Below are 72,089 nucleotides of genomic sequence, written 5' to 3'. Positions count from 1 at the left end.
TATTAACGTTAAGTTGGAAAACATGTCTGTTGCTCATGATTTGCAATTCAAGTACATGCGCCAATATCTCAGGCGCTTGAACAAAGGCATGCACCAACTTGATCCCTCTATTCCTGCTCCATCTTCAAGTTCTAGTTCTGACTAGTTTTTATGAGACTTCTGGTCTGTAATAACTTTATTACTTAGCACTTGTTTGCTTGAGTTTGAATTGAATTTTATGCTGGATATTTGTTCTTGATGTAATATTTATGCTGGATATATGTGATGCTATCTTGAGTATCTCTCTGACTCTTTTGCTATACTCTCTTACTTCCTCATGTTTCCTCTCATGACATCCTTTATTTGGTTCTCCTTTGTCATATTGTGACAAAAGGGGGGAGAATGGTTTGTTCTTAATGTGATTGTGAGAGGAGTAGCATTGGTTATGTTACTCAGGGGGAGTTAGGGGGAGTATATGTTTGATCTTGTTGAATAAAACCGGTTGAATGTTGAAACTGGTTGAATGTTGAATATTGTAGGTAATATTGAATATTGATTTGCAGGTATTAACCAGTTGTTTTACTTTTATTTATCTTAATTATGTGTTTTGTCACTAATTTGACAAAGGGGGAGATTGTAAGTGCTATAGTTTTTATCCCTGTCTGTTGTCAAATTTGTAGTGCCAAAATCACTGTTATGTTATATATAACTTGCATAAGTGAAGCTCTCTCAAGGATCAACATTCATGAACAAGCAAAGCTCACAAGACAAGACTCAAGCTGCAAGACTTCAAGAAGAGTACAAGGCAGAACTCAAGACCCTTTCAAGATTAAGCTACTTGAAGCTTTCAAGTTTGATCTACATCAAGACTTCAAGGCTCATACTTCAAGGTCTCTTATTCCTAATGTTTCAATGCCCATACTTCATGGTTGAGGTTTGATTGACCATAGGTTGACCTTAGAAGTAGGTCATTTCGGATACATAAACCGAATGTTTATTTTACATGTGATTGGTCTGTTCTTCGACTAGTCCTAGGCCTTCTTCGACTAGTCCTAGACTTGCTTCGACCAGTCGTGAGTTTGTTACAAATTCCGGATAAAATCTGTTAGCCTTCGACTAGTCCAGGAATCTGTTCGACCAGTCGTAGGAACAGTGTCGACTGCTCTTCGACCAGTCGTACAATCTTCGACTCGAAGTCCAGCGAAGATTTTCAGGACCTACGACCAGTCGAAGGAAACCTACGACCAGTCGTAGGTGACCTACAACCAGTCGTAGGAAAGCTTCGACCAGTCGTAGAACGGTCAAAGCATATCCCGCTGGATTTTTCAAATATCTGTTATGGCTTCGACTAGTCGAAGGGCTCTCTAGACCAGTCGAAGACCCGATCTTCGTACTTATAAATAGTGCACGAATCTCAGAAGAAATTATCGAATTACTTAATCTACTCAAGCCAATCTTCGTCGAACTTCTGAGAGATAATTCTGTGCTCCATCTAAGCTAAGTGTGCTTATTTAATATTCTCTTTCCTTAGCTTTATTTAATTGATTTTGTTTCTGCTATTCCAATCTGATTTGATAAGAGGAATTGTTATTCCCTTTCTTTGGAATCAAAATCAATTAAGGCAAGCCCTATTTGGTTTAATTTAAAATCTATTAGAATTAGAACCATTGTAATCGAGTACTGGACATTGAACTTGGACATTCAATCATCTACTTTGATTTGGTTCTACCGGGCTGCTACAACGAAGGAGATATTCAGGTATTTTACATATTGTAAATTCCTTTCTATTATTTTGGTTTCTTTCAAGATTTGCCAGAAAAATGTTGTTATATTGGTTATCTGAGGAAAGCCAGGAAAACTCAGAAGTGGGGTTTTTTTTTAATTGTGTAAGCCCCATACAAAGACACAATTGTAAGGGTTTTGGGTGAACCTGGGAAAACCTATTTTTAGTGAACGCTAATATCCCCTGTGTGAGGATATTAGGAGTGGAGTAGCTTTTTGTGTGGCTGTTGTTTAACAATTGGTGAACACACAGGCGAACCACTATAAACCCTTGTATTTGATTGATTTATTCTTCTAATTTTTAATTATTCTTTTGTGGGATGTATGTATGGTGGTGAATGTTGTAATTATTTAATTCAAGCTTTGTGAGAATGTTGTAATAGCTTAGAATTTATTTTCTGCTATTCCTTTATCGCTTGATTTTCAATTTCATTTGAAAGTTGTTCCAGCAAGGTTGCCCTGCCATTTTTATGGTGTATGGCTGTCCCTAGAACAATACATTTTTAATTACAAGTTATTTTAATTCAGTTTATATTTATTATTGTATTCCTCTTCGGTTTGAGACTTGATACAAAGATCTTTCTAGAAATAAGGTTGTCCTACCATAAACTCTATTTTTGGTGTAAGGTTGTCCTTAGAACAACGTTTGTATCAACCTCTCAAGATCTGAATTTTGAGGTTATTTTAATTTACTGCATTGTGATTTACTTTGGCTATCATATTCATTTTAATTCCATTGTTATAAGTTTTAATTTGACACTATCCTATTCACCCCCCTCTAGGACATATAGCTTGGCCTTTTCAGACTGGTTTGGATAGAGGTCCCTTGTGATGGACCCCGTGACCTGCGATACTACGTACTATCATCCCGACTTCACACTCCAGCATGGTCATTCCATTCGCACCACATATCGCATTACATCCGCCGCATATGGCATTTCGGGTTACTATGTTTATGCATTTATATGACCTAGATACAACTGACGATATTCGTGGACTCATCAGGATTTGTATATTGCATTGCATCAGCGGCATTTGATATTTGGCTTGTTGTCTCCGCATTGCATAGTTGATCTACATTGCTTCATCAGTATATGATATTGTTTTTATTATATTTATGCGTCGCATAGCCTAGATAAGACTGATGGTATTTATGGGCCTATCAGTATGTTTTCGTATTTCTCTGATTTCGCATGATTTATGATCTTGCTAGTGTTTCTGATATTGTATGATTATGGGTTTATCAGAATTTTCGCTTACTTTGATTACTCTGATTTTGCTTACTTGGCACTTACCTTATGCACACACTTACACCACCCTCTAAGCTTTCTATAAGCTTATGCACGATAGATGCGTGCAGGTGATGTTAGCTTGCAGCAGTGTTGAGCTTGGAGCGTGCAGCAACCTTCTGTAGCTTGATTTTCGATTTATGTATTTCCTTTTAGCATTGTACTCAAATGATTATATTAGTGGATATGTGATGATAATGTTGCCTTTGTGAATTGGGTAATCTTATGGTTATGCTTATTACGAGTTAAATGTACGTTGGAAAAAAAATCCTCCTTGTATGATCCCAGGATCGGAAATCTAGTGTCTGGACACTAGGAGCCGAGAATGGGGTACTACGGAGGCTGTTAGCACCGGATTTGACGATCGGGATTCCTCTGAATCCGATTTCCGGGTTTGGGGCGTGACATGTGAAATTTTCATATGCGCAATGATATGAGCTATCTGAACTTGAATCTGATTCTACTAATGATCCTGACTATAAGCCATCTGATTTTGATACTTGTCTTCATGCACTTGAGGAGAAAGTTGAGAACATGAATGTTGCCCATGATTTATGATTTAAATATATGCGCAAGTATCTTAGGCGCATAAACAAGGGCCTTCATCAACTTGATCCTACCATACCTGCTCCTTCATCTAGATCTGATTAAGTGTTTTATCCTTTGGTCTATATTAACTCTAATACTGTTTTAACTTTGTTGGTATGTGAACCTTGATTGTACTTCAGTTTGGTTGACTGACCTTTGTTTGTGGATTTGAATTGGTTAATAGTTTGTGGACTTTAATTTGCTTAAATCTTGTCTAGTTAATCCTTTTCTTACTTTATTATCCTTTTTCATTTCTTTTTTGCTTCCTTTGTCATATTGTGACAAGAAGGGGGAGAAGATTTCAAGTAACTTGGATTGATTGGAATGGATATGGATTGAACGGTAGTAAAGGTAGTAACATATGTGTGTGCTACTTAGGGGGAGTAAGAATTTGTGCTAGTTAATGACGACTGGTGCATGATTCTTTAACCAGGCTGTAACTGGTTCTCTTATATAATTGGTGCATGATTCGTTATTAAGCCTCTTGTGCTTCTCTCTTTTTTTAGTGTGTTTTGTCACAAATTTGACAAAGGGGGAGATTGTAAGTGCTATGGTTTTATGCTCCTTTGGTTGTCAAATTTTGTGGTGTCAAAACCTCAATCCATGCCTTGTGTAGCTCATTAGTATATATGTTCAAGACATTGCATCACCTCTCTAAACACTTTGCTTTTAAGTCAAGAACGAAGAACTACTTCAAATCATTTTTAATAATGCAAGTACAAGCTACAACGGAAGAAATGATCTTGTTCAAGACCCAAGTCAGGTGTAATTCAAGCTACAAGAAGTACAACTCAAGATTAAGTGTAATTCAAGCTCTAAAAGATCTCAAGCTCAATGTTACATCAAGTAGAGAGATCTTAAGCTTCGCAATCTTCAAAGGTCAACTATCATTTGAAGAAATAAAGTCTCAATGTTCATATCTCACTTTCAAGGTATGATTGACCTTAGATTGACCTTAAGGTAGGTCATTTTCTATACATAATCAAATTGAATTACTTTACATGTATTTGGACTGTTCTAAGACTAGTTCTAAACTTTGTTCAACTAGTCCAGGAAATTCTAAGACCAGTCCTAAGTTGTTGCAAATTTTCAGAATTTTTTGGTTGAGCTATGACTAGTCGTAGACTCTGTTCGACCGATCGTGCGAACAGTTCATGACTCGTCTTACGACCAGTCTTGGACTTACGATTCAAATTTCAGCAACCGTTCTTAGTTTCTCATGACCAGTCGTAGGATGCTCACGACCAGTCATGGAGGGCTCACGACTAGTCGTGGACACCCTACGACCAGTCGTGAAACAGTTTTATCCGATCGTCCTTAAAATTTTAAAAATCTATTCGGTCTACGACCAGTCGTAGTGTCCTTAGGACCAGTCATAGATGAGATTTCTGCAACTATAAATAGAACACGAATTTCAGAGTTTTATATCGAATTTTAAGAAAAATCAAGGCAACACTTTGAGATAAGTTTGTGTTCATTTTTAAGCTACGTTGTGCTTATTTAATATTCTCTTTTGTTAACTTTATTAATTTGATTTTGTTTCTATATTTCAATCTGAATTGAAAAGAGGAATTGTTGTATTCCTTCTTCTTAGAATTAAAATCAAATATAGCTAGCCCAACTGGTTTAATTTAAAATCAATTAGAACTTAGAACCATTTCAAAGTGAGTATTGGACATTGAACTTCCACATTTGAACTTCTACTCCAATTGGTTCTTTCGGCCTGCTACAAAAGGAGAAATTCAGGTATTTTACTGTATTGTAAATTTCCTTCATTTTGATTTTATTTGAGATTAAGCCAGAAAAATCTCAATCTAGTGGTTATCTGAGGAGAGTCAGGAAAACTCAGAAGTGGGGTTTTTGAATTGTGTAAGCCCATTTGAAAGACACAATTGTAAAGGTTTTAGGTGAACCTGTGAAACCTATTTTCATAGTGAACACTAATATCCCCTGTGTGAGGATATTAGGAGTGGAGTAGCAAGCTGTGTGGCTGTTGTTTAACAGTTGGTGTACACACAGGCGAACCACCACTATAATTCTTTGTGTTTTTTGGATGTGTGATTTATATTTCCTATCTTTTATCATTCAAGTTTGTGGAATGTATGTGTGGATGTGAATGTTGTAATATTTACATTTCAAGCACTGTGGGGAATGTTGTAATAATTTAGATTTAAATTCTTGCAATTTATTTCAATTCCTTGCTATTTATTTATTCCTCTTCGGTTTAAGTTTTTGATACAAAGAACGTTTTAGAAATAAGGTTGTCCTGGCATAAACCCTTGGTTTTTATGGTGTAAGGTTGTCCTTAGAACAGCATTTGTATCAACATCTAAATACTTGTTTGTTGAGGTTGCCTTTCATTTTAGCATTGTGAATTGATTTCCTTTATTTGGCTATCTCATTATTTAATTCTGTTGTTATTATTTTAAATTTGGCATTGTCCTATTCACCCCCCCTCTAAGACATATAGCTTGTCCTTTTCAATTAGACCTTTTGAGATTACCAAGCGCGTGAGCGCTGTGACCTATAGGCATGCCTTACCTCCTGAGTTATCCGCGATCCATGATGCATTTCATGTTTTTATGTTGTGGAAGTGTGGGTCGGACACCATTCCTATGATTGATTGGCAGCCCCTTGAGGTCCATGAGGTTGCTTCTTACATTAAGCACCTGATTCGTATTATTGATCGGAAGGAGCAGGTCCTCAGGACCAAGGTCATTCCCATGGTGAAGGTGCAATGGGGTCAGCATTCGAAGGCCGAGGCATCTTGGGAATACGAGGCTGAGATTAGTGAGCGTTATCCCCATTTGTTCGATGATTGATTGCTTGTATTTCTTGTATTGCCTTCTCTTGTTATTGATGATTGAGACATATATATATGATGTTTATGCATTTTTTTTATTTCTGTTTTGACAATTTTGAGGATAAAATTTTCTTGTTGGTGAGGAGGGTTGTGAGACCTGACTCGAATTCACATGTGTGCATGTGTGTGTGTGAGTATGCTTCTCGTTCCTCTTGGTCTCACGGTCCTACCAGTCGAATCCCGACGACCTGCGACCTTCGGGTACTGTTTGCGGTCATCCTTGAGTTCAATAATGTTGACCCGACTTGAATCAGACTGAAACGTATGCCATCTTGTCCGCATCGTCGCCGCGATTCCGATGTCGCGTCCCGTGTATCCATCTGACTTATATATCATAAGTTGTAGGCACACATCATTTTGAGCCTTTGATCATGTTTGTGGACCCCACCTAGTAGGGTGTACATGTTTTCCCATGGGGCCCACCCTAGTGCACTTTCTCCCATAAAAGCTACCCTAGCTAGCTACTTAACCTATCATGCCTTGAAAAGGCCTAGCTATATGTCCTAGAGGGGGGGGGGGGGGGGGGGGAGGTGAATAGGACAATGCCAAATAAAACTTATAACACCGGAATTAAAAAGAATATGATAGCCAAAATAAATCACAATGCAGGAAAGTAAAACAGCCTCAAAATTTAGATCTTGAGAGGTTGATACAAATGTTGTTCTAAGGACAACCTTTCACCAAAAACCAGAGTTTATGGTAGGACAACCTTATTTCTAGAAAGATCTTTGTATCAAATTTCAAACCGAAGAGGACTACAGAAATAAATACAAACTGAATTAAAATAAATTGTAATCACAAATGTATTGTTCTAGGGACAACCATACACCATAAAAATGGCAGGGCAACCTTGCTGGAACAACTTTTAAAGGAAATTGAATATCAAGCTGATAAAGGAATAACAGAAAATAAATTCTAAACTATTACAAAATTCTCACAATGCTTGAATTAAATGATTACAACATTCACCACCATACGTACATCCCATAAAAGAATAATTAAAGATCAGAAGTACAAATCATTTAACCACAACACAAGGAATTATAGTGGTTCGCCTGTGTGTTCACCAATTGTTAAACAACAGCCACACAGAATGCTACTCCACTCCTAATATCCTCACACAGGGGATATTAGCCTTCACTAACAAAATAGGTTTTCCCAGGTTCACCCAAAACCTTTACAATTTTGTCTTTGTCTGTGGGCTTACACAATTAAAAAAACCCCACTTCTGAGTTTTCCTGGCTCTCCTCAGATAACCAATACAACAAGATTTTACTGGCAAATCTTGAAAGAAACCAAAACAGAAAGGAATTTACAATTAAATGTAAAATACCTGATTATCTCCTTCGTTGTAGCAGCCCGGTAGAACCAAATCAGAGTAGATGATTGAATGTCCAAGTTCAATGTCCAGTACTCAATTACAATGGTTCTAATTCTAATAGATTTTAAATTAAACCAAATAGGGCTTGCCTTAATTGATTTTGATTCTAAAGAAAGGGAATAACAATTCCTCTTATCAAATTAGATTGGAATAGCAGAAACAAAATCAATTAAATAAAGCTAAGGAAAGAGAATATTAAATAAGCACACTTAGCTTAGAAGGAGCACAAAATTATCTCTCAGAAGTTCGACGAAGATTGGCTTGAATGGATTAATTAATTCGATCATTTCTTCTGAGATTCGTGCACAATTTATAGGTGAGCAGATCGCGTCTTCAACTTTTCTAGGGAGCTCTTCGACTAGTCGAAGCAATAACAGATATTTGAAAAATCAGGCGCGATAAGCTTTGATCGTTCTACGACTGGTCGAAGGTCTCCTTCGACTGGTCGTAGGTCACCTTCGACTGGTCGAAGGTCTCCTTCGACTGGTCGAAGAACCTGAAAAACATCGCTGGATTTTGAGTCGAAGATTTTCGACTTGTCGAAAATGCAGTCGACACTGTTCCTTCGACAGGTCGAACAGATTCTTGGATTAGTCGAAGCCTAACAGATTTTATCCGAAATTTGTAACAAACTCACGACTGATCGAGGAATTTCTTAGACTGGTCGAAGTAACTCTAGGACTAGTCGAAGAAGGCCTAGGACTAGTCGAAGAACAGACCAAACTTATGTAAAATAAACATTCGATTTATGTATCCAAAGTGACCTACTTCTAAGTAACTGCCCTTCTCCATGTTCTCCTTGAACTTCTCTTTGGCTAGCTCAGAGTCGGTCTGGGCTTCGCTGCTCACCACATCCTTTACTTCCTTTTGAGCTTCCTTACCACTTTGAGTAGCAGATTCAGCCTTCTCCTTTTCTTGCCTCTTGAATTCCTCTGCAGTTGACCTTGCCTTCTCACCGATCACACCCGCACTCTCACTGCACTGTCTGTACTTCTGAAACATCTACAGAGAGACATTTAAATGAGAAGGATGCTGTCTGTAGTTTTTAAACATCTATAAAACACATATCTTGGTGAGAAGGATCAAGTAAAAGCCATATCATGATTCTGTGATTTTTAGTTGCTATCACTGTACTGTCTATAATTCCAAACAATACAAATCTAGAAACTATTTTCGCAATAAGAACTTGAGAGAAGGGCCTTGCAGCAGCCATGCGCCATGATTAATTGGACGCAACCAGTGTATTGAAGCTCCTGTTGTAACTTATGATCATAAACGTGCACCAACAGACAGTACGCCTATGAGACCCATCCACCTAGATAATAATCAGGATTATTATAAGCACCCAACTTCTTGACTCTATTTTCTTTAATAGTGAAGCATGGCCCTCAACATTCTTGCAAAATGTTCAACATGAAATGTCAACATATTCTTTGAAAGGATCGAACACAGTCTAAATTTTCTATTTATTCTGAAAAATTGGACTATTGACTATCCCCAGTAGGGAAGGAAGAAACAAAATTTATCTATTATTCTGAAAAATGGAGTATAGACTATCCCTAGTAGGGAAGGAAGATGCAAAATTTATCTATTTATTCTGAAAAATGGAGTATCCGCTGTCCCCAATAGGGAAAGAGGATGGGAAGTTTATCTATTTATTCTGAAAAGTGGAGTAGTGGGATCTCCAGTAGGGAAGGAAGATGGAAAATTTCAAGTGTCTAGCAATCTCTACAGGGGAGGGATGCACCAACCTGAGGAATTAAGGGCAGTGAGAGACCTTTAAGAACTCTCAAGGGGTTGGTGACTACAATTAGAAGAATCAAGGGCTGGAAAAGCAAAATGTTATCTTTGGAAGATCAGATTAATTAGAACAACATTTGTATCAACCTCTCAATACTTGTTTATTGAGGTTGCCTTTCATTTCTGCATTGTGAATTGATTTCCATTATTTGGCTATCTCATTATTTAATTCCGCTGTTATTATTTTAAATTTGGCATTGTACTATTCACCCCCCCCCCCCTCTAGGACATATAGCTTTGCCTTTTCAAGTGGTATCAAAGCCTAATAGCTCGTTCTAATTCTTTATATTTGGATTTATTTCCTGAGCTAATCGATCTAAGCTTTTGATAAGATGTCAAATTTTGATAGCCTCTCAGTCACTAGGCTTTCACCATTTGATGGCTCCAATTATGCTTATTGGAAAGTCAGGATGAGGATTTTCCTTAAATCTATAGATGAGAGTGTGTGGCAAGCCACAGTGACTGAATGGAACCCCCTACCACTGAAGTGACTGGTATCGATGGTTCAAAATCAATAAAAGTTTCACCATATTTCACTTGGACCACAATTCAGAAAAGTGAAAGTAGTGTCAATGAAAAAGCACTAAATGCAATCACTTATGCACTATCACCGGATGAGTTCAAAAGAATTATATCCTGTGAGACTGAAAAGCAAGCTTGGGATATTTTAGAAATGACACACGTGGGTACTTCAATTGTCAAGAAATCTAAAGTCCAACTCCTCACAACCAAATTTGAGGAAATTCATATGAAAGAAAATGAAATGTTTACGGACTTTTATATAAGATTAAATGACGTTGTAAAGTCTTCGTGGGGTCTTGGTGATAAAATCCCCAAAAGTAAAGTGTGTGCAAAGATACTACGCTCACTTCCTGAACGGTTCAATTCTAAGGTAACTGCGATCCAGGAACTTCGTGATACGGACAATATGAGGGTAGAAGAACTAGTTGGGTCTTTACAAACCTATGAGTTAAACTTTAAAGCTCCTAAAGGTAAATCTATCACTCTTAAATCTTCTAAATGTATTTCTCAAGAAAATTCTGATTTAGAAAATTTTGAAGACGATATGGCTATTTTAGTGAAAAAGTTTTACAAAATTTTCAAAAGTAAAAAAAGGGTTGACTTTCAAAAATCAAATGATAAGAAAAGATCTAAAACCAGAACTTGAAAATCTTTAAAAGATAGTCAATGTTACAACTGCCAAGAATATGGGCATTTACCAAACAAGTGTCCTAAAAAGGACAAACCCAAAGAGAAGAGTATGTTGGCTACTTGGGATGAATCCTCTGATTCTGAAGCCTCTTCTGAATCAGTAGATTCTGAAACCGAGTCGGGCATTGAAGTCAAAGCCCTTATGACTCTAGCCAAGTTCACTTTTTCAGATCATGATGATTCTACTAGTGAAGAAAATCTAAATAGTGATCATGAAAATGAAGAAGATCTTCAAGATGCTTATAATGCCCTATACAAGGAAAGTTGTAAAATTACTGTAAAACTAAAACTTCAAAAAGAAAAGTTTTTAAAACTTAAAGGAAAATTTGAATCACTTGTTTTAGAAAAATCTCGAATTTCAAATTGTTTTGAAAAATCAAAATGTGATTTAGAGTTCAAAACTTCCCTGATTGAAAACCTAAAATCTGAAAATGAAAAACTTAAACTTGAAGTCTCTTCTCTTTTGAGTTTAAAGGATACATGGAGATATGCCCAAGGTGATCCAAAGTTTGAAAAACTTTTGTCTAGATTAAGAAAATGTGGTGACCGATCTGGTTTGGGCTACGATAAAAGTGTTCCTCCTAAACAGAAGAATACTTTTCCTAAGTTTGTGAAAGGAGAATCTTCAAACTCAAAAGGAAATAGTTCTAATTAAAAGTTTTTTAAAAATGTTAAAACTTTTCAATCTTTCAAACCTAAAAGTAATTATATCAACTATAAAAATCAGAATCGAAACCCTTTAGCTGAGAAAATAGTTGATCTACTTAAGGAGCTCTTAAAATCTAACTCAGTGGGTCATTCCTACAACAATTACAAATACAAGAAGACCAACTATACTCCTAAACCCAAAACAGTTATGAAATGGGTTCCTAAGGTTACCTACTTGGTTGCTCACATTGCTTTCAAAGTTACAACCCATTAAAACTGGTACCTAGACAGTGGATGCTCAAGGCATATGACTTGTGATAAAGGTCTATTCACTGATCTCAAAGATTTTTTTTAAAATGTTTTATACATTGAAGGATTTAAACCCAATCTGTTTAGAATATCTCAAATATGCGATAACAATCATAGTGTAAGATTTTCTAACCAAGGTTGTGAAATTCTAAATAATAAGGGTTTAGTAATATTAACTGGTCGCAGAACTTCTGAAAACTGCTATATTGTTAGTGAATCCAGCTCATCTAGTTAAACGTGTTACATGGTCCACACCAATGAGACTGATTTGTGGCATAAACTTCTTGGACATGTACATTACCGTAATTTGAATAGACTGAGCAAAAGAGAACTAGTAAGAGGTCTACCTAAATTACAAAAAATAGACAAAATATGTGGCGAATGCCAGATTGGCAAGCAAACTAGGAGCTCTCACAAGAAGGTGAACTCCAATGCCATATTAAGACCACTCGAGCTTCTCCATATGGATTTAATAGGACCAACCAGGATGGAGAGTCGAGGTGGCAAAAATACATATTGGTGATTGTGATGATTATACCAGATTCACTTGGGTAGCTTTTTTAAGGGATAAATCAGAAACCCTTGATGAAGTAAAAAGAATTCTTAAACAAATCCAAACAGAAAAATGTTCTCAAGTCTGTAAGATTCGTAGTGATCATGGATCTGAATTTGAGAATAGCAGTTTCGAGAAATTTTGTAGCGATTAGGGAATATTGCATGAATTCTTTGCGCCCAAAACTCCACAACAAAATGGAATTATAGAAAGAAAAAATAGAGTGCTTTAAGAAATGGCTAATGTAATGTTGAATAGTATGAAGCTATCTAAAAATCTTTGGGCTAAAGCCGTAAATACTGCATGCTATATAATCAACCAGGTCTATACGAGAAAGTTAAACTATAAGACAACTTATGAGATGTGGTTCCATAAGAAGCCTACTGTCAAATACTTTCGAATGTTTGACAGCAAGTGCTATATTCTACGTGACTGTGAAAATCTGGGAAAGTTTGACACTAAAAGTGATGAAGGGATCTTTTTAGGTTATTCATTAAACAGTCGCGCATATCGTGTACTGAACAAAAGGACCGGTGTTATTCAGGAATCTATTAATGTAGTCATAGACGATCACTTGAATACACCTGCCCCAAGTTCAGATAATGATGAAGTTCTTTTAATTGACAAACCAGATACTTCATCAAGCCAAAACAATTCTGAATTGAGGACTGTTAAAGATCATCCAACCAATCAGATCTTGGAAACCCTCTCACTGGTGTGTGAAATCGTAAACAACTTGAAGACATATGTAACTATGTATGCTTTATATCCCATATAGAGCCGACAAATGTAAAAGAAGCTCATACTGACAAAAGTTGGACAGTTGCGATGTAAGAAGAGCTTAATCAATTTGTGAGAGATGATGTTTGGTATCTTGTTCCTAGACCTAAAGATAAACATATTATTAAAACTAAGTGGATTTTTAAAAATAAGTATGATGAACTTGGTAATATTATTCGAAACAAGGCTAGATTGGTTGTACAAGGGTATACTCAAATTGAAGGCTTGATTATGATGAAACCTTTGCCCCAGTAGCTCGTCTTGAATTAATCAGACTATTCATATCCATTGCTTGCTTTAGAAAATTTAAAAATTAGCAAATGGATGTAAAAAGTGCGTTTTTAAATGGTGATCTACATGAAAAAGTGTATGTTGAACAACCAATGAGTTTTAAAGACCCTAAGAACACCGATCATGTCTATCGCCTTAAAAAGGCGCTCTACGGTTTAAAACAAGCTCCCAGGGCATGGTACAAAAAGTTGACTAAGTTTATACTAAGTCATAATTTTCAAATGAGGAGTGTTGATAAAACTTTGTTTGTTAAGAAACATAACGATCATATCTTAATAGTGTAGATCTACATTGATGATATTATTTATGGATCTACCTGTTCTAACATGACTGTTGAGTTTGCAGATTTAATGAAGTCTATGTTTGAAATGAGCATGGTTGGAGAATTGAATTATTTCCTAGGGCTACAAGTAAAACAACAACCTGATGGTATTTTTATTTCTCAAAGCAAATATGCTTTGAACTTGATTAAAAAGTTCAGATTTGAGAATGGTAAGAATTTTGATACTCCTATGAGTACAACTTTAAGACTCTCAAAGGACTCTACAGGTAAAAATGTTGATCATAAATTATATCATAGTATGATTGACAATTTACTTTATTTAACTACTAGTAGACCTAATATTGCTTTTAGTGTTAGTATTTGCGATAGATATCAGTCTAATCCTAAAGAGTCACATCTAAATGTTATTAAGCGGATAATGCGATATGTCGCAAGTACTGCTAAATTGGGTCTCTGGTATCCTTATGATACTAGTGTTCAATTGGCTGGGTACTCAGATGCTGATTGGAGTGGTAATATTGATGACAGGAAATCAACCAGTGGTGGTTGTTTCTATATTAAAAATTGTTTGGTTTCTTGGCTTAGCAAGAAACAAAGTTCTATATCGCTCTCAACTACCGAGGCGGAATACATTGCAGCATAAAATGCATGTACTCAGCTTGTTTTGATTAAACGTATGTTAAGCGATTATGTAAATGCACAGGAATCAATAATATAATTTTTTGATAATTTCAGTGCTATAAATATTTCAAAAAATCCAATCCAGCATTCACATACCAAGCATATTGACATTAGGTATCATTACATTCGTGAATTAGTGGAAGAAAAAATAATATCTTTGGAATACATTCCGACCGAGACTCAACTTACTGACATTTTCACTAAACCACTCGACAAAATAAGGTTTAATAAACTGAAATTTGATCTTGGTATGTGCAATGTAAATTGATTATTTATGCATGTATGTATCATAGTGTATATATAGATTTGATAATTTATGTGTTTAAATTTTAAATTTTCATGTAAAATGCATGTTTTTGTTTGTACACGACCAGTCATGGATGTGCTCGACCGGTCATGGTACGATCAGTCGAGGACAGCTCAAGACTGGTCGTGGAGCATGCTGGTCATTTTAGAAATTGGGGAAAAACGTTTTCTTCTTCATTTCTTCCTTCTTCTCCAACGGGTTTGGCATGACTAGTCGTACCTAACTGCTTTATTCTTTAAGGTAAGTGCATCATTTCAGTTTTTCTTGTAGATTTATGCTCTAATCACTTCATTTTCTTCCTTAGAGTGGTTGATTTCAAGTTCTCTTAAAGATTTTGGGGTTTTCTACACCTAAATCTGATCTTTGTAAACCCCACTCTATCCTATTTGCATCTTCTTGATTCTTTGAGTTTCTTCATGCAAATGGATGCTAGACGGAAAAAGAAAACTTCCTGTGGTCCATCATCTTCTAGATCAACTCCTATCTCAAATGATCCCTCACATTTGCGGGATTTGCATATGCGCAGTGATATGAGCCATCTGAACTTGAATCTGATTCTACTAATGATCCTAACTATGAGCCATCTGATTTTGATGCTCGTCTTCATACACTTAAGGAGAAAGTTGAGAACATGAATGTTGCCCATGATTTACGATTTAAATATATGTGCAAGAATCTTAGGTGCATAAACAAGGGCCTTCATCAACTTGATCCTACCGTACCTGCTCCTTCATCTGGATCTGATTAGGTGTTTTATCCTTTGGTCTGTATTAACTCTAATACTGTTTTACCTTTGTTGGTATGTGAACCTTGATTTTACTTCAGTTTGGTTGACTGACCTTTGTTTGTGGAGTTGAATTGGTTAATAGTTTGTGGACTTTAATTAGCTTAAATCTTGTCTAGTTAATCCTTTTCTTACTATATTATCCTTTTCCATTTCTTTTTTGCTTCCTTTGTCATATTGTGACAAAAAGGGGCAGAAGATTTCAAGTAGCTTGAATTGATTGGAATGGATATGGATTGAATGGTAGTAAGGGTAGTAACATATGTGTGTGCTACTTAGGGGGAGTAAGAATTTGTGCTAGTTAATGACAACTGGTGCATGATTCTTTAACCAGGTTGTAACTGGTTCTCTTATATAATTGGTGCATGATTCGTTATTAAGCATGTTATGCTTCTCTTATTGTTTTTTAGTGTGTTTTGTCACAAATTTGACAAAGGGGGAGATTGTAAGTGCTATGGTTTTATGCTCCTTTGGTTGTCAAATTTTATGGTGCCAAAACCTCAATCTGTCTTGTGTAGCTCATTGGTATATATGTTCAAGACATTGCATCACCTCTCCAAACACTTTACTTTAAGTCAAGAATGAAGAACTACTTCAAATCATTTCAAGTAATGCAAGTACAAGCTACAACGGAAGAAGTGATCTTGTTCAAGACCCAAGTCAAGTGTAATTCAAGCTACAAGAAGTACAACTCAAGATTAAGTGTAATTCAAGCTCTAGAATATCTCAAGCTCAATGTTACATCAAGTAGAGAGATCTCAAGATTCACAATCTTCAAAGGTCAACTATCATTTAAGGAAATGAAGTCTTAGTATTCGTATCTCACTTTCAAGGTACGATTGACCTTAGATTGACCTTAAGGTAGGTCATTTTGTATACATAATTCAAATTGAATTACTTTACATGTATTTGGACTGTTTTAAGACTAGTCCTAATTTCTGTTCGACTAGTCCAAGAAATTCCAAGATCGGTCCTAAGTTGTTGCAAATTTTTAGAATTTTTTGGTTGAGCTTCGACCAGTCCTGGACTCTTTTCGACCGGTCGTGTGAACAGTGCACGACTCGTCCTACGATCAGTCCTGGACCTACGACTCAAAATCCAGCAACTGTTCCTAGTTTCTCATAACCAGTCATAGGATGCTCACGACCAGTCGTGGAGGGCTCACAACTAGTCATGGACACCCTATGACCAGTCGTAAAACGGTTTTATCCGATCGTCCTTAAAATTTCAAAAATCTGTTCGGTCTAGGACCAGTTGTAGTGTCCTCAGGACCAGTTGTAGATGAGATTTCTGCAACTGTAAATAGAACACGAATTTCAGAGTTTTATATTGAATTTCAAGAAAAATCAAGGCATCACTCTGAGATAAGTTTGTGTTCATTTTTAAGCTACATTGTGCTTATTTAATATTCTCTTTTGTTAGCTTTATTAATTTGATTTTGTTTCTATACTCCAATCTGAATTGAAAAGAGGAATTGTTGTATTCCTTCTTCTTGGAATCAAAATCAAATATAGCTAGCCCAACTAGTTTAATTGAAAATCAATTAGAACCTAGAACCATTTTAAAGTGAGTATTGGACATTGAACTTCCACATGCGAACTTCTACTCCGATTGGTTCTTCCGGGCTGCTACCAAAGGTGAAATCCATGTATTTTATTGTATTGTAAATTTTCTTCATTTTGGTTTTTGTTTGAGATTAAGCCAGAAAAATCTTAATCTAGTGGTTATCTGAGGAGAGCCAGGAAAACTCAGAAGTGGGGTTTTTGAATTGTGTAAGCTCATTTGAAAGACACAATTGTGAAGGTTTTAGGTGAACCAGTGAAACCTATTTTCATAGTGAACGCTAATATCCCCTGTGTGAGGATATTAGGAGTGGAGTAGCAAGCTGTGTGGCTGTTGTTTAACAGTTGGTGTACACACAGGCGAACCACTATAATTCTTTGTGTTTTTTGGATGTGTGATTTATATTTCCTATCTTTTATCATTCAAGTTTGTAGAATGTATGTGTGGATGTGAATGTTGTAATATTAAATTTCAAGCACTGTGGGGAATGTTGTAATAATTTAGATTTAAATTCTTGAAATTTATTTCAATTCCTTGCTATTTATTTATTCCTCTTCGGTTTAAGTTTTTGATACAAAGAACGTTCTATAAATAAGGTTGTCCTACCATCAACCCTTGGTTTTTATGGTGTAAGGTTGTCCTTAGAACAACATTTGTATCAACCCCTCAATACTTGTTTATTGAGGTTGCCTTTCATTTCAGCATTGTGAATTGATTTTCTTTATTTGGCTATCTCATTATTTAATTCCGTTGTTATTATTTTAAATTTGGCATTGTCCTATTCACCCCTCCTCTAAGACATATAGCTTGGATTTTTCAATTGGACCTTTTGAGATTACCAAGCGCGTGAGCACTGTGACCTGTAGGTTTGACTTACCTCCTGAGTTATCCGTGATCTATCATGTATTCCATGTTTCTATGTTGCGGAAATGTGGGTCGGACACCATTCTTGTGATTGATTGGCAGCCCCTTGAGGTCCGTGAGGATGCTTCTTACATTGAGCAGCTGATTCGTATTATTGATTGGAAGGAGCAGATGCTCAGGACCAAGGTCATTCCCTTGGTGAAGGTGCAATGGGGTCATCATTCGGAGTCCAAGGCATCTTGGGAATGCGAGGCCGAGAGTAGAGAGCGTTATCCCCATTTGTTCGATGATTGATTGCTTATATTTCTTGTATTGCCTTCTCTTGTCATTGATGATTGAGACATATATATATATATATATATGATGTTTATACATTTTTATTGTTGCAGTTTTGAAAATTTTGAGGATAAAATTTCCTTGTTGGTGGGGAGGGTTGTGAGACCTGACCCGAATTCGCATGTGTGCATGTGTGTGTGAGTATGCATCTCGCTCATCTTGGTCTCATGGTTCTATTGGTCGAATCCCAATAACTCGCGACCTTCGGGTTGTGTCTGCGGTCATCCTTGAGTTCGATCATGTTGATCTGACTTGAATCAGACCGAAACCTATGCCATCTTATCCGCATCGTCGCTGCGGTTCCGATGCCGCGTCTCGTGTATCCATCTGAGTTGTAGATCATAAGTTGTAGGCGCACATCATTTTAAGCCTTTGATTATGTTTGTGGACCCCACCTAGTAGGGTGTACACATTTTCCCATGGGGCCCACCCTAGTGCACTTTCTCCCATAAAAGCTACCTTAGCTAGCTACTTAGCCTATCATGCCTAGCACCTAACCTATCATAGTCTAGCCTAGGCTAACTTTTCTAGAGAAATAATCATGTGCTTTGGGCTTCACCCCCCATGCACCATCATGACCTTACTCTTCCCTAGCCAAGAGAGCAATGAGTGCTTTGGTATACACCCCTCCCTTCTCCTTCTCTCCCTCTCATTCTCTCATTCCCTCCCTCCATTGCCAAAACATCCCCAAGATCCCTCCACTCTAGCCACCTTCTTCCCTATTTCCCCCTCCACTAACCCTTAGAAAATCCCATCTACACCCTTGAATCTTCTCCCCTTGAAGCTTAGAACACTACCCTTGGAGTTTTGAAGGCATCTTTGGAGGTGGGTGCTCTTCTTAGCTTCCTCTCTCTTTCTTCTCTTATTCTTTCTTTTACTTGCATACATGGAAGCATGTAGGACCCACCAATCCATGGTGGAGGTCTTACATGGCTCCTAGGATGGAGGCCATGGGCCTAGATCTTACTCATTCCTTTCATGGTGGGCCATTCTCCATGGACCCACTATGATGTACTTCCTCTTCATTCTAGCATCTCATAGGCCATTTAGGCCTTTTCATGCATAGTGGGGAAAGGTGTCTCTACCCTCCAACAACTTTTCTTGATGTATAGTAGCTTGCATGTAACATATGTAAATAGTGGATGGCATGGATTGTAGTGTGGAAGGTCCATTAGTGGCGGGACCTTCCACCAATGGCCTGATCATTCTCCTTCTCTCTCCCTTTCTCTTCTTTTTCTCCTATTTATTTCTGATCATGTGTAGCCCAGTAAGAAGGTCAGCAACATCTCAGATCCATCAGGGAGATGGGACGTCCAAACCTACCTTGTTGGACGTCCAGGCCCACCATGCATGCATGGGTTGGGTGGCCTCCAAACTTGTTTTTTCATTGAGATTTTAATGCACTAATGGATGTGAAATTTTGACAACCCATCAAGGTGGATCCCACTTGATGAATGAAGTCAATAAGCCCTTGGATTAATTTATATGGGCTGAAATATGGACAACATGTGTTGCCGTCCAGATTTCAGGCCCAGTTTGAGCATGAATTTTGAGCTAATGTCTGGATCTGTTTGTATACCCTTTTCTCCCAAATTTCTTTGGGAATTTTGTAGTGCATGGACCCTACTTTGATGTGGAATGGGGCCCACACCATCTCTCCCATGATTGAGACCCACGGGATGGGCCAAAGTGGGCTAACTGTCCAGAAATTTCTAGACAGTTCAGCAACACTGCAAGTTGCAAATGAGCATTTTCACCTAAGTTTCTGGAATAAATGGACCACCCCAGTGGACCCCACTTGCTGTCCATGAGTAGGACCGCCCTTCCCACCAATTTTCCAGCGGTTTAGATAAGCTTAGGCCCACCCCATATGGTGCCAAACATGGGGTCAGTAGGATTTCTGCACTACCTGATTTTTTTAACATGTATTGTTGTCCTAATTCTTAAAAATACTTATCATGCTTGTAAAATTCTAAAATTAATTCTTGAGGTGGCTCACCCTTGCTGGGACCCACTAAATTGATTTTGGGCCAATTGGGCCACTGAAAATCAGATTGGAAGTGGCTGGACCGGCCCACCCTACTGGATGCCCATGGTGTTGACTAGAGGTGGGCATTTTGGACCCGATCCGGTGGATCCGACCCGATCCAACCCGACTCGGTACCACTCCGAACAGAACCAATGGCTTAGATCGACCTGATTAAGTCTATCAATGTAGATCCGATCGTATTTTGGGTCGGGTCCAGATAGAGGTCGATTCGGACCGATCCGACCTGGATATCCAAACCGAAAGGATCCGGCCCGAACCGACTAGACCCGACCCAAAGCCTAAGGAGAATTTTAATAGAGGATATCCAATAATTATTATTTTCCTATGGTGTGGCCCACCTGAGATTTTTATCCCTCTAATATTTTGTATCGAGCCTTAAAATGATCCGTAAAAATGGATGAACGACATCGATGAAATACATACATCACAGTGGGGCCCACAGATCACTGAACAGGGAGTAGCCAATTCAGTTCTGTCAAGCTCATGCATCATTGATAAGACACGCCAGCTACTGCACTAGCCTCAAGCTAGTTGGCTAGTTCCGTGCGAGGGGAGGGATTGGCTGCTCCCCGGGTCGGTGCTCTGTGGGCCCCACCATGATGTATGCGTTTCATCCATTCCGTTCATACGTTTTTATAGATCATTTTATGGATTTATAAAAAAATTGATAGGTATGTAAATCTTAAGTGGACCACACCACAAGAAAACAATAATAATTGGATATCCACCATTAAAATCCTCCTAAGGTCCATTGTACTATTTATTTGACATCCAATCTGTTGATTAGGTCATAAAGACCTAGATGAAGGGAAAAAATAAATATCAGCTAGATCCAAAACTCTTATGGCCCCCAAAACATTTTTAATGGTCAACGTTTATTCAACACAGTTTCCTGTAATGTGATCCACTTGAGATTGAGATATATCTCATTTTTTTTTCATATCATAAAATGATCTATAAAAATAGATGGAAGGCATGGATGAAACACATACATCATGGTGAGGCCCATAGAGCACCGACCAACAGCCAATGGCTGGTGGCACTGTGGCAGGGGGAGTAGCCAATCTGTTTCCGTGCGAGGACGAGACTAACGCTCCTCGAGCTCCGAGTTGTACGAATGGTTCAAAGGAGATTAAAGTTATATGGGCCCCACAGTGATGTATTTATTATATCTACACCGTTCATATATTTTTAGAGATCATCGCAGAGTATTATCTAAAAAATGAATAATATCCAAAGATCATCTAGACCACACCACAAGTAGCAGCAGCGAATGATTTTCACCATTACATATTTCAGCTCGCCAAATGGATGGACGGTTTAGATATAACACATACCCCATGATGAGACCCACATAACTTGCTAACGTCGTTACAGCAAGTCCCCACTCACTGCATAAAAAAAAAGTCACCACTCATTGTGCTTTTGTGTAGTGCACGTTAATATATATGTTCGGTAAAAACATGAATATGGTAACGGATAGTTTTTTCAGAGCCATGTGGGGCCCACCTCAATGTATATGTTTTATCTAAGTCGTTCCTCCATTTTGAAATATCATTTTAGGCCTTGAGCATAAAAAGGAGATATATTAAAGGCTGAAGTGGACCACACTACATGAAACAGTTGGATTAAATTCCTACGATCTGAATCCTACCGAACCCGATCCGACTTGGCTCCCCTGAACGAGTTGGACTCGGTTCGGGTCAGGCTAACCATGTATCAGATCGGCCCGAGTCAGATAACCCAGACTCGGTTCCGGATTGGATCGAGTTCGAGTCAGGCCATTCAGTTTTCGGACTGATCGAGTTGGACCCAATCCGGGCCGATGCCCAGCTCTAGTGTTGACGTCCAACAAGGATGGCCGTCCCACCATGATATGGCCCACCACGATAATGTATTTTATCCATGTGTCCACCCATTTTTGTGGCCCACTTGGACGTGGCCCACCTTGGTGTGGAACGTCCAAGGTGGGGCCCACCTTTAGCCTTTGGATAGGGCTGGGCGTCTAGCCCATTGGACCGTCCTGGCCCAATTGTGGAATGCCCACTGTAGGCTTTTGTTGGACTTCTCTCCAACAGTGTGTGTAACATTCTGGATTTTCACTGTTTTGAATTTCCAAAAATCCATCAATTTTTATTTTTTATTTTTTTAAATTTTATTTAATCAACCTAAATATTACTTAATGACCATTAGCACTCAATGCTAGTTTATACAGGGGTGGTACCAGTAAAGAGCTGCACCAGTCCGATTAATCAGCCGTAGGAAGCCAATGAATTCGCCCGATCACTTGAACATCAGGTGTAGTGTAACGTCCCGCCCAACCAGAACAGTGTTCTGGGGCGTCCACATAGGATTTGTCACAGGACCGTTCATTTAAGCTACTCGTAATGAGGTATCACAAATAAATTAAACCAAGATTAGCCCAATTGAATAGGTCAGACGGGTCCTGATAGAACCTGGTGCGGGATATACAACGACATGGGAAGGTCAAAAAATCATAAAAATTTAGGAGAGCATAGATCTCACTGGGCTTGGGGACCATTGCGGACCATGAACCCATTGAGCACCTAGAAGTGGAATCTGGCACTTGCCAGATGCGCCCCACCAATGCCAAAAATTGAAATCTGGCACGTGTAAATAAAACTGAAATGTAAGACATTTCAGCCGTCAGATTTCTTCATAATTTACGATGAGGGTCGAATGTATTTTTCTACACCCGCCCATAAAATCTGGGACTTAATCGTGAAACGGTGACCGTTGATCACAAATCGGACCGTTGCTGTAAAACCCCGCATCCGTTTGCCCCCAAATTTTGCATGGCCCTTCATCGGGCCATGGAGCACCTATCCTATTAGTTTCATGACCAGAGGGCCACCAGAACTGCCCCGATTCTCCAAACAAGCTCTAGACCGCTCGTTGGTGGACCACTAGTTCCAAAACTATAGAATAATGTCTGTCTCATTGGGCTTGACGTCCATCGCGGGAATCGAACCTGGGTACGGTACAGAACCGGTTAACTTGAGCTGAAGGACGAGTGCATGAGAAGTGCAAATACCCTAAAGGAAGGAGTTGGAACTTAAGTGAATTGAGTCGTCCACTCTTATGCAAAGTTGAGGATTTTGGACCGTCGGTTTGCGACCAAACTTTACCCATGGAGTAAGGATATTTCCCTGCTCATATCCGTATAGCCGTGGCCCCGATCGACTATCGGTGATCGTTGAACAGACTTCTTATCATATCTGTCGATCGGCGCATCCAAATGGCGGGCCGATCATATCCATACGTGGATCATCATTAGGGCTAGCTATCCTACGGTGTATATTGACTTGTATACCCCATAGTGGGCCCTAGAGGCTAGAAAGACCCTCTCATAGGTCTAGTATAGTAAAAACCCTACACTTGGGGCCATTGTCACCAAATCTGGCATTATAAAAGGGCCTCATTTGGGGCACCCCTCTCCCCATACGAATTTGCCCTAGGGAGAGAAAGAGAGAAAGAAGAGAGAAAGAGGAGAAAGAGAGAGGGAGAGTGAAGAAGGGAGTGAAGGTGGACCCTAGATCGAGGTGGGGCCCAAAGAATCAAACCCCACAACTCCCTACCTCTTCTCCAAGAAGAATCCCTCCTCTACGACCGCCCATTCATCCCGTTGATCGTCTAGGTAAGACTCATCACCCCTTTTTCCTTAAAACCCTTATGATGAGAAGGGATTTCATAAATTTCTAACATGCAAATGGTTGTTTTAGGGAATCCGATCGTCCGACCCCAAAAGCCCTCATTCCTAGGTCGTTTTCAAGATCTCAACGATCCATAGGTGCGGACTATTATCCTTAGGTGGCCTAGCACCAAATTATAATTGGAGTTTAATGATTTTGTTTGCTTGGTGTGTTATATGGAAGAATCTAGGAAAACCTAGGAATGACATATTGTTGGAATTGTATGAATTGCATGTTTATTTCTCTTTGATGTTAATCTTGCCTCTCTCATAATCTAGTGTATGGATGATTACATGCTCATGTATGGTTGATTTCTTCTTCTCATATGTGTTGCTTCATCTTGTGTATGATTTATTGCTCTTGTACATATGATTTCTCAACATGGAGGAAGTGTTAACTTCCTCACTGACCCACACCACACACCTACACTTTATTCATGATATTAATAGATGTTTATTAGAGAAATATGAATTGTATGTTGAGCAACATGAGAACATGGTGTTGAATATGCTTGATGTTACATTGGTAGTTGACATGCTATAAGTCACTATTCCTACCCTTAGGTTGGTCAGGAACATGAGGAGATCGAAGGTGTTTCCGTTGGTAGGACCACCTTGAGGCTAAACCCATGGGTTTGGGCAAGTACGTGTGGGCGGCAGTAGTTAGGCTACATGGGTCGCTTGTACCCGATGTCGTTCCGCCACATACTTGCCTGGGCTCGTGCGGTTTAGTCCACTGGCTGACCCACCTGGTTGTTAACCTTGTTTGCTCACATATGTATGGAAACTGGAACACCCTACCACCGTTGTAGCCCATCGATACCGGATGGAATATTGATCCACAGTCTCGTGAGCCGGGCATGGTGGAATGGGACACGGTGTCCGAGCTGTCGGCCTACGCTGGGGTGACGCGCCTCCCCGTAGTGACCGCGAGCTACCCCACATTCAGCACCCCCCCATGTGCTTGAAGTCGGGGATGGGGAAAACCCGATGGGGTCAAGGATCGCGGGGTCTCGGCCTCACACATTGGGGAGTCTTGGCCTCGCAACTAGTTCAGAGCATTTGATATGTGGGGTGTATCAGATTCTCAAATCTGCTGGATGAATGGACTTAACTAAGAACCCGGTTAACATCATCATTGCATAGCATTAGCTAGGTTGGCGACTCGGCAGTCGAGGTCGCACTGAGGGAGTGTTGGCATTGGCGATCGTTAGATGTTGTCGCACGAGGGAGCGTTGTGGTGAGGGCATACATCATATCATCCTGCATGCATGCACATTAACAAGACTAGATAGATATTTATGATTTATTATTTTTCATTAAATTCTTATTATAATTAATGCTTGTTGCAACTTAAGGCTAATAGCACCCACTGAGTTGATCACTCACTCCCATTCTGGGACGGTGTTTTAAAACACCAACCAGACCCGTTCATAGATGCAGGTGATACAGATTCGTGGAGCCTGGTGATGCGAGCCTCAAGGAGGAGGACGAGTTCTCTTACTTTCAGCTGATGGATGGTTCCCTGTCGGCCTAGTAGATAGGATTTGGATCGCTGAGTTTTGGACTCAGCCCTATTCTTTTGGGCATGATACTCCTTTTGTGATTTTGCTGGGCAACGCCTGATGCGACCCTTTTTACATCCTTTTGGATATGTATATAATGATCTATTTTCATTTCAGCAGACTAATTGTGATCGTGCTTCATGTTTCAAGTAATTCCATGATGCGCCTTTAAACCTGGATTAATCGCATATTAATGAAAACTGATTATAAGTGACCCCGGGAACTCGGGAGTCGAGCGTATGCATGACCTCCGATTTTCAGGGTGTTACAGTGTGGCCCACATATTTCTTATGTACATTGGTGTACTCCATGTGGTGGGACCCTCTGACCTTATTGCTAGACCACCTGGGCTTATGTCCCAATCAGATGAACATTTTACTGGGCTCCAGTAGGCCCAGAAAGCTGGTGGAATAAAATCCAGCAAGATATTATATATGTGCATTGCTTTTGGGCTGAAGTTTTAAGGAGTTGGGGCCCACCATATTGTGAGGACCTTGGAGGGGAAAATTCATGCCTTTATTTCCCTTAATTTTGGGCTTAGTTAATACACTTTTGAGGCCCACCATAGTTGGGTTAATTGGGTCCATGTATGTAACCAGATTTTTGGACTCTTTCAGGCCCAAATGGGCTGGAACTTTCTAGGTAGGCCCAGTGAACTCTTGGGCTGTTTTCACCATAATGTTGTGATTTGGTTAGTGGGCTGGAATGTATGGGTAGTTGGGCCCTTGGTTGCCCACCAAATCAACTATATTCTTGGGCCAGATTATAGGCCCAACTTGCTTGATTAGAACAAGATTATTGCCCATGTGGTTTGGGTAATGGGCTGCCCACTAGGCCCATCACAATATATGGAATTGGTGACCCTTATGTTGAGCCCTAACCTTCCCTATGGGCCCATAGTATTGCATATGGGTTGGGCTATGGATGTTGCCCTTTGGACCTATGTATTGAGTAAGCCTTAGGCCATTTATTTGAGGCCCAACATGAATGTATGTGGTTTGTTATAGCTGCCCGTTTCTTATTTATGGTGATGTGTGGGCCTTGGACCTTGATTCATGATAGAATATGGATGGGCTACCTGCTTGGGACAAATAGTGGTTGAATGCCCACATTTGTGGCCCCAAGGCAGGCCCACTTGCCTCTATGAGTGGTTAAAGGTCCACCGTAGACCCTTGCTAGGCCCGTTTCATCTATTTAGGCCTGTGCCATTGTCTACCTTGGCCTTATGGGCCATTCCAATGTATTGGGCCCCCACTAGAAGACTTCACTTCACCTTAGAATACTTGTCTATGTATCTAGGCCTTGTCCCTCTTTGGGAAGGAGGAATATATTCTACAGGTAGTGCACTTACATCATTGTGATCCATATGCATCATCTGTGTGAATCGATTGCATCGTGTGGTGGTCATAAGGGGATGTAGTTTCTTCCCTTGTGCACATTAAGTGCTTGAAGCTTATGCATGATCTGTATGTATGACTTATGCATTGGCACCACATTTCATGACAATACTGCCCTTACTTCACCAGGGCCCTGCCTCCACAAGGGACCCTCGTGGATGGTCATATGTGTGGACACCGAAAATATTACTTGAGCATACCGGGTGCATAAGATGCCCATGGGTGAAATTTTTAAAACTTCCATGATACCAAGGATCTACCCCAACACCGTGACTGAGTGAAAACTATAAGGGCACGGGGACCTTATACCGTTAGGCCACGACTCTCACTGTCGTGTAGTCAGTTGGGTAAGGGTGTGGCCTTCCTCACCTGATGTAAGGAGGCATTAATATGCTAAGTTTGACTAGCTCGTAAATGGGTCCGTTGCCATCAGGCCTTGCTGGTGATTGGATGTCTATAGGTGGGTAGTCAGGTCTCTTATGCTCGTTTGACTGTGTGGGTCTGTAGAATGCCAGTCATCCAATAGCGTAATGGACCCCTTTGATTTCCTTATGATTGGAAATGTACTTGATATGTGGATTGGTTATGAGTACTGACATTACTTTGCATCGCATTCGCATCGGCTACATAAGCCCTTCATGCATTGCCTTGTTATGGCGTGTAGTACTCATTGCATCGTATTCATGATAAGCCTTAGTAAGGTTGGTGATATTGTCATTCAGCATGTTTCCCTTCCTGTACCTCCTATTATTTTTCTATGTACTATTGTCACACACATTCACCACCTTCTAAGCTTCTATAAGCTTATGCACGTTTGATGTGTGCAGGAGATCCTACACAGGCATCGTAGCGGCAGAGCATGGAGTAGAGTTGAGCTTGAGGACCCCAATGTTACAGACTTTCCTTTCTTTCATCTATTATCTTATGTATGTCCTTTTGGACCTTATGGATACTTGTAAAAGTTCAAATTCATAGTGAATTTTGTGATGTGTACCTTTCTTATTCTCAGATATACTTGTTGTGATCTTGGGTGTGCTCGTATTACTAATGATTATACTATTATGGAAATCCTCCTTGTAGGATCCCAGGATCGGAACCTACTTCAGGAGCCAAGAATGGGATACTACGGAGGCTGTTGCGGATAGAACCGGCTATCGGGTTCCTTGTGAATCCGGTTACCGAGTCTGGGGCGTGACAACCAAGTAGCACTAGGACAATCACACACTACCTCACTGCCTACGTCCTCACCCATACGTGTGCTTTAATGCTCTGCACCGAAGCATGCTAGCCTCCAAGCTCCCACATGCTTACCAAATTAGTAAGGTACACCACACTCCATTTATATCCTCTTTTCTTCTCTTTTCCCCCGGTAACGTGGGACAAAAAGAAAATTTACTTTTTTTTTTCTTCAAACAATTTTGGAAAATATTTTTCTTTATCTTTTATTTTTATCGAAAACCAAATACAATAGACTTCCCTGGATAAGAGATGTTTTTGTCACTGTTAATATTTTGCTGAATTAAATTGTTAAGATTATAAGTTAGGGTGTAAAACGACAGTGTAGATCAAGTAGGATTATGAATGAGTACGAGTACTCTCATTATATGGTAATTTGATAGTAAATTATTTTATGAGAAAAAAAGCATCCTGTACCTTGCGCGCCTGGTGTGCAATTGAGATTCTAGCTGGAGTCATGCAAAAGTGCAATTTTCAAGTTTTCTTTCACCATTCGCTGAGTTACTTGTAGGGTGCGGATCGCTTACCCAATCAAGATAATTCATCGCCTAATCACTTGGGAAAGTATTGTAGCAAATGGATTGTTAATCACTTGGGTAAGTATTGTAGCAAATGGATTGTCTAATCTACTTCATGGGTTGTCGATCCATTTTATCGTCAAATCAACATAATGGATGTTATGTGGATCCCACCATATTGGATTGTGTCCCAGCTGCCACTAGCCAATGGCTAGTGGTTGGTGCTATGTGGGATCAAACTGTTTCCTGGTGTGGTCCACTTGAAATTTAGATATTCCTTGTTTTTGGGATCAAGCCCTAAAATGATATTCGTGTGTGGGATCAAGCTGTTTTCGTGTGGGGTGGACCTAGAGCTGTACACGAGTCAAACCGAGTCAAGCTTGGCACAGCTCGGCTTGGCTTGGCCAGTAGCTAACCCCAACTTGAACTCAATTTGGCTTGGTCCTCGAGCATGTCTTGCTAGCTCGAATCGGTTCAGTCAACAGCTCGGGCTACTTCGAGCCGAGTTTGAGCCTATTAGGTATTTTCTCAAATAGGTAGAATGTATCTTCAATATTTCACAGAATGTAATATAGTAACAATATTTTATAGGTATTTCATCAAACACCTAAAGAGCATAATCAAAATCAAACACTCGGGTGAGCAACATCAAAATCAAACAACAAACAGATCCATTCCTTCCTCGCCAACACTTCATTAGGTCATTTCATCAAACACTCGGCAAGTAACATTCATATCAAAATAACCAAGTCACCGAGCTGATTTAATCCGAGTCGGTTCGAGTTGAGGTTCGATCCGAGTTGAGTCAAGATCGGCCAAGCTCGAACTTGACTCAAAATTTTTTCGAGCTCCAAACACCAGCTCAACTCGGTCTGAATTCAATTTTGGGCTGAGGCGAGTCGAGCTTTTCTGAGTCGAATCGAGCGAGCTGACCGAGCTAACTTGACTCGTGTAGAGCTCTAAGGGTGGTCCACCTGAAATTTAGATCTACCTTATTTTTGGGATCAAGCCTTAAAATGATAGGGAAAAAATGGATGGATGGCATGGATAAAACACATACATCATGGTGGGGCCCGCAGAGCACCGGCTAGTGGCAGCGTCACTGGCCAAACCGGCTCCTCATCTTTGCTGCCCACTCCTATCCTTTTAACACCAATTACTGCCGGCATCAGTTCCCACGTGCTACTCATGTTCATTTTACTAGGTATGTGCAGTACTAATCATCACATTAATCGGAGGAAAACGCGACTACTTTTTTGAGTGTTATCTGCCGAAGGCGATGATACTTGTGGCTAAGCGCTTGGGTACCTTCCCATAAACAAATATACATTTTCGGATTGTGCATGGGTTCTCCTCATGCACATAGTTGCGTTTGGACTTTCACCTCTCTCTAACAAAAATTAGCTCCACCCAATATTTGTAGTCTTCCTTGGAAAAAAAAAAACATACAAATTGGATGCTACAAATGACCTAGGTAGTGGTATGCAATAAATGGATGGAAACATTGGTCATGATTCAAGGATTACTCTAATTTCTGGTATATGAAGAGTGGGCTGGACCTAATAGACGGTCCAGATAGGTGAGTTCAATCCCAACAAGTACTCCTAAAAGAAACCATATGCATGTAGAGATTTCCATACATAGCGCCTACTAGATCATTTCTCAATTTGCAAATATGAAATCCCTATACATATATTTGACGGAGAGAGAGAGCAAACAAAGTGGCTAATGTAGTTTTTCCATATTAGAGTTGCAAAACAACTAGAGGTTTTGTTTTCTAATGGAGGGAAGCGCTAGCCAGAGACACAAACCAAGGATTCTGACCTTATATATACAAGGGGCAAAGTCCTAGCAAATCGTCAGGTTTAATAAAACTTATTTTCAGTACTGAAATTTGATATTTTCAATGATTTTCAGTGTTTCAGATTGTTTGGCAAATCTACTTTATTAAGTGCTTAATTTAATTTTCACTAATAATATGAGCCATTTCTTCAGCTCCCAGGCTGAATGCTGAAAGTAGTGGTAATTAAAATTACTTAAAGTGGCGGTAATTAAAATTTCTTTTTGGCTTTTGACTAAAATATTCCTAAACTTACTTCAAAATTACATTCAGCACTTTGGAAGTTTTTAGCACTCAAATGAATTTCAGAGCTTATTTTTCAGTTTATCAACCAGCACCGATTTACATAACAGACCCAACTCATACATATAGATATACGTAGATATACGGAATCTTGCAACTGGATCATCAATCAAACTGCATTGCACTATTTCAAAATCGAAAATGAACCCTGTTGTGTTTGCTTCTCAGCTCTGAAACAACCCTCAGATGCATTTTTCCCATCCTATATAGAGCATCAGCTGGACATCATCTGGAACCAATATGCACAGATCATGTGCTCAGATCAGTTGAAATATTGCAACCCAATTCAACTAAGCATCCAACCATGCCTTCTAATATCACATTCTATGTGCCAAAATGTTCACCATTACTCTCGCCCCATCTTGTCGTAACTGCCCTTCTCCACGTTCTCCTTGAACTTCTCTTTGGCTAGCTCAGAGTCGGTCTGGGATTCGCTGCTCACCACATCCTTTACTTCCTTCCGAGCTTCCTTACCACTATGAGTAGCAGATTCAGCCTTCTCCTTTTCTTGCCTCTTGAATTCCTCTGCAGTTGACCTTGCCTTCTCACCGATTACACCCGCACTCTCACTGCACTGTCTGTACTTCTGAAACATCTACAGATAGACATTTAAATGAGAAGGATGCTGTCTGTAGTTTTTAAACATCTATAAAACACATATCTTGGTGAGAAGGATCAAGTAAAAACCATATCATGATTCTGTGATTTTCAGTTGCTATCACTGTACTGTCTATAATTCCAAACAATACAAATCTAGAAACTATTTTCGCAATAAGAACTTGAGAGAAGGGCCTTGCAGCAGCCATGCGCCATGATTAATTGGACGCAACCAGTGTATTGAAGCTTGTGCTGTAACTTATGATCATAAACGTGCACCAGCAGACAGCACGCCTATGAGACCCATCCACCTAGATAATAATCAGGATTATTATAAGCACCCAACTTCTTGACTCTATTTTCTTTAATAGTGAAGCATGGCCCTCAACATTCTTGCAAAATGTTCAACGTGAAATGTCAACATATTCTTTGAAAGGATCGAACAGTCTGAATTTTCTATTTATTCTGAAAAATTGGACTATTGACTATCCCCAGTAGGGAAGGAAGAAACAAAATTTATCTATTATTCTGAAAAATGGAGTATAGACTATCCCCAGTAGGGAAGGAAGATGCAAAATTTATCTATTTATTCTGAAAAATGGAGTATTCGCTGTCCCCAATGGGGAAAGAGGATGGGAAGTTTATCTATTTATTCTGAAAAGTGGAGTAGTGGGATCTCCAGTAGGGAAGGAAGATGGAAAATTTCAAGTGTCCAGCAATCTCTACAGGGGAGGGATGCACCAACATGAGGAATTAAGGGCAGTGAGAGACCTTTAAGAACTTTCAAGGAGTTGGTGGCTACAATTAGAAGAATCAAGGGCTGGAAAGCAAAATGTTATCTTTGGAAGATCAGACTAATTAATTTTCACAGGCACGTGCTATGCAATATGACTATTCGCCTCCTCTCAGCAATGCAAAAGATTTGAGTAGGCTAGCAAACTTCCTTTGTTGAATCTGAATTCCGTAGAAAAGCATCATTAGTCTCTCAGGATCGTATTGCTGGCTGGTTAGATTATTTTGCATGGCTAAGGAGGTTAGTTGGAATTAGTATGTGCTTTTGCTCAGGTTGGCATGGCACCTCATCATCTCATGGTTTACAGTCTAGATTTACGCACTACCTATCTCAAGAATGGTGATCGTTCACTTGCGAGTTGTTTTTTTTTTTTTTATTATTATTATTATTATTATTATTATTATTATTTATTGTTCTTTCAAGAGACCGACGGGTAAAGCCGTTTCAAAATTATTTTTATGTGATTAGGATCTACTTCGCTTATTATGATATCAAATTTGCAAAGATGCAATCCAATGGCCATTATCATGCCTATGTCCTCTTTCAACGGCTGAGATCATACCTGTGTCCACTTTTGAGTGTGAAAAACCTGCAATGCCAATCGGTCAACATAGAAGGTCTTACTCCAATGAAGGGATGCCTTGAAAACTCTCATAACCACACTATAGGGGTATGGGCATGAGAGGATGCGAACCGTTCCTTTGCGGATGGCATGTGTAGAAGAGAGGAAGGAGGCGGCTTGGGGCTCTCTCTCCTCTCCTCTACCTTGAGGTAGGGAAGGGCGTGGAAAAGGAAAGAGGACGAACACCATCGCCTTTACGTGATGTGAACCTCAAATCCACAAGGTGTAATGGCTCTTGAATCCACAAGAAATAAAGAAAAAATCAAAATATTTTATTGATCAACAATTATGTAATGTTTCTCAACACTCGATTAAACCATTAATAAATAAAGAATAAAACCCTAAGTCATAATTATCAAAAATGGAAAAATTCTAACCCTAGTAGAAGTTACCCAAAATAGTAAAAGTCATCTAAAGCCTAATTTGCCAAAAATAGAAAGTTCAAATAAATTTTATTGGAGGAGACCTAGTATGATTACAAGTAATTTCCAAAAAGATGAAAATCTAAAACTCTAAAATTAAGAAATATGACAAAAATCATAATGACTACAAATAGTAAATTTTTCCTAAAATATCTTTTTGAATTGGAAGCATACGTTTTCTCTCAAAACAAATAGACACGACCCACTATGTGGGTTAGTTGTGAAAGCAAAGAGAAAATGATTAAAAGCAAAGAGAAAACGATTCTCCTTTGGTTTTCTGTGTATTTGAGACAACCCTAAAGGGTTGAATATATAGAGATGTACAGTCATCTATACAAGGTAAATGTTAAAAACGTAATCATCTATCTATGAAAATTAGCTATACATCATCTATCTATGGAAATCAGCTATATAAGGGATGTGGCTTGTCTAACATCCCCCCTCAAACTAATATTAGTCATCGACAAGTAATAGTTTACCAACTAAAAAAGAGTGACGTGCAGAAGTGAGGGCCTTCGTGAGAATGTTTGCAATCTGATCATGGGATGCGACATGTAGAAGAGAAATGAGCCGAGACTGGAACTTCTCTAGGATGAAGTGATAGTCAACTTCAATATGCTTTATCTGTTCATGGAAAACAGGGTTAGAGGCAATCTGAATGGCACTCAGATTATCTACATGGAGTGAAGTAAGATTTTGTAGATGAACACTCAAGTTGGAAAGAAGTCCACGTAACCAGATAAGCTCACTGCAAGTAGCTGACATCGCTTAATACTCGGCTTCCGTGCTTGATTTGAAAACAGTAGCCTACTTCTTACACTTCCAAGAGATGAAAGAAGTGCCGAAGAAAACACAGTAGCCAGTGGTAGATCTGCGTATGAGAGTACAACCGGTCCCACCGTCAACATCCGAATAAGCATGAAGGTCCAGAGTTACCATGGAGGAGAAGAACAATGATCGATCCTGAGTTCCATGTAGGTACCGTAGGATGTGTAACACCGCAGTCATATGAAGAGTCCGAGGAGCAGAAACAAACTAGCTGACAACTTAGACAGCATAGGTAATATCAGGGCGAGTCATTGTTAAGTAAACCAGATTTTCAACCAAATGGCAGTATAATGTGAGCTCCACAAGGAGATCACCATCGTCACGACCATATTAAATATTAAGTTCTGAGGGAGTCTAAACTATCTTCTGATCCGTCAATGAGGCCAAGGCGAGAAGATCCTTAGTATATTTACGCTAGCTGACCAGGATCCCACGTTTAGAACGTAAGAATTTAAGTCCAAGAAAGTATGTCAGATGTCCAAGGTCCTTCATTTTGAAAGATGATTTCAGAACATCCTTGAACATAGAGATTCCAGTAGCATCGCTATCAGTCAGAAGTAGGTCGTCAACATATACAAGAACAATAAAAATTCTACGATTAGTGGTGCACAAGAATAAGGATGGATCATGACCACTTTGAGTAAATCCAACACCTATAACAACATCAATAGAACCAGCAACAAAACATCAACAACACCAGCAATGGGGTTGGGACTGTGCGGATGGAGGTAGCTGGGGTGTGCGTAGCAGGGGCGTGCGTAACACGTGCAGGGTAGCGGTGTGCGCAGCAGGGGCGTGTGCAAGGGTGTGTGTAGCACGTGCAGATAATCCTAGGAGATGATCAGACACGGGCTTGGGGTTCCTGGAGATGATCAGATGGTCCTGAGAATGATCGAACGGTCCTGGGGATGGTTGGATGGAGCTGGGGATGATCGGACGGGGGTTGAGGATGGTCGGACAAGGGTGTTGACGTAGCAGGAGTGTGGAAGGGGCATAGGGGTGGTCCGGAACAGGGTTTTCTGACGTATGAGGGGCCGGATCTGTCAGGATGTGGTGTCGGTGATGAAGGAGGTGCCAAATCAGGATTGGTATAGCTTTGATACCATGAAAGCAAAGAGAAAACGATTCTCCTTTGGTTTTCTGTATATTTGAGACAACCCTAAAGGGTTGAATATATAGAGATGTACAGCCATGTATACAAGGTAAATGTTAAAAACAGAATCATCTATCTATGGAAATTAGTTATACATCATCTATCTATGAAAATCAACTATACAAGGCATGTGGCCTGTCTAACAAGTTGACCCTAGATAAATGGCATGATATGATAAAGATTGATAGGATGTGTCCTGTAACGATACCCAGACCAAAAGTTATGGCCGATTTATGGTTCGCACTTCAAACGACAATTTCTCCCTATCCGGAACAAATTTCTTCGATTCAGAGGCGCATGGGGCCTAATTATGTGATGATCTACATAGGAATGGGCCCAGATATGATAGATTACTTTTGCTTCTTTTGGCCTTCTTTTGGTCTAGCCATGCTAGGAATGTGCCTGTGCCATGTCCTACATTAGACCCTTCTAGTTGGAAAAGAACTCATCCACGAGTTATTCAATGAACTCGACTCATGATATTCATACTGGTCTGTCATATTGAAAGTTCGTGAGATCTTAACGTCGTTGGAAAAATCAACGGCATAGGCATTATCATTGACTTTCCTGAGGATCAGAATAAGATTGATCCTCTTATTCCTTTAACTTGTTATGCATCCCGGTCAAAAATCTCTCCTTGTGCAGGTGAATTATCATGTTATCACCCGCTTCAAAAACCTTCTAGCACCGATGTTTATCAACTTCTTCCTTGTACTTAGTGTTAGACTCCTGTAACTTCTTTTGGACATCAGCATGCACTGGTACAATTTAGTTTATCATATATTTTCTACCGCGATGCTCATACTCGGTACTTAGGAAAAGGGACCAGGTCTAGTGTATGTTTGGGAATATGACCTGTAATGTCTTGGAAAAATTCATACAAAGACCGAGTACCACCTCAGGCAGATATCACTAAGGACCAAATCCTTTAAAAATTAGACGAGAATTAACTAAGTGCTAAACTAGGTTACCTGTGAAATTAGCACTAATTACTTTAAATACGAACTGCAAGATCCAAAACTTGTAGAATCATTAACGCTATATTACCCTGAAATCCAGGATCAATCTCTAAACCCGTTTGCTCTCGGGAGCACACCGAAACTCCGTATTGGATCTATATCGCACGTCGAAAGTCCGATTACCTCAAAACTATATGGTTATGACCGCATTACTAGACTTGACGACCTTCTCAAAAATGAAGTCCTAATAGTATCCAGAAATGCACAATTTGAGCTCGGAGGGAAGTGTGTGAGAAACGCGAATATCTTTACGAAATGAACTGAAACTTAAGTGAATTGAGTCGTTTACTTGCAGGCCAAATCTAAGGATTCAGACCGTTGGAATCTGACCTAATTACACCCTCAAATCAGGAAAAATTTTCAACACATGTCATTGTACTTATGGCCCTGATCGAGTACCGGTGACCGTCGAACTGAAACTGGTCCTCCGTGGTCGATCCGTAAATCCGATCGGACCGAAAACTTAGTTCGACCTAGATCCAATGTCAGGAAGCTTAAGTCCAACCGCATGTGAGAAAGGGGCCTGCAGAATAGCTCCGTTGGACCGAAACAACCAACTTTTGGCTATAACCTAAGTATATCATGACCCTGAGGCCATTCCCATCAGTTCTGGGCCTATATAAGCACCTTAAATCCTCTCTCTCATTTCATACGAATTTACAACCCTATGAGAGAGAAGAGAGAGAAAAGAGAAGAAGAAAGTGAGGAGAAGAGAGAGAGAGAGAGAGAGAGAGTGTGTGTGTGTGTGTGTGTGTTAGAGTTTGTTCCTGGGATTCTTCCCTGCCACTCCACGCGCTTAATGATCGCTACCATGTCGCCATACCGGCGATCCTGTTTCCATTTTCCGGTAAGAAATCCTAACCCTAACCTATTTTAGGGTTTAAAATAGAGTAAAGGATGAAATAACTAACATATTTCATACTGTGGGTTGCAGTTGTGCCGTAGACGACGAGTTAGAGAACGAACTGAGTTCGTTACGAGTCTACCGGTGAAAGGTGTGGACTATAAATATTTAGGTTATGGTTTTCAAGGCTTTCAATGTCATTCAATGATTTATGACTGACTTGAGTCCTATCACATATGCGTAGTTAAGATGTTTCAACATATTACACATTTATGTAGGTTAGGCTATTTCGAATGCATTCTAAGTGTTTGTTAAAATGTTTGAATGAATATGGAATTATGATTTGTGCTTACTATGATTATTGATTGCTAATACATGATCGTTGTGTGTGTGAAAACTCCTATGTAAGAGGATTTGCTATAACATGTGTTTTAACTGATTTATTACATGTATCTAATATGTGTAGACTAAGTGTTTGATAAAATGCCTGAATGAGAAAATGCTGGTTTAAATGTATGTAATGAGGGTGTTGAGATAGGATTCTCAATCCCTTAACTATGGTTATAGTATCCTTTATATAACCTATCTTACTACTATATGCTGTATGGATGAAATGTCTATGTATGTGTGTAGTATGTGTTTGTGAAATTGCTCAAGTAGGATTTATATCTGATTTCAGTTGTCACATGTTGTTTTGAATTACTATATGTAAATGTTATTGTTTGGAATGTGATTGGGGCTACGATGTAGCCAAAGCAATCGGTAATTGTCTGTGAACGGTGGTTGAACTGCTTAACCACGACAGACACGCCCAATGAATCTGAGTCGTACACTGCTTGTCGGCAGTGGTTAGGCCACGCGGAGTGCTTACGTGCTCCAAGTTGATCGGCTCCACGTATGCTTGTACCAGTCGAGCTTGTCAAGCAACCCGGTTGACCCGATATATGTTCACCATGTATGGACGCTACTGTTTGAATATAAGGTACCAACTTACCAGTGTTAAACCCATTTAACCTTGGTACCTTGATCCGCTAAGACTTATGAGCTGGGCGGGGTGGTATGGGACACCGTGGTCGAGCTGTCGGCCTACGCTGGGGCGACGAGCCTCCCCGTATTGTCTAGTGAGCAAACTAGCTTGTGAGCCGAATACGATGGTATGGGACACTGTATTTGAGCTATCGGCTTACGATCAGGTGACGAGCCTGCAGTGACCTTGAGCATACATTAGAAACTACGTTGAGGTGACGAGCCTTTCCGTAGTAAATTAGAGTATAAACTAGGCCTACGCTGACGAGCCTCTCCGTAGCGACCTGAAAACCATCTATCATATGTGACTACTACGATTGAAGACCCTAGATGGATCAATATTTAGGTTATGATATAAAGGGAGGTGCCTTAGCTTCCCAATCCTACTATATGAAAAGGTCTAATAAGAACTCGGTAATCATGCTCATGCACTGCATTGCATGTGCCTTTGGCGTTGGTGTTGAGCACAGAGGAAGGGGTGCATGCCACGACCGTAAGAGGAAGATCACAGAGGGAGTGCAGGCGAGGGCATGCATCATTAATACATTATTTTTGCATTAACCAGAGTATTTAGGAATGCTTGATTGTATTGCTTTATCATTACTACTTGGTTGAATTGATAACATGTTAACCTTTGCCTTATAGCTCCACTGAGTTGATCACTCACTCCCATGTTCTGGGACGATGTTTTAAACACCAACCAGACTCTGTCTTACCTGCAGGTGATGGTAATGCTTATGAGGTAGAGCCGGACTATTACGATGACGAGAAGGAGTTCTCCTATATGCAACTCTCTCGCGGGTCTATGTAAACCTGGAGTTGTGCTGACGGGGCTACAGGGTTTTGGATAGAGAACATTACACTTTTCGATTTTGTATATTTTTGAATTAAACTTGTAATTATTTAACCTAGTGACAATCATACTCTGAGGGCTTGTTATTACTTTTGTACAGTTTATATTCATATCACAGTCTTCCGCTAACATACTTTAATTGCCTCTGGAGTATGATATGCTGTTTTGGTATAACCCCATTCATGTTTAAGGCACTAATACGGATAACATTTAATCATCATTATCTATGTTGCATAAGTGTGCGTTGGAACTCGGGAGTTAAGTCTATGCTCGACCCCCGATTTTCAGGGTGTTACAAGTTAGTATTAGAGCATAATTTGGATTAAACTGGACCTGAGTTATGGTCACATGACACACACTGACATAGTTTGACTTAAGAGGGAGCGACAAAATGTAGAAATAGTCATAGAATCCCCATTTTCGCCAATTAACCGAAATTGACCCTTGGAATCGGGGCCCTGATGCATCTGAGATCATGCATGGTGACCCCAGATCTTTTCTAGACCATCAATCTATGGGTTTGTATGATAAATTGATAAGTTCCACACTTAAACAACCCGAAACGCGTGAATATACGCGAAATAGGACTGAAAATGACTCAAATGGAGTCTGGGGCTGAATCGGTACAATTCGGGGGGACCCAAAGTGGACCCCGCATGTTTTTGGCACCCGGTGGGGGGGGGATGGCATCGTCCCTAGGGTAAGCCATCGCCGGGGAGTCCAGGGACAGGTGATGGCATTGCCGAATCGGCGAGACCTCCCGGTCGGGCGAACCGGGCCTGTCGGGACGGCACGAGCTGGGTGGGCCGACGCCTATGAGGCCCACGAAATCATGTGGGACCTCCTTTGTTTCTTTCATTTGCTCCCCTCTCCCCTCTTTCACATGCCCAAGCTCTCCCTTTTCTTTAAAAACCCTTTTTCCCCCCTTAAATCTCCCTTCCATTCTAAAAAATTTCTCTTTTTTCCTTCATTTCATACACCTCTACCGTTTTCATCAAAAACCCACCTCCCATCTCTCTCTTTTCCTTTCATTTGAAGGCACAAACCCTTCTTTATGTCCCAAAAACCTTAAGTCCAACAATCCCTTTTATCTCCCCTTTCCATTTCACTCTCATGGCTTTTTTGGAGCTTGTGGTGGTGATTTTCTCAATTTCTCCACTTCTTTCTCTCATATGAAAGAAGAGGACTTCCACGGATGAAGCCGGGCCTAGCTGCCCTACTCGTTCAAGGAGACCGAAAAGCGCCGCTGCGGGTACAAGCATCGATCAATAGATAAGGATAAAGCGGGACCTCAATCCCCAGGCACCCCTCGAGAGAGCTCTACTGGCAGATCCGTCCCATGGAAGATTCGAGGGCTGTAGGGTCCTTTTTAAAGCTCACGTGGACGAGAAGCTCTTTCCAGAATATCTAGTGATGGACTGCCTGGTGGATGCCGGGTGGGGTCCCATATTTGAGGGCAAGTCTCGTGCGAATGTGGGCACTGTTCGAGCCTTCTATGCCCATATTCGAGAGCCGACGCTGGAGCCTTTGCAATTCAAAATCCCCATGGGAAGGCGGGAAGCCATGGTTGATGTGGGCTTAATAGCCCGACTCTTGGGAATGCCGCTTGGCGCAGTCCATGCTAGCGAGAAGAGTCTTCGGAGTGCATGTGAAAGGGATCATCGCACGCGATTCCTTTATGGCCAACTGGCCCACTAGAATCCAAACAATACTCTCCTGGCATCCAATATGATAGACGACTTCCGCTTGCTCCTCCACATCTTCACGTACAACGTGTATCCCAGGTGGAGCAATCGCAATAAGTGCAAGTGCCTGATGGTAGACTTTTTGTACTGAGCTAGGAAGGGAGAGAAGCTGTACATGCCTATGTATGTACTGCTACAGATAGTACAAACTACACGCTCTTCTAGAACATCTGTTTCGCTCCCCTTCGGTCGACTTATATGCAGGCTTGCACGTGAATTCGCATACAGACTTAGCACAGAACTTCCTATGCTGATCCATTTAATTAACGACACCACTCTCAACAACATGGAGATTGGGCCACGACAGCGTCAGGCCCGACTCGATGAGAGTGAGGATGAGACGGAAAGCGAAGAAGAGGAGAGTGATGAAGAGGGTGAAGATGAGATAAGGGAGGAAGGAGAGCAGGGAGAAGAAAAGGAGGCCCAGGATACTGATGAGGGTTCTCCTTTTGCTACGCACGAGCGTGATAGTGATCGGGCTACATCAGAAGCCCGCTGGGTTTGAATTGAGGAGGACCAAGCCACCCTACGACAAGAGATCGGGCAGGTCCGGGCCAAACTTGGAGAGACTCGAGCCAAGTTTGAAGAGAACGAGGCCTTCATGAAGCAGAAATTCAAGAACGTGTCTCGCACCTTAAAGGCTATCCTGTGCTGCATGCAGGATAAGGGTGCACCTCCTCCATCTCCTGATTCAGACGACTAGTCATGCTCGCAGTCGTCTCCTTTTTAATTTGCTTTGTTGCTTGCTTCCTGATTTCAATGTCTTAGCCTTGACGGGCTTAGTAGTAGAGTAAGTTGACGATGTGTTGTATTTAAGGCTTTGATTAGATTCGCTCACATACGTTTCTGGTCATGATTCATGTAAGAACTATATCTCATGTATGGTGACAAATTTTGTTTAATGAAATGCATGTGACTCCTTTTGTTATGAACTGCATAGAATGCTTGAAGAATTGAGTGTAATATGCTGAATCTCAGGGGTTGTGCCCTATTTTGTATTTAGAGAATGCCACCTAAGAGCACGCGGACCTCGGCACGTCTCTCACCAGGCGAGTTGTTTGACGGGGCACCTCCCTTAAGCGATAGCCTTACGGACCCCAGTTTGGGTCTGATTCATGACACCATGCCAGATTCTCAGCCGGCCACTGGCTCCACCACTGGGCCGACACCCATGACTCCACCTGTGGCACCACCTGTGGTACCCCCTGTTACACCATCTGTTCCTGAGTAGAACCATGCGTCTACCTCAACGCCTCGCATACCACAGTCCACTCCGGCTCCTGATAGGCTGGTGCAGATGATGTTGTTGATGCAGCAGCAACAGATACAACAACAGCAGTAGCAGCAGCAGTTCCTGGCTACCATTACGGGGGTCTTTGCCTAGAGTATGGGTGTGGCTCCACCCGCTCCACCTGTGCACCCTGTTGGGAACGCGAGTGCCAGTGGCACATTCGAGCGATTCTAGCGCTTGCGGCCTCCTACTTTCGTAGGTACTCATAGACCCGAGGAGGCCGAGTTTTGACTTGACTGCATCTCTAAGATGCTAAAGCCGCTGCACTACACTGAGGCAGAGTAGGTTGAGCTGGTCACCTTCATGTTTGAGAAAGAGGCCAGCTTATGGTGGGACAGCGTCCCGTGGACCATTGCAGTTAGTTACGTGTGGACGTGGGAGGCCTTTGAGATGCGCTTCCACGAGAAGTATTTTCCTCTCACGTACCGCCATGAGAAGGAGAGAGTTCCTTTGCCTCCGACAAGGAGGAATGTTAGTGGAAGAATACGAGAACAGATTCATGGAGCTGGCTAGGTATGCTCCTTTGATTCTCGTCGATTAGTCGACGAGGATGCAGTGCTTCTCTGAGGGCATGCGGCCCAAGATACGCTATAAGATGTGTTGTGCTAGCATATCCACCTATGCTGAGCTAGTGGGCATGTCTTTACAAGCGGAGCAGGATGGGGATCGTTTGTCTCGCACGCGTGCACCGATGGGTCAGAGGCCTTGACTAGATCTACTGAGTCGGCCGTTCCTTAGTAAGAGGCCCCGCACATACTCGCCTCCCAGACTTGTAGCTCCACCAGCCACTATGAGGCGACCAGACGTATGGTGCACCTACTGCAGGAGGTCTGGCCACGTTGATGACCACTGTTTCACTAAGATGAGAGACAACGGCTTCTCGCCGCCTCAGAGGATCAACCACCAGCTTCCTCAAACGATTGCAACTCCACCTCTACGGTCAGCACCAGCGCATCCATCTTTTCGGCCACCTACACCATGATTTAGGCCACCTTAACGGCCTATGGTAATGCAACCGAACCGTTCATAGCAGGCTCGGGTACACGTGCTTACAGCTGAAGCGCGTGAGGCAGATGTAGAACCAATGGCTTTCCAAGTCATGACACAGATCCAATGTACTCCAGTTTTCGTATTGGTGGACACTGAGTCCACTATCTCCATCATTTCATGCATGGCAGTCAAGCAACTAGCATTGGACACTGCGCCTACGAAGGGAGTGAGAATCACTACCGCTACAGCGACCTTTTTAGATGTTACCCAGATTTGTGAGGCTTACTCAGTAGATTTGGGTAGCAGGACGGTACTCGTTGACTTGATTGTCACCCCATTATGGCACTACAACATTATCCTTGGTATAGATTGGCTCACCGAGATGAAGGCGGAGATTGATTGCGATACCCGGGTAGTGATAGCCTATGGACCTGAGGGCACGGTCTTTATTTTTCTAGTGCAGGTCAGTTGGCCCTGCCGTGTTGGTTGTTATGCTACCTTGTTAGAGCAGGTTGATGGCCCGACGTTAGGGAATATGCCAGTAGTCCAGGAGTTTGAGGACGTGTTCAGGACGATTCCTGGATTACCTCAGCGCGAGATCAATTTTATGATTGATCTTGTGCCTGGTGCAACACCCATTTCATTACCGACGTATCGCATGCCTCCATGCTTGATGGAGGAATTGAGAAAACAGATCAACAATCTGTTGGATGCAGGATTCATACGACCTAGCGTGTCTCCATGGGGAGCACCTGTGTTGTTTGTGAAGAAGGACGGTTCACTGTAACTGTGTATTAATTATCGCAGGTTGAACCAAGTGATGGTGAAGAATAAGTATCCTTTACCTAGGATAGATGATCTGTTCGATCAGTTGAAGGGGGTACGTTTTTTTCAAAGATCGACTTGCAATCAAGGTATCATCAGTTGCACGTCAGGAATGAGGACGTGCAGAAGACAGCTTTCAGGACTAGTTTTGGGCACTATGAGTTTCTCGTTATGTCATTCGGCCTTACGAATGGACCGGCCGTGTTCATAGACTTGATGAATAGGATGTTTCAGCCATTTTTTTCAATTTGTCATCATGTTTATTGATGACATCCTGATATACTCTAAGAGTCGGGAAGATCACGAGGAGCACCTGCAAGCAGTCTTCGATACTCTCAGGAAGAACCAGTTGTTTACACAGTACAAGAAGTGCGACTTCTGGAAAGAAGAAGTTAAGTTCCTGGGACATGTGGTGTCCAAGGAAGGGATAGCTGTGGACCTTGCTTAGGTAGCCGCAGTTCAGGACTGGGAGCAGCCCGGTTCGACTACCGAGGTGAGCAGTTTTTACCGTCGATTCATTAGAGATTTCTCCAAGATAGCCAGGCCATTGTCTCAGCTGACTCAGAAGGATCTTAAGTTTGCCTGGAATGAGAAGGCAGAAGTAGCGTTTTGTGAGTTAAAGGACAAGTTGACGTCTGCCCCTATGCTAATATTGTCAGAGCAAGGGGTCAAGCATACGATATATACCGACACATCTCGTGTTGGTTTGGGTTGCGTCCTTATGTAGAGGAACATGGTTATTGTCTATGCATCGTGACAGTTGAGAAAACACGAGGATAATTACCCCACGCACGACCTAGAGTTAGCAGTGGTCATCTTTGCATTGAAGTTCTGAAGACATTACCTCTATGGAGAGGAGTTCGAGCTCTTTTGCGACCACAAGAGCATCATGTACATATTCATGCAGAGGAACTTGAATATGAGACAACGGCGGTGGATGGAAACCTTGAAGGACTTCAAGTTCGAGGTCTCCTACCATCTTGGCAAGGCCAACCTTGTGGTAGACGCGTTAAGCCGTAAGAAGACGATAGCATTTGCGGCTTCACTGATGATAACGAAATGGAATATGGTAGAGTTTGTGCTAGACTTTGAGCAGAGACTTACGGTAGAAGAGTCGTTCGAGAGTATCGCACATATTCGGGTACAGCCACTCATTAATGACAGGATTATTTGGCTCAGGCAGACGATAAGTTATTAGTGAAGATGAGAGAGCAGGTTAGTGCAGATGAGGACTTAGAATGAAGAGTTGACACAGATGGGGGTTTACATTATCGTGGCCGCCTATGCATCCCAAATCTTCATGATTTAAGGAAGGAAGTTCTCGAGGCTGCTCACAATTCGAGGATGGCAATGCATCCTGGCAGTACGAAGATGTACCGCGACATGAAGCGATCGTACTGGTGGGACAACATGAAGGCCCACATAGCAGAGTATGTATCACGTTGTCTCACGTGCCAGCAGGTCAAGGCCGAACATCACCGACCTCCTGGTTTACTTCAGCCCATGCCCATAGCTGAATAGAAATGAAATTTCATTTCCATGGATTTCGTCTCAGGGCTACTAAAGATAAGGAAGGGACATGATTCCATATGGGTGATTGTGGACCGATTGACAAATCCCTATCAGAGTTTCAAACTTCGCAGACGAGTTAGCCAGGTTATACATCAAGGAGATTGTGCATCTACATGGAGTTCCTCTAGAGATCGTGTCGGATCGAGACACACGATTCACATCTATCTTCTGGACTCGTATCCAGGAAGCAATGGGTGTGAAATTGAAGTTTAGTACCGCGTTCCACCCACAAACTGACGGGCAGATGGAATGGGTAAATCAGGTGTTGGGAGATATGCTGCGAGCTTGTGTGCTAGATTTCAAGGACAGTTAGGACGACTATCTTTCTTACGCAGAGTTTGCTTACAACAACAGCTTCTAGGTGAGTATTGGTATGGCTCCCTATAAGGCCTTGTATGGGCGTCCCTATCGGGCACCACATTGCTGGGCAGAGGTTGGTGAGAAAAGCTTGATTGGCCTCAAGTTAGTACAGGCGACCTCAGAGAAGATCGAAATTATCAGGCGTCGACTTCTGACAGCATAGAGCAGATAGAAGAGCTACGCCGATACGAGGTGGTAGCAGCTAGAGTTTGAGGTTGGGGACCATGTGTTCTTGAAGGTTTTCCCAATGAAGGGAGTCCTTCAGTTTGGAAAGAAGGGGAAGTTTATGCCTAGATTCATTGGCCCATTCTAGATACTAGACTAAGTGGGTGTGGTGGCGTACCGCTTTGCTTTGCCCACACCACTCGTAGGCGTTCACAACGTATTTCATGTATCTATACTGAAGAAATATGTTCCTGATCCTTCCCACATTATCAAGTAAGAGCAAGTGCAGTTGAGTGAGGATGCTACTTATATACTACGACCGATACGTGTTCTACATAGGAAGGAGCAGGTGTTGCGCAGTAAGGTGATTCCACTTGTGAAGGTTTGGTGGGCACCACACTAAGGAGGAGGATACTTGGGAAACAGAAACTGAGGTTTGAAAGAACTACCCTCAGATTCTCGAGGAGTACGAAAAGGTACTAATTTCGAGGATAAAATTTTTCTTTAAGGGGGGTAGATTGTAAGGTCTCGGAAAAATCCGTACAAAGACCGAGTACCACCTCAGGCAGATATCACTAAGGATCAAATCCTTTAAAAATTAGACGAGAATTAACTAAGTGCTATACTAGGTTACTTATGAAATTAGCACTAATTACTTTAAATACGAACTACAAGACCTAAAACTTGTAGAATCATTAATGCTATATTACCCTAAAATTCAGGATTAATCTCTAAACCCGTTTACTCTCGGGAGCACACCGAAACTCCGTATCGGACCTGTACCACACGTCGAAAGTTTGATTACCCCAAAACTATACGGTTATGATCGTATTACTGGACTTGATGACCTTCTCGAAAATCAAGTCTTAATAATATCTAGAAATGCACAATTTGAGCCCGGAGCGAAGTGTGTGAGAAACGCGAATATCTTTAGAAAATGAACTGAAACTCAAGTGAATTGAGTCGTTCACTTATAGGTTAAATCTAAGGATTCAAACCATCGGAACCTGACCCAATTACATCCTCAGATCAAGAAAAATTTTCAACACATGTCAGTGTACTTGTGGCCTTGATCGAGTACCAGTGACCGTCAAACTGAAACTGGTCCTCTGCAGTCGATTTGTAAATCTGATCGGACTGAAAACTTAGTTTGACCCAGATATAACATCAGGAAGCTTAAGTCCGACCGCATGTGGAAAAGGGGCCTCCAAAACAGCTCCGTTGGACCGAAACAGCCTACTTTTGGCTATAACCTAAGTATACCATGGCCATGGAGCCATTCCCATCAGTTCTGGGCCTATATAAACAACTTAAATCCTCTCTCTCTCTCTCATTCCATACAAATTTACAACCCTAGGAGAGAGAAGAGAGAGAAAAGAGAAGAAGAAAGTGAGGAGAAGAGAGAGAGTGTTGGAGTTTGTTCCTGAGATTCTTCCCTGCCACTCCACGCGCTTAACCATCGCTACCGTGTCGCTAGCGATCCTGATTCCATTTTCGGGTAAGAAATCCTAACCCTAACCTATTTTATGGTTTCAAATAGAGTAAAAGATGAAATAGCTAACCTATTTCATACTGTAGGTTACAGTTGTGCCGTAGACGACGAGTTAGAGAACGAACTGAGTTCGTTACAAGTCTACCGGTGAAAGGTGCGGACTATAAATGTTTAGGTTATGGTTTTCAAGGCTTTCAATGTCATTCAATGATTTATGACTGACTTGAGTCCTATCACATATGCGTAGTTAGGATGTTTCAACATATTACACATTTATGTAGGTTAGGCTATTTCAAATGCATTCTAAGTGTTTGTTAAAATGTTTGAATGAATATGGAATTATGATTTGTGCTTGCTATGATTATTGATTGCTAATACGTGATCGTTGTGCATGTGGAAACTCCTATGTAAGAGGATTTACTATAACACATGTTTTAACTGATTAATTACATGTATGTAATATGTGTAGACTAAGTGTTTGATAAAATGCCTGAATAAGAAAATGTTGGTTTAAATGTATGTAATGAGGGTATTGAGATAGGATTCTCAATCTCCTTAACTATGGTTATAGTATCCTTTATATAACCTTACTACTATGTGTATGGATGAAATGTCTGTGTATGTGTGTAATATGTGTTTGTTAAATTGCTTAAGTAGGATTTATATTTGATTTCAGTTGTCACATGCTATTTTGGATTACTATATGTAAATGCTATTGTTTGGAATGTGATTGGGGCTACGATGTAGCCCAGGAAATTGGTAATTGTCTGTGAACGGTGGTTGAACTGCTTAACCACGACAGACACGCCCGATGAATCTAAGTCGTACGCTGCTTATCAGCAGTGGTTAGGCCACGCGGAGTGCTTACGCACTCCATGTCGATCGGCTCGACATATGCTCGTACCAGTTGAGCTTGTTAAGCAACCCAGTTGACCCGATGTATGTTCACCATGTATGGACGCTACTGTTTGAATCTAAGGTACCAACTTACCAGTGCCAAACCCGTTTAACCTTGGTACTTCGATCTGCTAAGACATGAGCCGGGCATGGTGGTATGGGACACCGTGGTCGAGCTATCGGCCTACGTTGGGGTGACGAGCCTTCCCATAATGTCCAGTGAGAAAACCAACTCGTGAGCTGAATACGGTGGTATGGGACACTGTATTCGAGCTGTCGGCCTATGATCAGGTGACGAGCCCGTAGTGACCTCAAGCATACACTAGAAACTATGTTGAGGTGACGAGCCTTTCTGTAGTAAACTAGAGTATAAACCAGGCCTACATTGACGGTGACGTGCCTCTCCTAGCGACCTAGAAACCATCTATCGTATGTGACTACTAGGATTGACGAGCTTAAATGGATCAATGTTTCGGTTATGATATAAAGGGAGGTGCCTTAACTTCCCAATCCTACTATATGAAAAGGTCTAATAAGAACTCAGTAATCACGCTCATGCACCGCATTGCATGTGCCTTTGGCATTGGTGTTGAGCACAGAGGAAGGGGTGCATGCCGCAACCTTAAGAGGAAGATCGCAGAGGGAGTGCAGGCGAGAGTATGCATCATTAATACATATCATTTTTGCATTAACCAGAGTATTTAGGAATGCTTGATTGTATTGCTTTATCATTACTGCTTGATTGAATTGATAACATATTAACCTTTGCCTTATAGCTCCGCTGAGTTGATCACTCACTCCCATGTTCTGGGACGGTGTTGTAAACACCAACCAGACTCTGTCTTAGCTGCAGGTGATGGTAATGCTTATGAGGCAAAGCCGGACTATTACGATGATGAGGAGGAGTTCTCCTATATGCAACTCTCTAGCGGGTCTATGTAGACCTGGAGTTGCGCTGATGGGGCTACAGGGTTTTGGATAGAGAACATTACACTTTCTGATTTTATACATTTTTGAATTAAACTTGTAATTATTTAACCTAGTGACATTCATACTCTGAGGGCTTGCTATTACTTTTGTACAGTTTATATTCATATCACAGTCTTCCGCTAGCGTACTTTAATTGCCTCTGGAGTATGATATGCTATTTTGGTATAACCCCATTCATGTTTAAGGCACTAATACGGACAACATTTAATCATCATTATCTATGTTGCATAAGTGATGTGTTAGAACTCAAGAGTTGAGTTTATGCTCGACCCCCGATTTTCAGGGCGTTACATGACCATACACAACTTCGAATGGGGACTTATCGGTGGATTGATTTTGCATGTTGAAGGTGAACTCTCCCTCAGCAAGAGCAGTATCACGCATAGGGGACTAACTTGTCAGGAAGTTTATCAAACATAATCTCCTTGAACTTCTACAGCACTTGTTTCAATTTCTCAAGGATGTTCATGGGTTTTACTTCTTTTTTATTTTTAACTAATGCATTGATCTCCACTGCCTTCTTAGATTTTTTTTTGCCAGAATCTTGTTCGGTTGCAAGAGACTGTCCCTCCACTTTAGAAGTCTTCGATTGGTTCTCCTTGAACTTCTGTAGCACTTGTTTCAATTTCTCTAGGATGTTCATGGGTTTTACTTCTTTTCTATTTTTAACTAATGCATTGATCTCCACTGCCTTCTCAGATTTTTTTACCGGAATCCTGTTCGGTTGCAAGAGACCGCCCCCTCCACTTTAGAAGTCTTCGATTGTTTCTCCATTTTCGAAGGGGCGAGGGTAATCTTTCTACCATCTTTAACAAAAATAAAAGTATTTTGGTTCTCCATTCTCGTAGGGGCAAGAATCTTTCTACCATCTTTAACAAAAATAAAAATATTATCCCAACCTATTGCATGGCATCGACATGATACTGCCATGGTTGACCAAGTAACGTGTGATAAACGTCCATATCGACTACATCACACGTTACTTCATCCTTATAATATTTATCAAGGAGAAGGGAATACGAAATTATTCAGTTACTTTTGATTTGTTGTATAACATTATACAATTACATTTGTTTTACTAACCTCCTTGATCCATCCAATCATATACGGAGATGGGTGTTTTTCTGTCTTCAGTTGCACCTTTTGCACCATAGTCTTTGGCACTAGATTCTCATTGCTCCTACCATTTATGATCACATTGTAGACCCTTCGGTTCATGATGCAACTTGTTTGAAAGATGTTGTGCCATTATAAGTCTTATCTCTTCTTTTAGCGTATACAATAAATTCCTTACAATCAAAGTAGGGGCCTATGATTCACCTTTATCGTGTGGTGGCTTTTGATTCATCACTAGTGTTGCACCACGAACATGATGATCGCGAGCTCCATCATTGATCTTATGTTTCTCGTCATTACGAATACGAGTTTGTCCTAAAGCTTTTGTCAAACGGTCGATCATCGCTTGCAGTCCTTGCATAGCTCGCAGATTCTCCTGTTGTGATAAGATTGTTCTCTTGAGCACTGTCCATAGAGTTGTTGCCTGCACCATTGTTAGATGTTATCAAACTGAAGAAAAAGCCTCGGTCTGATACCAATTGATGCAAGGAAGGGTGTGGAAAAGGTAAGAGGATGAACACATGCAGTCTCCTCTACGTGCTATGAACCTTGAATCCACAAGGTGTAACGACTCTTGAATCCACAAGAAATAAAGGAAAGTTCAAGATATTTTATTGGTCACTAATTTTTAATGTCTCTCAACTCTCGATTACACCACTAATAAATAAAAAATAAAACTCTAATTCATAATTACTTGTAATAATATTAGGACTAATCATCTAGTAAAGTTTATCTAGACTTTCTATTTTTGGCAAATTAGGCTTAAGATGAGTTTCACTATTTTAGGTAACTTTTATTAGGGTTAGAATTTTTATATTTTTGTTTATAAAAATATGGAAATCTAAAACTGTAAAAATAAGAAATATGATAAAAATAAAAATTACTAAAAATAGTAATTTTTTTCATAAAATCCAGTTTTTGAACTGGAAGCATGCATTTTCTCTTGAAACAGACAAACATGAACCAGTACGTGAGTTGGTTGACCCTAGATGTCCCATTACAATAAAGATTGATAGGTTGTGCATCCCTTAATGATACCCAGATCAAAAGTTATAGTTAATCTATGGTTCACACTTCAAACGACAATATTTCTCCCTCTACAGAATGATTTTTTTTCGATTCGGACACACCTGTGGCCCAATTACACTATGCTCTACATAGGAATGGGCCCAAATTTGATAAACTACTTCCGCTTCTATTTGGCCTTCTTTTGGTCCAGCCATGCTAGGAATGTACCTGTGGCACGTCCTACATCACTCTTCTCTCCCTCTTCCTCCCTCTCTAAGGGAGTATAGGCATTTCTAGCTTAATTTTGTGGAGATAGGATCTATATATAAGAGTTTAGGATTTCCTTGTGAAATCACAAGTATATTGTGCTCCACACCCACATAAAATTTCGTATAACCTATATCATCAAAAGTTTGTAATCCTACTTATCTATGTGATCAAATTGACCCAAATCCTTCAACTACTGAGGGTATCTATCCTTGTCTAAAATCCCATGCAAGAACAACTAGTGGATCACTAAAGGATTCAACGATCATCAAATTTCTCATCCAATTTAAACAAAGCATTTTAACTATGAAATCAAATGATCTAATACTTAATGTTCTAGAAATCTTTTGAAAATATTTAAGATTATTGGCCTACTTTAAAACACTTGATGGACAATCCATTGATAAGATATTTTGTATGTGCTAGAATTGACTGAGCTGTGGTCGTATAAGGAGTTTATGTTACTGATGTAATGTGCTCTGGCCCACTTCACAAAGTATTAACTTATATGTATGTGTTGTTGGGTTCATGCAATATGATACAATTGATGCCCATATAAATGATTTAATGAAGTATCCATTTGTCTCCTAGAAACATTCTTATTGCTCGGATCTAATAGATTGGACCATCTGTCAAGTGGTCTTTCATTGGTACCCATCCCAAGAATGTTTTAAATGGTTTTACCAATGTTTTGAAACATTGATATTTTTTAATTGTTAAAATTTTTAATTACATTTTATCATAATTTTGAAGCTGGAGATCTTATGGTCCATCACTTGATTTACATATGAATTGAATTAAGGATAGATGGCCATTTTCAGTAGAGGGATTGGGTCAATTAGGGTACATAGTTAGGTAGGATTACAGGCTTAAATGTATGTAGGGGTTGTAGCACACTATACTAGTCTCTCCCTCTAAAACCATAGCTCCTTGCAAATAGATCTTATCGTAGAGAGATCGTGAGGAAATTCCTTAGATAGCCACACCCCTTTGGGCATCTCACACTATTATGCAGGATATGCCTCACATTCTATAGGAGAGTTCGATTGAACGTGGGAATCCAGGGTTGACCGAACCTTACTGTGAGTTGGTTGACCGAGGTTTGGTCTGGTCAACTGAGACTCAGTTGAAAGCTCAGGTGACCGAAGGAGCGACCATTGGATTGCCCGTTTTTGCACAAATTAGGGTATTTAATTCCAGTTTAGATTAGGGCTTTCATTAATACAAGTGTTTTCTCTCAAGGGGCAAGGGTTTTGTTAAGGGAGAGTGTTTCTACAATTGTAAGGGTTTGGAAGGGATTTACTCAAGGGATCTAGGGTTTCCTAGAGGTGCTCATCGCAAGGAGAGATCAGATGATCCTATAATAGAAGAAGGTAAGTGTTGTACTCTAGGTTTTGATTATAGTGGAGATTTTTATCGCTTTATGCTGCGGTTTCTTCCCTCAAGGGTTTTCCATGTAAAAATATCGCGTGTTTATAGTTGTTTGCTTTTGGTTTGGTTATCTGCTTTATTATATTGTTCTATCTTTGTTTATCATGCTTTTACAAAGCATACGGATTAGTAGAAGTGTTTGATCCGAATTTTTATTGCCTAGGGTTTAATATGGGTTTGTTATGACTCGAGTTAACATTGTTATGGGGTGATATTGAGACAATTTACTCCAACAAAGTAGTATCAAAGAGTCAGGTTGAATGTTCAAGATTCAACGAAGATGTTAGGATCAAAATTTGATATACAAAGATTTGATGGGAAGAGCAATTTTAGTTTGTGGCAACAGAATGTCAAGGATATTCTATTTTCACAAGGGTTAAGCAAGGCGTTATTGGAAACAAAACCTGAGAAGATGTCAGATGATGACTAGAGAAATCTCAAGAAGAAAGCTATGAGCACTATCCATTTGTGTTTATTAGATGGGGTTATGTACAACATCCTAAATGAGGAATCTCCCTTGGAGATGTGGAAAAAGTTTGAAGACCTTTATATGTCAAAGTCCTTAACAAATAAGTTATTTGTGAATAAACAACTTTTCTGGTTAAAATTAAAGGAAGGATCAGATCTCCTAAAGCACATGAACTTGTTTACAAAGCTATGTAGCGAGTTAGTAAGGTTCAGAGAGATGGTCTAGGAAGAAGACAAAGCGGTGCTCTCATCATGCGACCATCTCGTCATTACTACAGTGAAGCTTGAAGAAATCACTGCGGCACTCGTTTCTAATGAGATGAGGAAGAATTCGAGTGATGAGGACTCTTAGGTAGAAGGGCTAGTTGCAAAGGGGATCAGGGACGTGGGTGATCTCAATTTGACAAGTAGAAAATGTTAAGGTTTAAATCGAAGGCAAATGATGGATGCTTTTATTGTAGCATAAAGCGCCACTTCAAGAGAGACGGCCGGATACAGAAGGATGACCTGGAAAGTAATGGAAAAGGGAACACATGTCAATTATCGAGTGTAACAAAAGAGAACTTAGAAGGAGGCCTTCTCTCAGTCTTTTCAGGTATGAGTCGTCTCTCAGACACTTGGATTCTAGACTTAGGATGTTTGTATCACATGTGTCTGAATAGGACTTGGTTTGATTCCGACATGTCATATGGTGATGGAAGGTTTTGATGGAGAATGATGTAACATGCAAGGCCATCAAAATAGGCACTATCAAGGTAAGGATATTTAATGGAGTCATTCATACTCTAAGTAATGTCAGGCATGTCCCAAAGCTAAAGAAAAACTTAATATCCTTGAGGGGTTTTAGATACGAATGGTTGCACATTCATCACATTTAGAGGTGTATTAAAGGTCACTAGAGGTGCAATGGTGTTGATGAAAGGACAATGTTAGAAATTTGTACAATTTGGTTAGGAGCACAATTATGGGTGAGGCCGCTACCACCTCACACGCAGAATCCCACACAGATGATACAAATCTGTGGCATATGAGATTAGGGCACATGAGCGAGAGGGGCATGATGAAACTCCACAAACGAAAATGGTTAATGGGAGTTGTGGCATGCAAGGTAGATTTCTGTGAACATTACATCCTAAACAAGCAATGAAGGGTAAGGTTCGAGACTATTGCACACACTAGTAATGGGGTGCTCAACTATCTTCATTTCAATGTCTAGGGGCTAGTGACGGTGTTGTCTAAGGGAGGGGCGTGATACTTTATAACCTTCATATGCGACTACTCGAGGAATGTTTGGGTCTACTTCATGAATCATAAGTATGAGGTGATTGCCAGGTTCAAGCAATGGAAGGTGGAAGTAAAGAAGCAAATTAGGAGATAAGTTAAGTATCTCATGTCAGACAATGGTATGAAGTATAGAGAGGCCGAATTCATGGAATTCTGGAAAGATCAGGGCATCACAAGGCATTTTTCAACTTTAGGAACCCCATAATAGAACAGGGTGGCAGAGAGGATGAACAGAATTCTATTGGAGAGGGTGAGAAGTATGCGGTTACAAGCAAGGCTACCTAAAAGCTTCTGGGCTAATGTGGTGAATATGGCATATTACATAGTAAATCAACCACCATATACAATATTAGACTTCAAAGTTACAGAAAAAGTCTAAACAAGAAAGGATGTCGATTACCTAAGACTGAAAATCTCTGGGTGTCCAACATATGTTGACGTGTAGAATGGATAGAGGACGAAGTTGGATCCAAAGTATGGGAAGTGCATCTTTGTCGAGTATGAAAAAGGTGTCAAGGGCTCCAAGTTTTGGGATCCAATTTTATAGAAGGTGGTTATTAGTAGAGATGTCATTTTCGACGAGGCGTCAATACTTGAGACTAATAAGGATGCTTCAGCAGGGCAATAAAAAAATCATAATGAGACCGAGAGATTGTTAGTGCAGGTGGAACTAGTTGAGCAGGTGACCGAAGTTGAAATTCAGTAAGGGTAAGAAACTAAGCAAAATGATCAGTAGGATACCCATGAAACTATAGCCATGAATAGGGAGAAAAGAACCATTAGAGCCCTGGTTTGATACGAGCTCAAGGACATTATGTCTTTTCCATTGTTCATAGGGAATGGAGATCCCTCCACCTTTCAAGAGAAAATCTAGAAATGATGGTGACAGGTGGATGTCATCCATGGAAGAGGAGATGTAATATATACACAGGAATTAGACATGGTAGTTGGTGGAACTTCCTAAAGGTTAGTGGGATATATGGTGAAAATGAGTCTATAGGAAGAAAGAAGCATTAACATAGAATGAGGATGAAAAGTATAAGGCGAGGCTTGTAGTGAAGGGGTACTCACAGAAGGAACGAGTAAATTACAATAAAGTTCTCCCCTGTTGTGAAACATACCTTAATCAGGTTGCTACTAGTGGTGGTATTAGAATTTAATTTAGAATTGGAACAGCTCGATGTGAAGACGACATTCCTTCATGGAAACTTAGAGGAAGTCATATACATGAGAAAGTTTGAAGGTTTCGAGGAGCTTGGTAAGGAAGGCCACGTGTGTAGGTTGAAGAAGTTGATATATAAGCTTAAGCAGTCTTCAAGGCAATGGTACAAGTAGTTCGATTTCTACATGGTGGAGATTGGATATAACAAGTGCGAGTATGATTGCTGTGTATACTATAGGGTGGTTGAGGATGGGTCCTACATTCTACTGATGTTTTACGTAGATGTTATGTTCATTGATACAAAGGACAAGATAGATATACACTTGCTTAAGTCTCTGTTAAGCTTAAGCAGGAAGCTTGACATGAAGGATTTAGGCGCTATGAGGAAGATCCTAGACATGGAGATAAACAGAGAGTTTGAGAAACCGTGGCTTTCTCAAAAGGGTTGTATATAAGGTGTTAGAGAGGTTCCATATGGAAAGTGCTAAGCTCATTAGCACACCTCTAGCAGGTCACTTTAAGATCTCAGTCAAATCGTGTCCAAGTATAGAGACAGAGATTTCATAAATGTCACGTGTGTTGTACGCGAGTGCAGTGGAGGGTCTGATGTACACAATGGTTTGCACGACGCTGGATATCTTACAAACAGTCGGTGTGATATATGGTGAATCTCGAGAAGGAGAACTGAAATATTATTAAGTGGATTCTCAGGTATCTCAAGAGCATAGTTGACATTGGAATCATGTTTGGGAGACATGAAGCTTTAGGTGTTGTAGGCTATGTGGATTCAGATTATGCAGGTGATCTGGACAATATGAGGTCCACTATGGGATATGTTTTCACATTAGTAGGTGGACCGGTATGTTTGAGAGCTACATAACAATCTACAATAGTATTGTTTATAGCCGAGGTAAAAAAAACATGGCTGTGAAAAAGGCATAAAAGGAGGCATTGTGCTTGAAAGGTCTTATAAGAGAACTTGAGTTGAAGTAGGAAGCAATTAAGTTGCATTGCGATAGTCAGAGTGCCATACATCTGGTGATGAATCAAGTGTATCATTTGAGAACCAAGCACATTGAGTGAGGTTACACAAGATATGATAGCTGATTACTTTAGGAGAGATCCATTTTTAGAAGATTCATATGGACTAGAATGCCGCGGATATGTTGACAAGTTGGTGATCACAGAGAAGTTCAAGCATTGCTTAGGCTTTAACAATCTCACTAGCCATTGATGAGATTGGGTACTTTTGCACAAGGGTATGGATAGAGTTATCTTCCACGTGGAGGGATGAAGGGAGCAGTCAAGGCTTAAGGTGGAGGTTGCACCAGAGATCTTTAAGGTGACTTGGCATAATATAAGTCAAGATGGAGATTATTGAGTAGGGTGTGCCTTGCATTCTGCAAGAGAGTTTGGTTAACCTTATAACTTAGTTGTGAGTTTCCAAGTCAATCGAGGTATGGTCTAGTCGACTAAGACTCTTTGTTGAAAGCTCGCTCAACCGAAGGTGCAACTGCTAGATTGTAGGGTTTTGCATAAATTGGGGTATTTAAGTCCGGCTTAGATAGGGGTTTTCATTAATATGAGTGTTTTCTCTCAAGGGGGAAGAGTTTTGCTAATTGAGAGGGTTTTTGCACTTATAAGGGCTTAAAAAGGATTTCTCTCGAGGCATATAGGGTCCCTTAGAGGTGTGCATCACAAGGAGAAATAGGGCGATCTTATTATCAAAGAAGGTGAGTTGTGAACTCCAAGGTTTTGATTATAGTGGAGATTTCTGTTGCTTTGTGCCGTGGTTTTTTCTCACAAGAGTTTTTCACATAAAAATATCATGTGGTTGTGGTTGTTTGCTTTTGGTTTGGTTATATGCTTTATTTTATTATTCTATCTTCGTTTATCATGCTTCTACAATGCGCATGGATTAGTAGTGGTGTTAGATCCAAATTTATAATACCTAAGATTTGAACTAGGTTTCTTGTAGCTTGGGCTTGCGTTGTTGTGGTGTGATATAGAGCCGCTTTACTCTTAACACATCCGCACAAGAGAGAGAGAGAGAGAGAGAGAGAGAGAGAGAGAGAGAGAGATTGCTTCTCTCCTCCAGTGTCCACACATCACATGTTTGGAGGTGATTCTCATGCATTGTCCTGGCCTCACTTTAGGGTTGGGGTATTGGCTCATCATTCTCCTTACGTGGGATGGATCTAGGAGAGAACGTTCTAACTTGAAGATACAACATCGAAAATGAATGTGTATTTTGACAACAACTATCAAGTGGTAGCTTTGAACCTGAATCTCCAATTTTGTATTTTTTCTAAAAACCTAAACGGTGATCCTCAGGGATTAATTAACAAATTTGATATTTAAAAGACTTCTAATTTTTGTTGCATTTCCAAAACTCTTGACAGTAACATCTAGATGTGGAGGGTGCTATTTGTGGTAAAAAGGGAGACTAAGCCATAGTTTTTTTTTTTGGAACTTAGATGGTATATTCATGTGTGGAAGTATAAGTAATTCGGGTGGGCCTCACAGAAAGGGGCGAAGATGTCGCCTATCCTATTGAAACCAATCCACAAATACTTATAAAGAAAGAAAGACCAAAGAACTACTAACCACCTCGACTCAATCGAATGGCCAATTCCCACCCTATCTAGAAAATAAGAACCCTGAGTAAGGGACGGGAGATCAGCTGAGTTATGAAACTCTGTTCGACCTGGGGCAACACTTCCAAATTTGGCTAGACCATCCGCCACACCATTTGCCTCTCTCAGCGTGAAGGAGATCCCGAGGGTGGCTCGCTTCATAAGGCAGGAGATTTTCGCCCATAGATACCAATGAGCCCATCCTAGGTTCTGTCGTTGTTTAGTAGGTCCACCAGGCTCTGAGAGTCATTACATCGATGTGAGAGAAGCCCTTCGATATTGCCAGGGCCAGCCCATCAGGGAGTGATGTGGTTTCAACCATGAAATTCATTCCAATACCGTAGTTTGAGGAAAAAGTGAAAATGAAATCCCCGTTGCTGCCTCTACATATCCCTCCACCACCGGATTGGCCCGGATTACCCATGACCGACCCATCCACATTGATTTTTACCCAGCCCACATCTAGCTTGGACCATTTAACAAATTCTAGATTGTTGGTAAACCCGGGGATGCATTTGATTCCAAGATGTTGTAATGTGTGCTGATGATAGGGATTGACTTTAAGGGGGTTAGGAAGAGAAGGACCGATTAATTACATCCAACAGGTCACCTGGTTTATAGTGCGAGGCCCACTAACCGGTCTATCTTCAAATCTAGAGCAATTCCTGGCTAGCCATAACTCCTAAAAAATAATGCATGGGAGGAGGCCGCGAAGCAAGTGGAAAGTGTTGGATGATCTGGCCTTACTCCACCAATGAGTCGCTCTGGTTTCCATGGACTGGATAGGCAAAATGGAGATGTTAAAATGAGCACCAAAGAAGGACCAAACCTCCATGGTGAGGCCTCCGATAGCTAAGAGGTGGTCCAGTGTTTCCTCTGCGGGCTGGAGGTTAGAATGGGGGAGGCAGCAGTCACAGCAGGATGCCAAACTAATTCCTTTGCCTTTAATGCGAACATCCACAGGAACCGCGCCATGGAGAGCCCTCCAAATGAAAAGGGAGATTTTCGGGGGTAATTTAGAGTGTCATACCCATTTTGCCCTAGATTTTCTATTGTAACCAATCCTAAATAAGTCTCAGGCCACCTTGACTTCGAACTTCCCTGGAGGCGACGCAGTCTACACGCACCTGTCAGTCCCTTCCGACGAATAGAAGCCTACGTTGGTAATATGACTCCACGCTTGCAAAGGCAATAGGCCCTGGATTGGATTGGGAGCCTTAATTCCCTCCGTCCCCAATATGTCTTGCACTCTCGGGCCCATGAAATCTGATGGAATTATCCTCAAGACAAGCTCCTTTAAAGGACCGAGCCCAGTCCAATTACGTAGCCAAAAACTGGAGTCCCCTTGACCAATAAGCCACCTAGTTGTTGTCAATGATAGGAAGGAGGCACCTGATTTTCTTGGCGAGGAGGTGGGCGCGCGTGAGGCAACGAAGAGGGGCCTAAATGGGCAGCGTACTTTACTCTGATCAGGTTAGCCCACAAGCTCTCAAGGCTGTTAGACCTTATCGCCCAGACTAGCTTCAATTTGAGGCTCTTGAAAACCTCCTTGATCTTCTTATAGCCTAGGTCCCTTCCAGCTTTGGCACTGACAGCCGCTTCCATGATACCCAGTGTAATTTCTTGGCCATAGTTGGGTCACATATGAGAGGACACTCTTTTAGCAAAGATTCACTTTCCCACATACATCTTGGCATCTTTGAAACTTGTGCAATGTTGGCAATTGTGCATGTTGAAAACACTCAAAAGATTTTGGAAGTAATGCTATGCTAATTCGAGTGATTCATTAAATTATTACAACAAAATCCTTGTTCGATAATTCCGGTGAATCATTTGTTACAACAATATTCTTGTTTCTACTTTAGATATGAGAGAGAGAGAGAGAGAGAGAGAGAGAGAGAGAGAGAGAGAGATTTGCTAAGCTTAAAGGCCCATACAAAGAGCCAATCCACACCTAGCTAACACCATGTGTCAAAGTGACACAGAATTTCTCAATTTTGACACAAGGTACTTATTAGATCGAATAAGTGCATTAGATCTAATAGAATTATTTTGCCGTATCCAGAATAATACCAATCCAACCCATTTCATCAAGAGAATGTGACTAATTAACCAACCAACAAAACTACTTGTTACAAATAACATCTTTTTGTTGCATCGAAACATATAAATGTTGACTAATCTGGTTAACGTTGAACTTGGTAAAATAAAATTGTTGAATAATTGAAAAATGAGATTATTTAGGAATACACATTAAATGCTGAGATTACGCATTGAATTTCTGGTAGTAGATCCATAATCAAATGGATCCCACCTGATGGATGTCCTTAAGAAGAACTTGGGCTGGCTTACTATAAGGTGAGCTAAAATTTTTATGAAATATAGCTATCAAAGCTCGGCAAACCATTTTCATAGCCATTTCTATTTAACATTGTAGCCAGTTTGACAAACGGACCAATGGAATTCACATAATGGACAAATGACATCTCACCTGAGCACGGTACCATGTTCAAAGTATCAATATCATTACATGCATTGATGGCTTAGGATATTAAAACACCGTAGGTAGAATTTTTCAATATGGTCGGTAATATTGCACATACCAGGCAAAAGTATTGCTGTCCGAGGGAGATTAGGGAAACATTAAGAAAATAATGATTTTTTTCAATGAAACTTTAGGAGATGTTAATAGAAATGATTGCATGCTTAGAACTCAAAATACTGCAAAAAAATAAAAATTAAAATTAAAAATTAAAAATTAAAAATTTACAAGTATATGTAATAAGATTTCATTGTCTCAGAGAGTCTAAATATTCCATTGTATCAGAGCCTAAATTATGTGCTGTCCAAAAAAAAAAAATTTGTTAACTAATAAATATGATGCTAATGCACTAATTTTTGAAATAATAACTTGATATGTGGCATATATGATGCACTAATTTAAAACACTCCTAAAAAAGATTCTTAAAAAAAAGAAAACTAGGTGTTTTTATTAAAATTTTGATTGGTTTCAATGCTGGTAGTATCAACAACACATTGGTCATATGCATTTATATACACAATACAATCTATTTTTCAAAAGTTGATGTCTCACAGTATTACTGATCCGCGATGTTACATCATATCGAGAATTAACTCTGGTATCTGTATAGACGAATACAGCAAGATAATAATAAGTTACGTTATTACCAATAATATCTGTGATACCATGAACATGATATGTAGCACATATGGTGGTGTGTTGGGGATCTTGGAGCTCTATGAAAAATTAGCATACAAGCAACTATAACAAACCATACATTTTCTTCCAAAATTAGTACTACCCACATGTCGAAAGAGCACGAATCGTGGCCCTAGGATTACTCATCTCCGACCTACAAACCGGTGTGCATGTTTTCATGATAACCCATCTTCCGATCATTTTTGCACCCTAAGGCTCTCCTTGGCACAAAAAGAAAGAAGCCAGTCAATTTAGGCTCCTTCCCTGCTGAGCCAAAATGGTCCCACACCAAAGGAAACAGTTGCGATGTGGACGTCTACCATTAAAAACCTTCAAGATTTTATGTGGTGGCACCGTGTTTTGTATACGCCGTCCATGGATCCTGTAAGGCATCTGACCAAGATGAACGGACCCCTGGAAGATGAGGCCATTAATAAACTTGGTTGGCCACAAAAATGCATCAGTTTTGAGTTGCAGGTGAACATGAGGCAGTGCAGCTGATCGAAGGAGTGAATTTCATGCACGTTCCCCTCATCAGTAGGCAAGCTGCCTATACGTAGGCGAGTTACAGTGGCATGGTCGAAAAGAAAGAAAAGGAAATGTTGGTAGTATAAACATGCTAAGAAGGGAGAAGCATATTATCTTACCTTGATGCTATGGTGAAGAGCCATGGGTGTTGGCATGGGCTTGAGTAGACAAGCGAAAGAACGGGAATATACCAGAGTTGCCATTGCACTCGCGCGAAGATACAGCAGAATTCCTAGGCCTGCGTGCTGACGGAGATATATACACGAAGTAAGAGCGGGTATGATGTAAGAGATGGTCATAGGTATGGTCACGGAAAATGCACGTGCCTAGATTCTGGTGTCGAAGAAACACGTGTTTACATGACACAACGCCACGTAAAGATAGCCATGCAAAAGATGTCTATCCACGATCTCTTCCGTTCAAATTCTGATATCTCGGCCGCTACCGGAAGAAGCGGATTGTGTACTGCGCCCACTGGAAGGAATCGTTCCAGACAGGACCTGTATGGCCGTCATGATGTATGGTTATCTATACCGTTTATCCATTTTTTCAGATCATTTCAGTGTACGACGGAAAAAAAATGAGGTAGATCGACGGCTCAAGTGGATCGATACATACAGAGCCCTTTTACTGGACCGATTTGTATCCAGGCGGGCCGCAATCCGCTCCCGCTACTGGAAGAGTAACAATAGAAAATTCAATGGCTTAATTTTAATTTTATAAGAGAGCACAATGGTCGACGGGCGTGCATCGGATCTGCATGTACTAAATTGGAGTGCTCGGGTCGCACCATCAGATGTCCGTGCGCAACTAGTCCAATACTTTTAACTAAGTGATGGTAGCATTCCATCGTGGGTAGTTTTTGGTATAGATTATCAACTATATTCATTTCCAAAATAAAGGGATTTTTACGGTAAAAATCCTAAGAAATCCATACTTTACCAAAATTGCCTCCCAATAGGTGCTCTTCAGAGATGAATTAAAAGAAAAAAAAAAAACCACATTTAATTTTTTCTATGAAGCTTAAGACTTGCGGGGACTACATGAACGGTGTATAACATCTAAACCATTAGATATATGCACCACACCAAGGTGATAACACGAACAAAACATCAAGTCAATCGGATCATCAGATGGCCTTCACTTGAATTGAGATATTTGGAATGGTATACCTTCTTTTTTTTTTTTTTTTTAATGGATTGGTCCATCTTATAATGGATAATTTGGTTCATCTAACCATAATATTGGCATGCATATGTTGAACGGGTCAGATATGCATGAGATGTAGAGCTGGGCAAAAAGGGACCGATCCGGCTGATCCGACCCGATCCGACCTGATCCAACCCGAACAGATCCGAACCGAAGGCAAGGATCGGGTCGGATTGAGTTGGCCCAGTAAGATCCGACCGTTAATCAGATCAATTTCGGATCGATGATCAACCCGGACCGACCCGATCCGATTCAACCTGATTCGACCCGCACAATCTTTATTCACCACTGTTTTCTTTAATGTTGTCCACTTGAGATTGGGATATACCTCTTTTTTTTATATATAAATACCATAAAATGATCTAGAAAAATAGATGGACGGCATGGATGAAGTAAATACATCATGGTGGGGCCCATAGAGCACCGACTTACCATCCTTTGACTGGTGGGATGGGGAGTAGCCAAACCATTTTCTCACACGGCTCGAGGTGCCTTAAGCAGAGCTCTTTGACGAGTTGTCCGTTTCACGTTATTGCTTGGAATGTTAGGTGGGTCCCACCGTGATGTTTGTGATAAATCCACACCGTCCATCCGTTTTGGGAGCTCATTTTAGTACACGTTGCCAAAAATGAAGTATATCCAAGACTCAAGTGGCCCTTACGAGAGGAAACAGTGTAGATTCAATGACCACCTTCCTTTATTTTCCCTCTTGTCTAGCACACTTGAGTCGGACTCGGTTTGAGTCAAGCCAGCAATACAACGGATTGGATCGAGTCAAAGGGCCCGGACTTAGTCCCGGATCGGATCGAGTTCGGGTCAGGTACTGAAAACTTCGAACTGAGTCGAGTTGGGCCCAATCCGGTTCGACTCGACTCGATGCCCACCTCTAATGAGATGCATACAATTTAAGTTTTATAACTTTTAATTTTTCACTTTGTTGTAAATAAAAAAGCAAAAGGCATGCATATGTTGTACAGGTTAGATGTACAACATATTAGATGTGAAATGCATACCATGTGAGTCATACAACTTTTGATTTTCATTTCGTTGCAAATAGAAAATAGAAGGCAGTAATGTAATTTCTCCTTTTAAAAAGCACCACCCTAGTTGAGGCACCATTTGGTTAAAATCCAATTCTTATGTACTTTTAAGGTAAAAATTCTCATATAAATAGATAAAAATAACAAAATAACAAAAGAAAGAAAAAAAGGCTATATATACATACATATATATATATATATATACATACATATATATATATATATATATATATATATATAGCATGCACATATTTTTCAGTCAATGGTACTTGTGTATCTAAGAAAGCCTTGTTACGGGTGAGACTCTATCAAATTGCATCGATGACATTGTCAACCGAGCATGCATAAAGTTAGCTTCGGCCCATATTTTATACTACCTGAGGCCAACCCATTCAAAATTTTGCTTAGCCTCCACAGGATACACACCCTACTTTGCCTGGGCTTAGTAAAACACTATCGTTGGACAATGCTTTAGACATAATTATTAGTGCACTTATTTGTGTATGTATTTGTCAATCTTGTGAGTCCATGTGTCAATGAGTCAGATCGAAAACACAAGAGGACATGAAGCACCGAGGAGTGAAAATTCAATAAATCATGTGGTGCCTTGGTGACCCTAACCTTAGACCCCAAAACAACCCAACACCTAAATGATCCATTCTTTAATAGGTAAACCTTTGTTCGATCATCCATCAGCCTTAGGAGCTCATTTAAAACATGATAAATTTGGTTAAAGATATTCAGAGCTGCTATAAATTAAATAACCCAAAACAATAGACTCTCGATCAAAGGTCAAGCTCGATAGATCGAAGATGGCTAAAACTGTATAGTGAGTTCTCTAGCCTATTTCGATCAAGTTCGATCGATCAAACTAGTAATTTTCTATCTGTTTTGTAACCGTTACAATTTAATTTCTTTATAAAGGGCATTTGGCATAAGACCTGTACCATGGTATTCCCTTTTTGTACATAAAAAATTGACCGTCCAATCGACTACTCGTCACTAGATGAAGATATCTAACCGTTCACTTCAATTTTGGACCACTAGATCATAATAAACCAACTATCAGATGTTCATATCCGCTCGTTTACACATTAAGTTGAGATTTGGATCCGCGAACAATCACTTGAATCTATCAATATACGTAGATTACCCCAAAAACCCACTTTGTGCTTGTCCATTTACAAACGTAACTATACAATCATCCATTTACTTGATCAAGGTTCTAACTATCAATTACTTTAATTTTTTTCCCATCATTTGACCATCTATCTTACTTGTATCCGCTAAACAGGCCACCCAAACATCAAAACTAAACCGATCATTACGAAGCACATGGGGTACAACTGAAAACTACCGGTCATTTTGTATACGGAACGTGTACACATGCTACTTTGAATTATAGGTAGTGTTCGAGTTGTCGATATCGCTACAAGTTTCACTGGCCAGAGATAAAGATATAATATCGTTATTGCCAATAATATCGCCGATAATCGGAAATGCGAAGAAAATGCAAAAACATGGGGATGACGGTGAAATTTTTCAATGAAACTTCAGGACATGCCTACATACACATATTTGCATATTTAGGATTTAAAATTTTGTAAAAAATGCATTAAATAATAAGTTTTCATTTAATGGGGCCCAAAAAAGCATACGTTGCCCTAAGAAATTACTCTAATAATAACAAAATAAGTTTATATAATGCAGCTAGCATATAATAAGTAATACATGTAAAAGTAAATGAATTAAAAAATTAAATGTATTTTTATTAACGATAATGTAGAATGTTGATCCTACTTGGGAGTTGGGACAAACATTAAATCCACCCCATCCATCAAGTGGGCCGTCACATTTTCACTATATATCATTGAATTATATCAAATAAAACACTTTATTAGGCCAAATAAAGGTGTAAAATTATCTTAAAACTCTAAATTCAAGTGTTGTAGCCCACATGAGTATCGAGTGTACCTCACACTAGCTATATAGTTGCTGTATTGACGTTAGCAAGTTCTGTGGGTTTGATCATGAGGTATGTGTTATATCCAAACCATCCATCCATTTGATGAGCTCGTCTTAAGGCTTGAGAAGAAAAATAAGACAGATATAACTATCAAGTGGACCACACTGCAAAAACTACTGGTGGATTGAACGTCTACCATTGAAACCCTTTTTGGGGTCACAGAAATTTTGGATCAATATGAAAATTGTTTTCCCTCTTCATTCAGATATTTGTGTTTTTATGAATAGATTGGATGAAAAATAAACATTATGGTGGGCCCTACAAATTGTTTAACCATGAAAATGATTATCTCCGTTGCTATTTATGGTGTGGTCCATATAATCTTTGGATATGATTCATTTTTTAAATAATGCTCTAAACTGAACTTTAAAAACAGATGAACGGTGTAGATATAATAAATACATCACTGTGGGGCTAATGTAACTTTGATCTCCTTTGAACCGTTCGTACAACTTGGAGCTCGAGGAGCGTCAGTGATTGTCTTCGCATGACACGTACCTACAGTAGCTATATAGCTGGTGTGAGGTACACCAGTCAATCCGCTTCCGGTGGATCCCTAACTGTGGGACCCATTATGAAGTATGTACCTTACATCTGCACCGTTGATCATATATAACGACTTATTTTATTGCGTGATCCAAAAAATGAACCAGATTCAAATCTTCAGTGGACCACACCACAGGAAACTGTGTGAATTGAACGCATATCATTAAAAACTTCTTGGTGGCCATAGAAATTTTGAATCAAGCTGATATTTATTTTAACCCTTCATCCAGGACTTTTTATAATTAGAAAAAGGTTTGATGACAAATAAACATCACTATGGGCCCTAAGAAGGTTTTAACGGTGAAAATCATTATTCTCATTGTTTCTTGTGGTGTGGTCCACTGGAGCTGTGGATATGCTTTAATTTTGGGAATTACCCCTAAAATGAACTAGAAAAATGAATGGATGATGTGGATAAATCACATACATTCACGGTAGGCCCAGAGAGTTTACTCAGTACGCGGAAGCGCACCATGCACGTAGTCTGCTTCTATAGTTCTGAAGCATAAAAGAAAAAAAAAAGAAAAAAAAATATAAGAGGGGATTTCGTCTGCGAAGAGGGGTTTTCGACAAAGAGGGGGGATTTTCAATTGAGGGTTTCAAAATCCTATCTCCAACAAAAATAAGAAGATAATCTCCCAAAATCCTTGATTTTTCACCGAAATCATGTATTTGTGACATCAATCTTCCAATCGAACAAAGAAAAGGGAAAATTTCAGATTTCTTTACCTCTATCAAAGACGAGAGCTGTCGATTGTTGCCTACGAGATTCTTTCCTTCTGAGTTCTAATCAACCATTAACCAAGTATTACCGAAATCAAAGGTTTTTATTTCGATTTTTTTCACTTTTTATCTATTTTTTCGCAAAGAATCCAAAATTATCGACGATATTTCGCTGATAATCCAGAGAGAAGTGAAAAATTGGGGTTTCGATGTTGCTTGTTTAGCGACATCGATATTATCGGCGATATTATCAACATTTCGTCGATAATGCGAACACTGATTATAGGTACACCTAAACCTTTTAAAACATCGCCTTGTCCATTATAGACACCCAAGGGTTCTGATAAAACTTAACAAAAACAATTTCATGGGTAAAATAATGCCAGTCAGACCACTATCGGGCCAAATTGAGTCAGATTAAGCTAGGATGTGCAACAAGGAATATTCCTTAATCTCTACGAATTATCTCCTGCTTCGGCTTGCCTGAATGAACCTGGGAAAAATGCATCCTCATGCTCGGACAAGTATGCTTGTTCAATCTTATCATTTTTATCCTTGCGTGTCACCCCAATCTGTCTATTTAAAGGGTTTCCGTAATCGGATTCAGAGGCAAAGAAAATAATAGTGAGCATAGGGAGAAGTTACCTTGACAATCTGAGCCGTCTAACAAGTCAACAGTTGTGAGTATTTTTTTGGTTTACCATGTCGTTTATTTTGTATTCTTAACTGTGTATCATACGGATCTGGACGATGGAAAGGTCTTGGGTGATGGGATGGGCCATCTGGGCGATGGAGAGGTCCCTAGGGTGGCCCATGTGAGAGCGAGGCTGTTTTGGAGCGAAGACGATGGTAGCATTGTCGTCTGTGAGCAAAGACGGTAGTAGCTCCACAGTCTCAGCTATAAGGGCAACACACGTGAGCAGGGGTCACACTTGTGGGGCCCACCTTGTTGTATATGCTTCATCCACACCATCCATTCAACTGTCCAGTCCATTTTAGGCCACGGGCCTAGATCTAAGATAGGTTCAATTCTAAGGTGGGTTAGGAATAGTGGTAATGATGCATACTGTCGAAACGTCCCTAGGTCCATTGTGATGTTTACATGTCATCTAACCTATTGCTTTCACAACTCATTAGGCCCACCATGGGCTGGTCGAACTAGTGTATGGGTTGGATCGTCCCCATGTGGGCCCCATTTAAAAAGAGGGAAAAAATATTTGTTGTTGGAAGAACAACATCCATTGGACACTTCCATCTAGCAACATGAGGAGGAGAAGCCCCTTTGGGTGTTAGAAGGAGGTCCCACTCGTGAGACCCACCAAGATGTATGTGCTTCATCTACGTCTTCCATCCGATTTGCCAGATCTTTATAAGGCAAGGGCCTGAAAATCGGCCAAATCTAAATCTCAAGTAGGCCACACCATAGAAAATAGTGGTAATAATGAAGCATACTATTAAAACCTTCCTAGGCCCACCGGTGATGTTTACTTGTCATCCAATCCTATTGATAAGGTCACGTAGATCTGTATGGAGGGACCACACAAATATCAGCTTGATTTGGAAGCTTGTGCGGGCCTCACCATCAGAAAATATTAGAGATAATGACACTTATTATTCTAACCTTTCTATGGCTCACCATGATGTATATGTTTTATCAACGCCATTGATAAAGCCTAGATATTGCAAATTTATTCTCTCAATTGCTTTAGCTTTCCTAATATTTAAGTGCTAATTTGATTTAATTATATATATTTTCTTTATGCGAGCTGATTTTGGACTTAAAGATGAATTCATGCTTAAAAGGAGGAATTAAAACTCAAAAGAATGATCACCGAAGAATTAGAGATTTAGAGGACAATAATGAAGAATTTATATGTCAAAGATCCAAGGACAAAAGAGAGAAAATGCTGAAAAAATCATAAAGTACATCATCGAAAATAATAAACTGTTTGGTCCCACTTGATGTTGGTTCGGTCCCGACTGACTATGCATAGAACAGTCCAATGATAAAAACTGATTTTTTAATGTAATTCAGCTCAATACTTAGGTCCGACTGAAGGCATATTCGGTGCCATCGAAGGGAAGTTTGGTGTGACCTGAGGGAGACAAAGACTTTAGATATATTTTGATAAAATTCGGCTGCAACTGAATGAATCTTTGGCCGAACTCGGTGCAACTTTAGTATGACCGAAGCGTAACATAAGTACATAAATTTGAAGTCTGTTCCAAGTTTATGTGAATTTTTCCTATATAAAGGGATGTTCCAAGCCATCCTAGATACGAATTAAGGTGGATGAGGAAGATCAAGGAGTTACGGAGCTTCTACGAAGTCCTCCTTCTCTAATCCTTTGGTTCTTTAGTTTTAATGTTTTTCTTTCGAGTTTAGTTCAATCATATTTATGGTTAGCTAAATCTCTTAGCTAGGGATAAGAGGTGAAGTTTGTAGTGGTTTTTAATGTCTTAGTTTAGTTTGATTCAAGTATTTGGTTTGATAATTGAATAATTAATTAATATTTGGTTTAAATGAAGATTTATTTTTAGTTTACTTTGATCCATTGTCGAATATGGGCACATTGGATGCTTAGAAAGGCTAGAAGTGACTGCTTATCTATTTTTATAACGTCCTGTCCAACCAGAACAGTGTCCTGAGGCGTCCATGTAGGATTTGCCGCAGGACCATTCGCTTGAACCGCTCATATGTGGAGTACCACCAACAAATTAACCCTGGTTAGCCCATTAGAGTGGACCAGTCTGGTTATTATCAGACCGTGTGCGGGCCGTCAAGCCAAATAAGCTGTTTGTGCTTGGCAACAGCCTGTATGGGCTGTGCAACGGTCAAGGAAGGTCAGAAAAATCTAAAAATTGGGGAACCCACAAATATCACTGGACTTGGGGTGCATCACGAACCACGGGCTCAGTAGACACCTAGAATAATTATCCACGATGTCCCAACGACACTTGCCAAATGCAACTCACCCAGCCTTAACCCAAGGGCTAGAATTGAAATCTGGCACTTATAAATGAAACTGATATAAGGATTTGTAGCTCTTGGATCTCTTCTACATTTACGGTGAAGGCCTAAAATATTTTTCTACACCTGTCCACAAAATTTGGAACCTGATCGTGAAGCGGTTACCGTTGATCGTAAATTAGACCCGTACAGTAAAACCTCGCGTTCGTTTGCCTTCAAATTTTACACGGCCCTTCATCGGGCCATGGAGCACCTATCCTATAAATTTCATATCCAGGGGGACATCAGAACCGCCCCAATGGTCAGAATGGACCCCACAGGGCCATTTAAAGATTGGAACCATATGATAAAACCGCGCATCCGTTCGCTCCCAAATTTTACACAGCCCCTCATCGGGCCATGAGACACCTACACACATAATTTGATGCCCAAGGGGGTGATAAGGCTACCCCAAAGCTAAAAGGGGCCCCTTATTGAGGGCAATTGTTGAAACTTAAGGCCAATGGGCCCAAACCTAGGGAATAAAGCCCTAAGGCCCTTTCTCTCATACTCCTGCCATTACTCCAACAACTAAAGAGAAAAGAGAGGGTAAAGAGAGAAGAGAGAGAACAAGGTATGAGAGAAGGAGGGAGATGGTGGATCATAGTTGAAGTGGGGCCCAAGATAATCCGAGTCTTGCAACTCCTTACCTCCTTCTCAAGGAATCCCTCACCCACAACCAAAAGAACTCCTCTCCACCGATTAGCTAGGTAAATCCCTCATCCTTTTGGAAACCCCTCATGTTGAGGGAGGATTTGCATGAGATTCTAACATGAAAATGTATTCCTCAGGATTCCGGCCAATCGACCCCAAATTCGACACTCCTAGGTCGTTTCCCAAGATCTCAACGATCCATAGGTGCGGACTATTATTCTTAGGTGGCCTAGCACCAATTGTAGTATGAATCTAATGATTATGTTTGATTGGGTGATGTATTTGGATAATTTAGAGAAAACCTAGGCAAAACCTTACATCTTAGATCCTCCCAACTAACATGGAATGATTATGGAATGTTGT

General features: G+C 40.4%; 1 protein-coding gene across 2 annotated transcripts; it reads right to left on the bottom strand.

The window, feature by feature from the left end:
* Window positions 1–30,819: 30,819 nt before the first annotated feature.
* Window positions 30,820–62,795, bottom strand: LOC131219228 (uncharacterized). Of its 2 annotated transcripts, none has more exons than XM_058214268.1 (2): window positions 62,638–62,795; window positions 30,820–31,509 (listed from the first exon to the last, which is right to left on the bottom strand). In XM_058214268.1, the coding sequence occupies exons 1-2, from the start codon at window positions 62,719–62,721 to the stop codon at window positions 31,261–31,263; spliced, it is 333 nt and encodes a 110-aa protein (XP_058070251.1). In that variant the 5' UTR covers window positions 62,722–62,795; the 3' UTR covers window positions 30,820–31,260. The 2 variants fall into 2 exon arrangements, with proteins under 2 accessions (XP_058070251.1, XP_058070252.1); XM_058214269.1 differs by having other exon boundaries at window positions 30,820–31,500; window positions 62,638–62,778.
* Window positions 62,796–72,089: the final 9,294 nt, after the last annotated feature.

This window comes from Magnolia sinica, chromosome 11 (assembly GCF_029962835.1).
Source record: "Magnolia sinica isolate HGM2019 chromosome 11, MsV1, whole genome shotgun sequence".
Lineage (NCBI taxonomy): Eukaryota > Viridiplantae > Streptophyta > Magnoliopsida > Magnoliales > Magnoliaceae > Magnolia > Magnolia sinica.
The sequence above is the reverse complement of the archived record's forward strand: the minus strand, read 5'-3'. Positions and strand labels throughout refer to the sequence as shown.

What these genes read in the sequence shown, in the direction of transcription:
- LOC131219228 (XM_058214268.1), bottom strand. Translation starts at nt 62,721, where the DNA reads ATGGCAACTCTGGTATATTCCCGTTCTTTCGCTTGTCTACTCAAGCCC. An exon ending in CTCTTCACCATAGCATCAAG is followed by an intron (nt 31,510 to 62,637) that starts GTAAGATAATAT and finishes GTCTATCTGTAG; the next exon opens with ATGTTTCAGAAGTACAGACA.